Source organism: Carassius auratus, chromosome 25, assembly GCF_003368295.1.
Source record: "Carassius auratus strain Wakin chromosome 25, ASM336829v1, whole genome shotgun sequence".
In the NCBI taxonomy this organism is placed as follows: domain Eukaryota; kingdom Metazoa; phylum Chordata; class Actinopteri; order Cypriniformes; family Cyprinidae; genus Carassius; species Carassius auratus.
Genome location: NC_039267.1, coordinates 22,120,209 through 22,192,297, shown reverse-complemented (window position 1 = coordinate 22,192,297; position 72,089 = coordinate 22,120,209). Strand labels below are relative to the sequence as shown.

Genomic DNA, 72,089 nt, shown 5'->3' with positions numbered 1-72,089 from the left:
ACTTCATTTGAACAGAAGCAGTATTTCAACATTACTGCTCTCAGAAACCTGTTTTTGTGCATATAACTTCTAACACATTAAAAACAGTCTTACAGCATTGCAAAAACATTGTATTTCATAAGGCATAAGCATCCTTCAGTTTGGCAAGATTTGCTCTGAATATTGAATGAAACAGCTTTCTCTAATAGAGAGAAAAGCTTTTGAGCAGATTTGGGCTAGATTTCACTTCATTTGAACGGAAGCAGTATTTCAACATTACTGCTCTCAGAAACCTGTTTTTGTGCATATAACTTCTAACACATTAAAAACAGTCTTACAGCATTGCAAAAACATTGTATTTCATAAGGCATAAGCATCCTTCAGTTTGGCAAGATTTGCACTGAATATTGAATGAAACAGCTTTCTCTAATAGAGAGAAAAGCTTTTGAGCAGATTTGGGCTAGATTTCACTTCATTTGAACAGAAGCAGTATTTCAATATTACTGCTCTCAGAAACCTGTTTTTGTGCATATAACTTCTAACACATTAAAAACAGTCTTACAGCATTGCAAAAACATTGTATTTCATAAGGCATAAGCATCCTTTAGTTTGGCAAGATTTGCACTGAATATTGAATGAAACAGCTTTCTCTCATAGAGAGACAAGCTTTTGAGCAGATTTGGGCTAGATTTCACTTCATTTGAACAGAAGCAGTATTTCAACATTACTGCTCTCAGAAACCTGTTTTTGTGCATATATATTCTAACACATTAAAAACAGTCTTACAGCATTGCAAAAATATGGTTCCTTTTCGGGAACTCGAGCTGCGTCGATATCGCTTTGGGGAACGTCCCTGATGAGACCGGCTCTGAACATCGTGTGCAATCTGTCCAATGGACGGGCGTGACGTCACGGAGCGGGGTGACGTAGCGACCAGGAAGCTATATAAGCACGTGCCGTGCAGCTGGCTTCAGCTTCGCTCTGTCAGCAAGCGCTCTGTGTGTGCATGTTAAAAAGTCTGTCCCGTTGGTCCTATTTATTGTTGTCTGTCTCTTAGCCATTAACTGATCGCTAACACAGCTCAATAATGCCAAAAGCTAAGCAAAAGACCAAGTATTTAAAGGGCGATTCCAAGCCGCGTTATAGATTGTGTGTTCCTCCCTGCCCTCGCTACATCACGAGCGGGGATACACACAATCTGTGCGTGGCTTGCCTGGGATCGAAGCACTCTGAGTCGGCTCTCGAGGGGGCCGACTGTCCGCATTGCGAGCGATTGCCAATGCGGGCGCTTCGATCCCGGAGGGCTCTCTTCGAGGAGGGAGCCTTCACCAGCGTTCCTCGCGGTGCTGGCCCCGCTTCTGCCGAGGCAGAGCGGCTGCTGCACTCGTGGGGTTCGCAGGTGGATCTGTCAGAGGGAATGGAGACGGGCCAGTCCTTATCTCCTTCCTCATCTGCCAGATCAGGCGCCCAAACCCTGGGTTCGGAAGCACGCTCGTCGGTTTCTTCCCCCCAGGGTGAGGGATCAGCTCTTCGCCTCTCTTCCTCCGAGGAGGTTGACGTGGAGACTGTTGCTGGGGATTCGCCACCCCTGTCGCCCCAGTATGAGGAGCTTTTGGAGGTGGTTACACGCGCAGTTGATAGATTAAAAATCGAATGGCCTGCAGAAAAACACACTGAGCCGCAGAAAAGCAAGCTAGATGAACGCTTTCTGCGGCCGAGGCAACCACCTCCACGCCGGAGTCTACCATTTTTTCCCGATCTCCATGATGAGTTATCGAGATCGTGGAAACACCCGTATTCGACCCGCCTCTTTGGCCCCGATTCACTATATTATGGCAACGTGATGGGGCTGGGAGAGCGGGGTTATAGGACGTTGCCACGGGTTGAACAGACGCTCGCGGGCTATCTGTCACCCGGCTCGGCATCGTCCCTAAAGGCTCCGGCATTGCCCACTTAGCCGCTGCGAGTTACATCATCGCTTGTGGGCAAAGGTTATGTGGCAGCAAGTCAGGCTGGGGCTTGCCTTCACACCATGAGCTCTTCGTCGCCATGTAACGCTAGCGACAAACGCGTCCCTCACCGGTTGGGTGAGTGGCCACCCTGCCCGCGGTCTGTGGAGTGGTCGCCACCTGACGTGGCACATCAATTGCCTAAAGATGTTAGCAGTCTATCGAGCATTAAAATATTTCCTCCCAGACCTGAGAGGTCACCATCTGTTGGTGCGCACCGACAACACATCAGTGGTCTCTTATATCAATCACCAGGGGGGTCTGCGCTCACGCCCCTTGTACAAGCTGGCATACCAGATCCTTCTCTGGTCCCAGGGCAAACTCCTCTCGATCAGAGCAGTGTATATTCCTGGGAGATTGAATGTGGGAGCAGACATACTGTCGAGGCAGGGGCCGAGGCCCGGGGAATGGATGCTTCACCCCGAGGTGGTGAAGCAGATATGGAGAGTGTTTGGCAAAGCTCAGGTGGACCTCTTTGCGACTCAAGAGACATCGCAATGTCCCCTCTGGTTCTCTCTAGTTCATTCAGCTCCTCTGGGACTGGACGCTATGGTACAGACCTGGCAGAGGCTTCGTCTGTACGCTTTTCCCCCTATCGCTCTGCTCCCGGGAGTTCTGGCGAGAGTACGCCAGGACGGGGTCTGTCTGTTGTTAGTAGCCCCGTTCTGGCCGGGCCGAATATGGTTCTCAGATCTAGTCTCGCTCCTCGACGGCTCTCCGTGGGAGATACCGATCAGGACAGACCTACTCTCACAAGCGCAGGGCACGATAATCCACCCTAGCCCGGGGGTGTTAAAGCTGTGGGTGTGGCCCCTGAGGGGGCACAACTGTTAGCAGCTGGTCTCTCAACCGAGGTTGTTGAGACCCTCCTCCAGTCCAGAGCTCCCTCTACGAGGAAACTGTACGCCCTGAAGTGGTCATTCTTTACTTCATGGTGCAGAGATCGCCACCTTGACCCTGTTAACTGCCCAGTTGGTACAGTTCTGGAGTTTTTACAAGCTAGGCTCTCTGCGGGGTTATCCCACTCCACCTTAAAGGTGTACGTGGCGGCCATAGCTGCTTTCCATGTCCCTTTCAATGATCAGTCAGTGGGTAGACACCCCCTAGTTACACGTTTCCACCGAGGTGCATTGAGGCTGAGACCTCCAGTACGGCCCGTATTCCCCCATGGGATTTGGTTGTGGTTCTAGAGGCTCTTTGTAAAGCTCCATTCGAGCCAATACAAGATATCTCAGATAGACATCTGACACTGAAAACTGCCCTGCTACTGGCAATCACCTCGCTAAAACGAGTTGGAGATCTCCAGGCCCTTTCGGTGGCCCCTACTTATTTAGACTTTGCCCCTGGTATGGCCAAAGCATTCTTATACCCTCGAGCGGGTTACGTTCCAAAGGTTCCCTCTGTTACACCACAGCCTATCGTACTGCAGGCCTTCTGTCCTCCTCCCTTTCGGGAGCCAGACCAAGAGAAGCTAAACTGTATGTGTCCAGTGCGAGCACTCGACGCATACGTCCACAGAGCTGCCCTGTGGAGAAAATCCGACCAATTGCTTGTTTTCTACGGTCCTACTAACAAGGGGTCTCCTGCCACCAAGCAGACCCTTAGTCGTTGGATAGTCGAGGCTATCAACGAGTCCTATGAGTCCTCTGGTCTTCCCCCTCCTTTGGGGGCCAAGGCTCACTCTACTCGGGGTATGGCGGCCTCCAAGGCCTTCTCAGCAGGTGTGTCCCTAGTGGACATCTGCAACGCTGCGGGGTGGTCCACGCCTTCTACATTTGTCAGATTCTACGATCTTGATATGCGAGCCGCTCCGGGCTCTTCTGTTCTCTCGTCCTAAGCTGTGCTCTCCGGATACACACTAGGCAGGGATTTGGTAGTCTGGCAGCGTGGGCACCTCGTTCCCCAAAGCGATATCGACGCAGCTCGAGTTCCCGAAAAGGAACGTCCCAAGGTTACGCATGTTACCCTAGTTCCTTGAGGGAACGAGACGCTGCGTCGCAGAGCCATACTCCCGGCACCCCTGCCGGCGCTTGCTTCCCTACTCAAAGCTGAAGCCAGCTGCACGGCACGTGCTTATATAGCTTCCTGGTCGCTACGTCACCCCGCTCCGTGACGTCACGCCCGTCCATTGGACAGATTGCACATGATGTTCAGAGCCGGTCTCGTCAGGGACGTTCCCCAAAGCGATATCGACGCAGCGTTTCGTTCCCTCAAGGAACTAGGGTTACATGCGTAACCTTGGGACGTTATTCATCAGGCATAAGCATCCTTCAGTTTGGCAAGATTTGCACTGAATATTGAATGAAACAGCTTTCTCTAATAGAGAGAAAAGCTTTTGAGCAGATTTGGGCTAGATTTCACTTCATTTGAACAGAAGCAGTATTTCAACATTACTGCTCTCAGAAACCTGTAAACTGATAATCTTGAGCATTGAAGCTCAAACATAAGATTTTGTGCATATAACTTCTAACACATTAAAAACAGTCTTACAGCATTGCAAAAACATTGTATTTCATAAGGCATAAGCATCCTTCAGTTTGGCAAGATTTGCACTGAATATTGAATGAAACAGCTTTCTCTAATAGAGAGAAAAGCTTTTGAGCAGATTTGGGCTAGATTTCACTTCATTTGAACAGAAGCAGTATTTCAACATTACTGCTCTCAGAAACCTGTTTTTGTGCATATAACTTCTAACACATTAAAAGCAGTCTTACAGCATTGCAAAAAACATTGTATTTCATAAAGCATAAGCATCCTTCAGTTTGGCAAGATTTGCACTGAATATTGAATGAAACAGCTTTCTCTGATAGAGAGACAAGCTTTTGAGCAGATTTGGGCTAGATTTCACTTCATTTGAACAGAAGCAGTATTTCAACATTACTGCTCTCAGAAACCTGTTTTTGTGCATTTAACTTCTAACACATTAAAAACAGTCTTACAGCATTGCAAAAACATTGTATTTCATAAGGCATAAGCATCCTTTAGTTTGGCAAGATTTGCACTGAATATTGAATGAAACAGCTTTCTCTAATAGAGAGACGAGCTTCTGAGCAGATTTGGGCTAGATTTCACTTCATTTGAACAGGAGCAGTATTTCAACATTACTGCTCTCAGAAACCTGTTTTTGTGCATATAACTTCTAACACATTAAAAACAGTCTTACAGCATTGCAAAAACATTGTATTTCATAAGGCATAAGCATCCTTCAGTTTGGCAAGATTTGCACTGAATATTGAATGAAACAGCTTTCTCTGATAGAGAGACAAGCTTTTGAGCAGGTTTGGGCTAGATTTCACTTCATTTGAACAGAAGCACTATTTCAACATTACTGGTCTCAGAAACCTTTAAACTGACAATCTTGAGCATTGACGCTCAAACATAAGTTTTTGTGCATATAACTTCTAACACATTAAAAACAGTCTTACAGCATTGCAAAAACATTGTATTTCATAAGGCATAAGCATCCTTCATTTTGGCAAGATTTGCACTGAATATTGAATGAAACAGCTTTCTCTAATAGAGAGAAAAGCTTTTGAGCAGATTTGGGCTAGATTTCACTTCATTTGAACAGAAGCAGTATTTCAACATTACTGCTCTCAGAAACCTGTTTTTGTGCATATAACTTCTAACACATTAAAAACAGTCTTACAGCATTGCAAAAAAACATTGTATTTCATAAGGCATAAGCATCCTTCAGTTTGGCAAGATTTGCACTGAATATTGAATGAAACAGCTTTCTCTGATAGAGAGACAAGCTTCTGAGCAGATTTGGGCTAGATTTCACTTCATTTGAACAGAAGCAGTATTTCAACATTACTGCTCTCAGAAACCTGTTTTTGTGCATATAACTTCTAACACATTAAAAACAGTCTTACAGCATTGCAAAAACATTGTATTTCATAAGGCATAAGCATCCTTCAGTTTGGCAAGATTTGCACTGAATATTGAATGAAACAGCTTTCTCTAATAGAGAGAAAAGCTTTTGAGCAGATTTGGGCTAGATTTCACTTTATTTGAACAGAAGCAGTATTTCAACATTACTGCTCTCAGAAACCTGTTTTTGTGCATATAACTTCTAACACAATAAAAACAGTCTTACAGCATTGCAAAAACATTGTATTTCATAAGGCATAAGCATCCTTCAGATTGGCAAGATTTGTACTGAATATTGAATGAAACAGCTTTCTCTAATAGAGAGAAAAGCTTTTGAGCAAATTTGGGCTAGATTTCACTTCATTTGAACAGAAGCAGTATTTCAACATTACTGCTCTCAGAAACCTGTTTTTGTGCATATAACTTCTAACACATTAAAAACAGTCTTACAGCATTGCAAAAACATTGTATTTCATAAGGCATAAGCATCCTTCAGTTTGGCAAGATTTGCACTGAATATTGAATGAAACAGCTTTCTCTAATAGAGAGAAAAGCTTTTGAGCAGATTTGGGCTAGATTTCACTTCATTTGAACAGAAGCAGTATTTCAACATTACTGCTCTCAGAAACCTGTTTTTGTGCATATAACTTCTAACACATTAAAAACAGTCTTACAGCATTGCAAAAAACATTGTATTTCATAAGGCATAAGCATCCTTCAGTTTGGCAAGATTTGCACTGAATATTGAATGAAACAGCTTTCTCTAATAGAGAGAAAAGCTTTTGAGCAGATTTGGGCTAGATTTCACTTCATTTGAACAGAAGCAGTATTTCAACATTACTGCTCTCAGAAACCTGTTTTTGTGCATATAACTTCTAACACATTAAAAACAGTCTTACAGCATTGCAAAAACATTGTATTTCATAAGGCATAAGCATCCTTCAGTTTGGCAAGATTTGCTCTGAATATTGAATGAAACAGCTTTCTCTAATAGAGAGAAAAGCTTTTGAGCAGATTTGGGCTAGATTTCACTTCATTTGAACGGAAGCAGTATTTCAACATTACTGCTCTCAGAAACCTGTTTTTGTGCATATAACTTCTAACACATTAAAAACAGTCTTACAGCATTGCAAAAACATTGTATTTCATAAGGCATAAGCATCCTTCAGTTTGGCAAGATTTGCACTGAAAATTGAATGAAACAGCTTTCTCTAATAGAGAGAAAAGCTTTTGAGCAGATTTGGGCTAGATTTCACTTCATTTGAACAGAAGCAGTATTTCAACATTACTGCTCTCAGAAACCTGTTTTTGTGCATATAACTTCTAACACATTAAAAACAGTCTTACAGCATTGCAAAAACATTGTATTTCATAAGGCATAAGCATCCTTTAGTTTGGCAAGATTTGCACTGAATATTGAATGAAACAGCTTTCTCTCATAGAGAGACAAGCTTTTGAGCAGATTTGGGCTAGATTTCACTTCATTTGAACAGAAGCAGTATTTCAACATTACTGCTCTCAGAAACCTGTTTTTGTGCATATATATTCTAACACATTAAAAACAGTCTTACAGCATTGCAAAAATATGGTTCCTTTTCGGGAACTCGAGCTGCGTCGATATCGCTTTGGGGAACGTCCCTGATGAGACCGGCTCTGAACATCGTGTGCAATCTGTCCAATGGACGGGCGTGACGTCACGGAGCGGGGTGACGTAGCGACCAGGAAGCTATATAAGCACGTGCCGTGCAGCTGGCTTCAGCTTCGCTCTGTCAGCAAGCGCTCTGTGTGTGCATGTTAAAAAGTCTGTCCCGTTGGTCCTATTTATTGTTGTCTGTCTCTTAGCCATTAACTGATCGCTAACACAGCTCAATAATGCCAAAAGCTAAGCAAAAGACCAAGTATTTAAAGGGCGATTCCAAGCCGCGTTATAGATTGTGTGTTCCTCCCTGCCCTCGCTACATCACGAGCGGGGATACACACAATCTGTGCGTGGCTTGCCTGGGATCGAAGCACTCTGAGTCGGCTCTCGAGGGGGCCGACTGTCCGCATTGCGAGCGATTGCCAATGCGGGCGCTTCGATCCCGGAGGGCTCTCTTCGAGGAGGGAGCCTTCACCAGCGTTCCTCGCGGTGCTGGCCCCGCTTCTGCCGAGGCAGAGCGGCTGCTGCACTCGTGGGGTTCGCAGGTGGATCTGTCAGAGGGAATGGAGACGGGCCAGTCCTTATCTCCTTCCTCATCTGCCAGATCAGGCGCCCAAACCCTGGGTTCGGAAGCACGCTCGTCGGTTTCTTCCCCCCAGGGTGAGGGATCAGCTCTTCGCCTCTCTTCCTCCGAGGAGGTTGACGTGGAGACTGTTGCTGGGGATTCGCCACCCCTGTCGCCCCAGTATGAGGAGCTTTTGGAGGTGGTTACACGCGCAGTTGATAGATTAAAAATCGAATGGCCTGCAGAAAAACACACTGAGCCGCAGAAAAGCAAGCTAGATGAACGCTTTCTGCGGCCGAGGCAACCACCTCCACGCCGGAGTCTACCATTTTTTCCCGATCTCCATGATGAGTTATCGAGATCGTGGAAACACCCGTATTCGACCCGCCTCTTTGGCCCCGATTCACTATATTATGGCAACGTGATGGGGCTGGGAGAGCGGGGTTATAGGACGTTGCCACGGGTTGAACAGACGCTCGCGGGCTATCTGTCACCCGGCTCGGCATCGTCCCTAAAGGCTCCGGCATTGCCCACTTAGCCGCTGCGAGTTACATCATCGCTTGTGGGCAAAGGTTATGTGGCAGCAAGTCAGGCTGGGGCTTGCCTTCACACCATGAGCTCTTCGTCGCCATGTAACGCTAGCGACAAACGCGTCCCTCACCGGTTGGGTGAGTGGCCACCCTGCCCGCGGTCTGTGGAGTGGTCGCCACCTGACGTGGCACATCAATTGCCTAAAGATGTTAGCAGTCTATCGAGCATTAAAATATTTCCTCCCAGACCTGAGAGGTCACCATCTGTTGGTGCGCACCGACAACACATCAGTGGTCTCTTATATCAATCACCAGGGGGGTCTGCGCTCACGCCCCTTGTACAAGCTGGCATACCAGATCCTTCTCTGGTCCCAGGGCAAACTCCTCTCGATCAGAGCAGTGTATATTCCTGGGAGATTGAATGTGGGAGCAGACATACTGTCGAGGCAGGGGCCGAGGCCCGGGGAATGGATGCTTCACCCCGAGGTGGTGAAGCAGATATGGAGAGTGTTTGGCAAAGCTCAGGTGGACCTCTTTGCGACTCAAGAGACATCGCAATGTCCCCTCTGGTTCTCTCTAGTTCATTCAGCTCCTCTGGGACTGGACGCTATGGTACAGACCTGGCAGAGGCTTCGTCTGTACGCTTTTCCCCCTATCGCTCTGCTCCCGGGAGTTCTGGCGAGAGTACGCCAGGACGGGGTCTGTCTGTTGTTAGTAGCCCCGTTCTGGCCGGGCCGAATATGGTTCTCAGATCTAGTCTCGCTCCTCGACGGCTCTCCGTGGGAGATACCGATCAGGACAGACCTACTCTCACAAGCGCAGGGCACGATAATCCACCCTAGCCCGGGGGTGTTCAAGCTGTGGGTGTGGCCCCTGAGGGGGCACAACTGTTAGCAGCTGGTCTCTCAACCGAGGTTGTTGAGACCCTCCTCCAGTCCAGAGCTCCCTCTACGAGGAAACTGTACGCCCTGAAGTGGTCATTCTTTACTTCATGGTGCAGAGATCGCCACCTTGACCCTGTTAACTGCCCAGTTGGTACAGTTCTGGAGTTTTTACAAGCTAGGCTCTCTGCGGGGTTATCCCACTCCACCTTAAAGGTGTACGTGGCGGCCATAGCTGCTTTCCATGTCCCTTTCAATGATCAGTCAGTGGGTAGACACCCCCTAGTTACACGTTTCCACCGAGGTGCATTGAGGCTGAGACCTCCAGTACGGCCCGTATTCCCCCATGGGATTTGGTTGTGGTTCTAGAGGCTCTTTGTAAAGCTCCATTCGAGCCAATACAAGATATCTCAGATAGACATCTGACACTGAAAACTGCCCTGCTACTGGCAATCACCTCGCTAAAACGAGTTGGAGATCTCCAGGCCCTTTCGGTGGCCCCTACTTATTTAGACTTTGCCCCTGGTATGGCCAAAGCATTCTTATACCCTCGAGCGGGTTACGTTCCAAAGGTTCCCTCTGTTACACCACAGCCTATCGTACTGCAGGCCTTCTGTCCTCCTCCCTTTCGGGAGCCAGACCAAGAGAAGCTAAACTGTATGTGTCCAGTGCGAGCACTCGACGCATACGTCCACAGAGCTGCCCTGTGGAGAAAATCCGACCAATTGCTTGTTTTCTACGGTCCTACTAACAAGGGGTCTCCTGCCACCAAGCAGACCCTTAGTCGTTGGATAGTCGAGGCTATCAACGAGTCCTATGAGTCCTCTGGTCTTCCCCCTCCTTTGGGGGCCAAGGCTCACTCTACTCGGGGTATGGCGGCCTCCAAGGCCTTCTCAGCAGGTGTGTCCCTAGTGGACATCTGCAACGCTGCGGGGTGGTCCACGCCTTCTACATTTGTCAGATTCTACGATCTTGATATGCGAGCCGCTCCGGGCTCTTCTGTTCTCTCGTCCTAAGCTGTGCTCTCCGGATACACACTAGGCAGGGATTTGGTAGTCTGGCAGCGTGGGCACCTCGTTCCCCAAAGCGATATCGACGCAGCTCGAGTTCCCGAAAAGGAACGTCCCAAGGTTACGCATGTTACCCTAGTTCCTTGAGGGAACGAGACGCTGCGTCGCAGAGCCATACTCCCGGCACCCCTGCCGGCGCTTGCTTCCCTACTCAAAGCTGAAGCCAGCTGCACGGCACGTGCTTATATAGCTTCCTGGTCGCTACGTCACCCCGCTCCGTGACGTCACGCCCGTCCATTGGACAGATTGCACATGATGTTCAGAGCCGGTCTCGTCAGGGACGTTCCCCAAAGCGATATCGACGCAGCGTTTCGTTCCCTCAAGGAACTAGGGTTACATGCGTAACCTTGGGACGTTATTCATCAGGCATAAGCATCCTTCAGTTTGGCAAGATTTGCACTGAATATTGAATGAAACAGCTTTCTCTAATAGAGAGAAAAGCTTTTGAGCAGATTTGGGCTAGATTTCACTTCATTTGAACAGAAGCAGTATTTCAACATTACTGCTCTCAGAAACCTGTAAACTGATAATCTTGAGCATTGAAGCTCAAACATAAGATTTTGTGCATATAACTTCTAACACATTAAAAACAGTCTTACAGCATTGCAAAAACATTGTATTTCATAAGGCATAAGCATCCTTCAGTTTGGCAAGATTTGCACTGAATATTGAATGAAACAGCTTTCTCTAATAGAGAGAAAAGCTTTTGAGCAGATTTGGGCTAGATTTCACTTCATTTGAACAGAAGCAGTATTTCAACATTACTGCTCTCAGAAACCTGTTTTTGTGCATATAACTTCTAACACATTAAAAGCAGTCTTACAGCATTGCAAAAAACATTGTATTTCATAAAGCATAAGCATCCTTCAGTTTGGCAAGATTTGCACTGAATATTGAATGAAACAGCTTTCTCTGATAGAGAGACAAGCTTTTGAGCAGATTTGGGCTAGATTTCACTTCATTTGAACAGAAGCAGTATTTCAACATTACTGCTCTCAGAAACCTGTTTTTGTGCATTTAACTTCTAACACATTAAAAACAGTCTTACAGCATTGCAAAAACATTGTATTTCATAAGGCATAAGCATCCTTTAGTTTGGCAAGATTTGCACTGAATATTGAATGAAACAGCTTTCTCTAATAGAGAGACGAGCTTCTGAGCAGATTTGGGCTAGATTTCACTTCATTTGAACAGGAGCAGTATTTCAACATTACTGCTCTCAGAAACCTGTTTTTGTGCATATAACTTCTAACACATTAAAAACAGTCTTACAGCATTGCAAAAACATTGTATTTCATAGTTTGGCAAGATTTGCACTGAATATTGAATGAAACAGCTTTCTCTGATAGAGAGACAAGCTTTTGAGCAGGTTTGGGCTAGATTTCACTTCATTTGAACAGAAGCACTATTTCAACATTACTGGTCTCAGAAACCTTTAAACTGACAATCTTGAGCATTGACGCTCAAACATAAGTTTTTGTGCATATAACTTCTAACACATTAAAACAGTCTTACAGCATTGCAAAAACATTGTATTTCATAAGGCATAAGCATCCTTCATTTTGGCAAGATTTGCACTGAATATTGAATGAAACAGCTTTCTCTAATAGAGAGAAAAGCTTTTGAGCAGATTTGGGCTAGATTTCACTTCATTTGAACAGAAGCAGTATTTCAACATTACTGCTCTCAGAAACCTGTTTTTGTGCATATAACTTCTAACACATTAAAAACAGTCTTACAGCATTGCAAAAAAACATTGTATTTCATAAGGCATAAGCATCCTTCAGTTTGGCAAGATTTGCACTGAATATTGAATGAAACAGCTTTCTCTGATAGAGAGACAAGCTTCTGAGCAGATTTGGGCTAGATTTCACTTCATTTGAACAGAAGCAGTATTTCAACATTACTGCTCTCAGAAACCTGTTTTTGTGCATATAACTTCTAACACATTAAAAACAGTCTTACAGCATTGCAAAAACATTGTATTTCATAAGGCATAAGCATCCTTCAGTTTGGCAAGATTTGCACTGAATATTGAATGAAACAGCTTTCTCTAATAGAGAAAAAAGCTTTTGAGCAGATTTCGGCTAGATTTCACTTCATTTGAACAGAAGCACTATTTCAACATTACTGGTCTCAGAAACCTGTAAACTGACAATCTTGAGCATTGACGCTCAAACATAAGTTTTTGTGCATATAACTTCTAACACATTAAAAACAGTCTTACAGCATTGCAAAAACATTGTATTTCATAAGGCATAAGCATCCTTCATTTTGGCAAGATTTGCACTGAATATTGAATGAAACAGCTTTCTCTAATAGAGAGAAAAGCTTTTGAGCAGATTTGGGCTAGATTTCACTTCATTTGAACAGAAGCAGTATTTCAACATTACTGCTCTCAGAAACCTGTTTTTGTGCATATAACTTCTAACACATTAAAAACAGTCTTACAGCATTGCAAAAAAACATTGTATTTCATAAGGCATAAGCATCCTTCAGTTTGGCAAGATTTGCACTGAATATTGAATGAAACAGCTTTCTCTGATAGAGAGACAAGCTTTTGAGCAGATTTGGGCTAGATTTCACTTCATTTGAACAGAAGCAGTATTTCAACATTACTGCTCTCAGAAACCTGTTTTTGTGCATATAACTTCTAACACATTAAAAACAGTCTTACAGCATTGCAAAAACATTGTATTTCATAAGGCATAAGCATCCTTCAGTTTGGCAAGATTTGCACTGAATATTGAATGAAACAGCTTTCTCTAATAGAGAAAAAAGCTTTTGAGCAGATTTCGGCTAGATTTCACTTCATTTGAACAGAAGCAGTATTTCAACATTACTGCTCTCTGAAACCTGTTTTTGTGCATATAACTTCTAACACATTAAAAACAGTCTTACAGCATTGCAAAAAACATTGTATTTCATAAGGCATAAGCATCCTTCAGTTTGGCAAGATTTGCACTGAATATTGAATGAAACAGCTTTCTCTAATAGAGAGAAAAGCTTTTGAGCAGATTTCGGCTAGATTTCACTTCATTTGAACAGAAGCAGTATTTCAACATTACTGCTCTCAGAAACCTGTTTTTGTGCATATAACTTCTAACACATTAAACACAGTCTTACAGCATTGCAAAAAACATTGTATTTCATAAGGCATAAGCATCCTTCAGTTTGGCAAGATTTGCACTGAATATTGAATGAAACAGCTTTCTCTGATAGAGAGACAAGCTTTTGAGCAGATTTCGGCTAGATTTCACTTCATTTGAACAGAAGCAGTATTTCAACTACTGCTCTCAGAAACCTGTTTTTGTGCATATAACTTCTAACACATTAAAAACAGTCTTACAGCATTGAAAAAACATTGTATTTCATAAGGCATAAGCATCCTTCAGTTTGGCAAGATTTGCACTGAATATTGAATGAAACATCTTTCTCTGATAGAGAGAAAAGCTTTTGAGCAGATTTGGGCTAGATTTCACTTCATTTGAACAGAAGCAGTATTTCAACATTACTGCTCTCACAAACCTGTTTTTGTGCATATAACTTCTAACACATTAAAAACAGTCTTACAGCATTGCAAAAAACATTGTATTTCATAAGGCATAAGCATCCTTCAGTTTGGCAAGATTTGCACTGAATATTGAATGAAACAGCTTTCTCTAATAGAGAGACGAGCTTTTGAGCAGATTTGGGCTAGATTTCACTTCATTTGAACAGAAGCACAATTTCAACATTACTGGTCTCAGAAACCTGTAAACTGACAGTCTTGAGCATTGAAGCTCAAACATAAGTTTTTGTGCATATAACTTCTAACACATTAAAAACATTCTTACAGCATTGCAAAAACATTGTATTTCATAAGGCATAAGCATCCTTCATTTTGGCAAGATTTGCACTGAATATTGAATGAAGCAGCCTTCTCTGATAGAGAGACAAGCTTTAGAGCAGATTTGGGCTAGATTTCCAACAAGTCCTCCAACTCATACGACCATATTGGTCGTTTGCACCTTTCCTCAAATACGACCCAATGGAGCGTTTCCTAAAATAGTGCCCCTACAGGCAGCAGGAGAAATGCTACATTCATTCGTCTTGATGCATTGTGGGATTTCTACGAAATAATCGAGGCTAATACAGGTATGTTATCAGCGAAACTGGATAATATAAACATTTGAAAACAATTATAGCCTTTGTAAGGCGCTTTGTGTTGTTTCATCTTCGTCTGTGGGTATTAGTTTTACAGGTAACGTTATTTAGGCTAATTTGGAATAACGTTATAAAGGACTTTATGGAATATTGAAAAGTTAGACCTGTGAACATCGTAAGTGACAATAAACTTTGCTTTTATTAAAATCCGTGGTTACAAAAATATTCGACGCGTTTAAAATCAACAAGGGACTCGATTTTTCATATTATTTTAACGTGTTTGATGGTCCGATCATTTGAACAAGTGACATCATCATGGTAAAGTTAGTATTTTCTTTTTTTTATTATTATAAATTGGAAAATGGAAACGTTGTGGTTATGGGACAATGTAAAAAGTCCGCTCATTTTCTTAAAACGAACAGGTATCCATATTTCATTCACCTGACTCGAATAGGCCTAACTTACTGTTAATTATATATTTCACATACAAATTGCATTCCAGTTCACTATTAAAACGATCAATATCATCCAGATATATGAAATTGTGGACATACATAAATAAATAAATAATGCTAATATAATAATAATTTATTATAATAATAACACACATTCAAATTTTAAATAAAATTGTTGTAATGGCTGTTATTTCAAATATCATTGTTTTTAATGAAATAATATATATATATATTTGTGAAATAGTTATAAAATATTGTTAAAAGAAAAAAAAAAACGTTTAGCAGCTCTTCAGAATTAGCAGGATAATAATAAACAGTGTACACAGATAACAGGGCCGACGTATTCAATGGTAAATGTACTGTACATTCTGTTTTTTTTTCTCCTCTGATTCCTACATACAGGTGCAAAGCCAAGAACAGAACAAAGATACACGGCTAGAGGACAGAAAACAAAGGTGATTAATCAAAGTAATCTGATGTTGATTTTTATCCACTTAAACATAATACAACATATCATATTTACCAAACATGCATCCATTATATATATATATATATATATATATATATATATATATATATATATATATATATATATATATATATATATATATAAAAAGATAGATAGATAGATATAATATATGCCTCTTTAGCAGCTGTTTCTGTGAGCCGCTATATGTAAACTGCCTTATTGGAACAGTCTAAACCAGTCTGTGAATCATAGGTCTCAGGTTATGTATTATACCATTGTTCCTGGGTGGGAACGAGACGAGACAAGCACTTACTGTGTTTCTGCAACTCTAGTTTTATGCATGTATGGATATCTATATCTGCAGTGGACCTCCGTAGAACATTAATCATCATTTATCAGCAAAAGGATAGTTCACTGTGGCGAGTGGGGCGGGGCCGAGAGGCGTGGGAACGAGGAGTGAGGCCAGGTGTAGTGATTGGAGATGAGCTACACCTGAGCCCCACCGCTAGTATCGAGTCCCACGTAGGAGATGGAAGGATATAAAACTGGAGTGACGACCGTGAAGGACGAGAGAGGACCAGTCCTGGGACGTTATTTTAATGTGTGTGCTTTTTATTTATGCGCACCAGTCGGCCGTGAGGGGCTGGTGCGCCGTTTTGTATTTATTTATTAATTATTAAAATGAGTTTTGATTGTGCGCCGGTTCCCGCCTCCTTCTTCCCGATGAGTATGGAGTGAATATCGTTACATTCACCAAAAAGGAAAATTCTGTCATTAATTACTCACCCTCATATCATTCCAAACCCATGAGACCTTCATTCATCTTCGGAACACAAATTGAGATATTTTGGATGAAATCCGAGGGAATCTGATCCACACATAGGCAGCAACATCATTGCACCTTTTGACATCAAATAAAAGGTAGTTTAAAACATGGTTAAAACAGTCAGTGACTACAGTTGTTCACATTTGTTTTTGCGTACAAAAAGTATTCTCACCACTTCAAAACATTAAGGTTGAATCATTGTTGTCCTTTTGACTGTTCTAACCATGTTTTAAACTACCTTTCTGGTTGTCAAAAAGTGCAATGACGTTGTTACCCTCAGATTTTATCAAAAATATCTCAATTTAAAATCTGAGTAGCATTATAGTATTGCAGTTTTCTTTAAAAGTATTGAAAAATAGATCAATATGGTGACAATATTTTCGAAGACATGTGGGGAATAAAACAAATTTCTTGTCCCCTCATAACATATTGTAGCATGCAGTGCAATGATTATCATATAAGTTTTTTTTTTTTTTTTTTTTTTTTTACAGATGCCTACTCTAAAGGATTGCTATGCATGCAGGGAAAAAATCGGAGTTGCCAGCAAAACATGTCAGCACTGTAGGGCCAAACACCCATATAAGGAATTGCTTGAAAAAAAAAGAAACAGCTTTCCCAGGAATGGAAAGCGAGACAAAAAAAAAACAGCAGTGTAAACAAAGTTTACGATGCAACAAATCTACTAGTAAGTTTATCTTTCAAATATTATATTATAATAATATAAATAATATTATAATTCTTTTTCAGTGTGCATACCGATTAAAGGGTAACACTGTGTCTGCACCAGATGTAACTTTTTTTTTGCGTTGCATTGCACCACGCTGCAACAGCTAAAAGGTCTCTAAACTGAATGCTACAATCTGACCCAAAGCATTTGGACTACTTCAGAAATAGAACAGGGAATTGTTTACTGCCATGCCGCATCCTTTATTGACAATATAACTGATTATAATGGGTGCTATTATATTTTGACGTGTTGCGTCGCACTGCTCACATCCGTTGTAGACACGGTGTAATATTTATGTGTTTTTTTCAATTATACTCAGGTCTGATAAATAAAGCTAAATTAAAAGTTTGTGGATAATATTAGAATATTGTAATAAAAATTGTATAGACCGGGGGTGTCTGAACTCAGTCCTGGAGGGCAACTGTCTTGCATAGTTTAGCTCAAATATACCTCAACAAACTTGACTGGAAGTTTCTAGTATGCCTAGTAAGGCCCTGATTAGCTGCTTTACAATAACTACTTATACATTTACAATAACTAAAAGCCCAGCTGAATGAAAATAAACATTGATGAGCTAAGGTACTGGACAGCAATTAATCCAAAGTTCTTGGACAAATAAGATGCTGGCTATAGAAAGTATGCAATAACTCAATCATTAATTCAAGCAACTTTAATTACATAGAAAAGAAGGCAAAACTTGAAAAGGAACATTTTTATTTTTTAATCAGACTTTTTATACACACACATACAAATATACATTATATATATATATGTGTGTGTGTTTGTGTGTGTGTGTGTGTGTGTGTGTGTGTGTGTGTGTGCAAACTTGTAGTTATTTAATCCAATTTTAGTCTTATGATTTTGTCTCAATTTCATTCCAGCTCCACAAGTGGGAACTTTTAGAGAGGTTCCCAGTGCTACTTCTTGCTAGGAGAACCTCAAATGGATTTTCAGCTGAATGCTTCTGTCCATGGAATTGGGGACAGAAGATAGTCAAGATGCTTTTCTGACAATAAAGCGACTGTATGAAAGTCTTCTCAATGGTAATAAACACAAATGTGCAATGCTTGCTAAATTTTCACATAATGCATTGCTTATTAGTGCATCCTCGACTGATTTGAGTTGATTTCTCTCTCTAGGTTTAAAAAAATGTTTAAACATGAACTAATGAAAGAATATTTGAAAATGTCTCTTTCAACAGGAATAACATCTTAAAACACATGTTGGTTTCATTTATCATAATCCCAACATTTTAAACCTTGAAGCTTCCTTTTTACATAGGTAAAAACAATGTAAGAACACTTTTGAGCGGGGCCTTGTATTTTTTGGATCATGTCAAATTGATAATACATTATTAAATACAACCCATAGGTGGACTTAAACATAAATCATAATAAAACGTTTTTTTTTATTAAATTGTACTTATTTTATTCAATTAATACAATTATATTTTTATATTATTGTTATTATGACCACATTTACAGTTTCTTTTTTCCAACAGTGGCTATTGCAGATAAAGAAGCAAGCAGCATGGGAGAGAGTTCTGCCACAAACAGCACAGAGACTCCACCAGCAGACTCCACACAACAGATCACCTGTAATGGAAAAATGTCTTATTCAATAGAACTGACATGTTCTTGCACAGCAAACATTTTATTTTTTTCACCTGTAAGAACTGTAACTGTACATCATCGGTTCTCAATTCCAGTCCTCGCATCCCCCTGTTCTGCACATTTTGTATGTCTCTCTTATTGCTTCATACATTTGTCCTATTCGAACATAAGTGCCCTGCGAAGTGGACATGACAGGATATTCAGCCATGATTCCAGTTCGGAATGAACGTATGTTCCATTCAGAGTGCACTGAAGTGTGCGAGACATGACTTTAAATGTAATTTATTTACAGAGGTATATTATATCACACTTGTCCTTGTGTGAAGACGTTGCGCAGTGCAAATCTGTGAATGAACGTTCCAATGTGAGAAACTTCAACAGATTTCCCCTGGTCAGGGGGTAGGGAGCAGTGAACACTGTGTAGGGACCATGTCAATGGGAACACAGTTCATGCACAGAGCTCACTTCTAATGAGCTGTTTATCTGAATTAGGTTTGTTAATAAAGAGAGACATGCAGAATATGCAGAGCTGGGGGACGCGAGGACTGGAATGAAAACTGCTGGTGTACATGATGGTGTATACTTGGTCACTCAATTTCACATCATGTATGTCTTTGTGCAGCTTAAGGCTGTAATACAGTACATGACTTTTGCCCGTATTTTTGCCCTGATTCAGAAATTGATGCTATTTGCCGAAAGTCAGAGCGAGCCTACTCAATCTGTGCAGTAAGATTTAAAAGAAAATCATATAGTGTGTGATGGGCACAGACTCAAAGCTTTAGGCTATGATTCCATCCAAATAGAGGAATGAAACATGCTTATTAGACATGTTTTCTAAAACAATTTTTTCAACACTTTACGCCTGGTTTCACGGATAAGACTTCTTGTTAGGATATCACAAACATTTAAAATTAAAACTCACCACTGACAGAAACAGTCGACTCTCGTGCCTTTTGCATTTAAATCTTTATTACACACAATCCAACGGGTCTTCAATAACTTTGTTTTTCTGCCTCTATAAAAGTGCATATATAATGTTGCCTTGTTTCTCTAAAGTTGCTCTTTTACTTGTTTTAAATCTAGCCAAAACCCATGTGTTGCGTGTGAAACACAGTAGGCTTTAATTAGTATACATTTATTGTGAAATGACTGCATTTTCATGTCAATCCGTGTTCATTTTTACCGCGAACAACGCGCTGTCACTTTCAGCGCATGCAGCACAGCAAAAATAGACTTGGTACGTAAACGATCGCCGCACTGCTGCAGACGCACCGGTCCTGGAATGCACTGACGGACCGCAACCGCATGCAGTGTGAACGCTGGAATCCGTTAACATGGGTGCGTAAAAAATTACACAACGCGTATGCACCGCAGACGGAGTATGTGTGAAACGGGCGTAAAGCTAGTCCCAAACTAAAATGCATGTTTGAGCTGTCTCAACTGAAATAAACTTGTACTGGCATAATTAAAATATGTCAGTGGTTTCTAAGACATGTATATAAACCCCCTAATTTTACTAAAGCCTAATCTTGTCTTAGTCTAAGCCTGGACCATATTGTTTTCATTGGTCGTGTTTCATAAGCAATAAGGCTCATACATTTTAGATAATTGTGCAAGGAAAAGAGGTTACAAGTTCTATAGTGCATTCCAGCCTTTGAATAGATAAAGGGTTGTTTTAAATGTTTTGATTACAGCAGCTTATGCAAAGGTTCATATCACAATTTTGTTTTTCCAACAGTGTCTAACAAAGATAAAGAAGCAAGCAGCATGGGAGAGAGTTCTGCCACAAACAGCACAGAGACAGAGACTTCACCAGAAGACTCCACAGCAGACCCAGCTTCAGAACTCACCCCTGAGTCTGACACTGTTTTACTTCCTCTTGCATCTTCCTCCTTGGCTTCTCTTGTTTCCTTTACCACCCCGTCTCTTATGTCTTTATCCATTGCTTCTCCAGTGTCCCCCCTGACTCATCCTGCTTTTGTGTCCTCTCAGTCTAGTCCTATATCTTCTTCCTCTGCTTCTCCTCTGCCACCAGCCTCTAACCTTTCTACCCTTTCTAAACTATCCACTGAGCAAGGCAGTTCAGGCCCAGTAGTTTCCTCACGGAAAAAAAAGACAAATAAAGAGGAAAGCAGACCCTAAAGGTATGTGTGGATTTATTGATTTTAGGATTTTGTGTTTGATTTTGCACTGTTATTCAGCTGAAAGATTAGTTTCTCATTGTTTTTTTTTTTTTTTTTTTTTAAGGACTGGGTTTGAATTATATAAAGTACAGGTTATTCTCAATAAATTTGAATGTTGTGGAAAAGTTCATTTATTTCAGTAATTCAACTCAAATTGTGAAACTTGTGTATTAAATTAATTCAATGCATTCAGACTGAAGTAGTGTAAGTCTTTGGTTATTTTAATTGTGATGATTTTGACTCACATTTAACAAAAACCCACCAATCTCAACAAATTTAAATTCTTCATAAGACCAATAATAAAAAAAAAAAACTAATAGTGAATTGTTGGCCTTCTGGAAAGTATGTTCATTTACTGTACACGTACTCAATACTTGATAGGGGCACCTTTTTTTTTCTTTAATTACTGTCTCAGTTCAGCGTGACATGGAGGTGATCAGTTTGTGGCACTGCTGAGGGGGTCTGAAGCACAGGTTTCTTTGACAGTGACCTTCAGTTCATCTGCTTTGTTTGGTCTTGTTTCTCATCTTCCTCTAGCCCATAGATTCTCCCTGGGGTTCAGGTCTGGTAACCAACACCATGGGCATTTAACCAACTTTTGGTATTTTTGGCAGTGTAGGCAGGTGACAAATTCTAATGGAAAATGAAATCAGTATCTTCAAAAAGCTGGTCAGCAGAAGGAAACATGAAGTTTTTGTTAAATGTGAGCCAAATCATTGCAACTAAAAGAACCAAAGACTTAAATTCAAAGCACACAGACTGAAGTAGTTTATTTAATATACAAGTTTCACAATTTGAGTTGAATTATTGAAATAAATTAACTTTTCCATGACATTCTAATTTATTGAGAAATACTTGTACATATTGTAATATTTTCTTTTGCACATATTGCAACATTTACTTATTTTAATTTTTTTGGAAAGCAAGGTGTTCCGTGTTATGCCTATAAAGTACCCAAGCATTGTCCATATTGTCGTCCTCTTGTCAATCTGTTTGCTTCTATTGTTCTCTTCATTTGTTAGTCATTTTGGATAAAAGTGTCTGCTTAATGAATAAATGTAAAAAAAATAAAAATAATTACATTATATATATATATATATATATATATATATATATATATATATATATATATATATATATATATATATATATATATATATATATATATATATATATATATATACAGTACAGACCAAAATTTTGGACACACTTTCTCATTCAAAGAGTTTTCTTTATTTTCATGACTATGAAAATTGTAGATTCACACTGAAGGCATCAAAAAATGAATTAACACATGTGGAATTATATATATGGAATTATATACATAACAAAAAAGTGTGAAACAACTGAAAATATGTCATATTCTAGGTTCCTCAAAGTAGCCACCTTTTGCTTTGATTACTGCTTTGCACACTCTTGGCATTCTCTTGATGAGCTTCAAGAGCTAGTCACCTGAAGTCTTGAAGGAGTTCCCCGAGAAATGCTTAGCACTTGTTGGCCCTTTTTCCTTCCGTCTGCGGTCCAGCTCACTCCTAAACCATCTTGATTGGGTTCAGGTCCGGTGACTGTGGAGGCCAGGTCATCATCACTCTCCTTCTTGGTCAAATAGCCCTCGATGCCTTCAGTGTGACTCTACAATTTCCATAGTCATGAAAATAAAGAAAACTCTTTGAATGAGAAGGTGTGTCCAAACTTTTGGTCTGTACTGTATATAACAAAAGTGTGCAAAGCAGTAATCAAAGCAAAAGGTGGCTACTTTGAGGAACCTAGAATATGACATATTTTCAGTTGTTTCACACTTTTTTGTTATGTATATAATTCCATATATAATTCCATATGTGTTATTACAGAAACTGTTTATCTTTCAGTGTTAAGGCATATCGGTTCTGATCTACAGTATGCTTGTGTTCTGATTTGTGCTTGCTTTGTAAAGCACACAGTCTTTCTGTTTTTCATGACTGGACTCATACATTTTTTTGAAATATGTAACTGGCTCTGTTCCTTAATATAATTTAAGATTGTTTATAATTTGTCATTTAAGAGCAAAAATATATGCACTGTAACTAAGTGCAATTACTGATGTTTACTGCTAAAAATTTCAGATAAATCCAGGTTGTTATTATTATTATTATTTATTTTCATTATTCATGACCAAAAAGCACCTATTAGCCCACAGTCTAGATGTGTTTTTAAATCTACGTGTGTATGGGAGGATAGACCAGTACATTTTTGGGGCCTTCCAAATGAGCAAACATCTGAAGCTGGTACTTCCTTTCCCTGCAGGTAAGAACACAAGGAAGACAGCGATGAAATATTATCAATACCAGAACAATACTTTTTGTAAATGATTGCACTTACCATGCCCATCTGCCACTGGACTTTGAGATTATCAGATAATGTAGTCAATAATTTCCATCAGTTATAAACACACCCATTGATGGCAAAACTTATGTTATTGCCCTGAGAGATCTAATCAGTGCTATGAAGAGCCCCTCTCTTTGCTACACATTAAAAAAAAAAAATGCAGCAGACAATAAACAAATGTCCTGGTAATGTCAGAATATGCCAGGATACTGCTTGGAAGTCTCTTTGACCCGATGGTTCAGATATCTCAGAAATTATTTGGCAGAGAGATGTTGAAAAATTCATTATAAATACAAAGGCAAGATTGAAATCAAACTATTTACTTTTTTTTCTGTACGCATTTCTGCCTTGTCCTCTGGCTCTCCCATCAACTCCCCTTACACTGTCTGCACTGCTTGCATCCATAGTTCATAACCTATAACCTATAACTTGACCTTTGGCATATTTATAGGCTAAAATAAAGTCACGATGGCTTGGAGTTAAGTAAAGCAATGAGTGTTTGTACATGTAAGGAGTAACTGAGATGGACTGATGAATTAGTGTGGCATTTTATTTGGTTGTCTTTGAAAGGAACTCCTGCGTGTTGTGTTTTGCAAGAGTGTTTTATCAAACATGGAAAGCTGAGAATTAGTGTATGGTTTAGCAGATTTCTTTTGTGGTTAAGTGTCAGGTTTCAGAAATTGTATGACAATTAAGTATTTTGTGTGTAAGCAGTTGAAGAAAAAAAGACAAACAAAAACGATATATCAAAGAAATAGCTTACATGGCTTCACTGATTGAGGAAATACAGTTTGGGCTAGCCTTTTATAAACATCTGGAAAACAATATATGAAAATAAGATACAAATGTACTAACATCTTATATATCCACATACGCCACTTATATGTAGTACTGCAACATGAGGATTCACAGGCATTATATTTGTATATGATTTTCTCTGTTTTGCAAATAAAATAAAGGAATATGACTGATATGCACATGAGCTTTTATGTATCATTATGGACTCTATTACCCTGCTTTGGCCACTTGTCAGCAAAATTCCATAGGCTATAAAATTAGAAACATCAGTATGTATTTACAATATATACAAACTATAAATAAACATTATTCTACAAGTTCTGTATAAGTACATGCTGTTGTTCATTATGACTAATGTAGTTAATGTTGACATTTGAAACATTGTTAGTGGTACCCATAGAAGAAAAAATAAATAGTATTTGTAATTAGATTAATTACTTTAAATGTTTTAAAAATTGATATAAAACTTGAGATTAAATATTAAGTCTCTGCATACAAATTAAATATATATACATATATATAGATATGTGTGTGTGTGTGTGAATGTACATTTTATTAAATGTGCAATAACATAGCAGTTGATGTGTTCTGTAATGCCCAATGTAAAATCAGAAATATAAAAGTAACAAGAAGTATAAGCAAGCTGTGCTAGCTGTGTCTCTGTAACAGTGGTGACAGAGGATCATGGGTAATGTAAAGGCTTCTGTTATCCAAATCTGAGAAAAATAAGAACATGTTGGTGTACGAAAAAAACAACAGACACAGTAGCTTAGGTTTAGAAAGACTTTTACTTATTTTGTTTTATAATATGAAATATATTTAATTCCAGAGTCAAATCAGAAAGAGTCCTTTTGAAGACGGTGAATCCAATGCTTCCAATGTTTGTGCTAAAACTTTAAAACTCTTCTTCAGAAAGCTGTGGGCTGCTGTTGTCCTCACTCTCCTCTTCATCATCTTCTTCTAGCATGAAGGAATGGTCTGTGTTGACACTACCATAGGTGCTGGTGACTGCTGCTAGTTTTTGCTGCAGAATGTGCTGCTTGTGTAAGATACAGCAATGTAGCCCCCTTTGCCCCTCTTCGGTCAGCTCTCGATGTGGATCTTAAGTAAAGGGTTAAGAAAATTGACATTGATAATTAGGCAGCATTTCATGAACTATATAGTGGGAAATACGCACTGCAGTTTGAATGCCAAGGACTAAGAAATAGCTGACAACACAAGGTGATTTAAAATTACTTTTAGATTTGAAGCAATATGTACAAGAAACCATAACATTAGCTTACTGGCATCAACATATTTTGGCATGATTTAAATAAAAAACATTCACTGTACATACTGTGGATCTTGATGTCCTCTTTAGTTTGTCCAATGTTTTTTTTAGATGTTGATAATGCTGAGTCATCTCCTTTACAATTATTATCTTCTCCTCCTCCATGCGCAGTACCAGCATGACTTGGTCAAACAGTTGCCTCTTTAAGCGGAGACTCACCACTTTTTTTTTTTTATAAAAGAGGAGGGGAAAAAAATTAAAACACTTGAACATATTCAGCTTTATGCCTAGCACAGTGTTCTTCATTAGGCATTTTGTGTGCCTGTAGAATAACATTGATAAAGAACTTGTCCAACAAAGACAATTTATAAGGCTGATCATTTATATAATATCCTAATTATATCATCCCTATTTCTGCATTTAATAATGCAGCCAATACACCTATTTGGTAATATCTGAAACATCACTCTACAAAATAAACAAAATAAGTTATGCTCAGTAATGTTTTTAAATCAAAACATACTGTATTGGCTGGGTTACATATTGCATGACGTAGGATACCAAATCGGTAGGCTGATTTATTTCATGTGACCTGACCTGCACCAGTCACTTTGTGTAGCACTGGTCTGCTAACCACTTCATTCAACTACCTTTTCTGTCAGTAAATAAAGAACTGCTCTTTGAGATTTTTGTCACTTTACCCTGACTGAAAAAGCCCTTTTGCAATACAATCATTATATCTGCACATATTTGTTAAATTAAGTCATTTGCACTCTATCTGCCAGGTTACCTGTGCTGCTTGATTTAACTTTTTATTTTTATTTTATGCTTTATTTCTATTACATGTCCTTACTTGTATATTAGTATGGTTATATGTAATATTTAATCTATATTTATCTGTATATTTATGCTCTACTGTAGTGTTATCTGTAAGCACCAAGGGTCTGAGAGTAACAAAATTTCAATTCTCTGTATGTATGTACTGTGTACGTGGAAGAATTGACAGACTTTGAATTCATGCTTAGAATGGATTTTTCAGATTCAGGATAAATAAGGAAAACATCTATTAAATGTGTGATTTTTAGCTAGTTATGGTGTTATTGACATGCATAACATAGATTAATAATCCTTAGAAAGCCACGTTTCTAGCATTTGTAAAACTGCATTTTTCCATCTCAAAAATATATCTAAATTACGGCCTATGCTCTCAATGTCAAATGCAGAAATGTTAATCCATGCATTTATGACTTCAAGGTTAGACTATTGTAATGCTTTATTGGGTGGTTGTTCTGCACGCTTGGTAAACAAACTACAGCTAGTCCAAAATGCAGCAGCAAGAGTTCTTACTAGAACCAGGAAGTATGACCATATTAGCCCGGTCCTGTCCACACTGCACTGGCTCCCTATCAAACATCGTATAGATTTTAAAATATTGCTTATTACTTATAAAGCCCTGAATGGTTTAGCACCTCAGTATTTGAATGAGCTCCTTTTACATTATACTCCTCTACGTCCGCTACGTTCTCAAAACTCAGGCAATTTGATAATACCTAGAATATCAAAATCAACTGCAGGTGGCAGATCCTTTTCCTATTTGGCGCCTAAACTCTGGAATAACCTACCTAACATTGTTCGGGAGGCAGACACACTCTTGCAGTTTAAATCTAGATTAAAGACCCATCTCTTTAAGCATACATATAACATACTAATATGCTTTTAATATCCAAATCCGGATTTTTAGGCTGCATTAATTAGGTAAACTGGAACCGGAACACTTCACATAACACCGTACTTTCTACATCATTAGAAGAATGGCATCTACGCTAATATTTGTCTGTTTCTCTCTTGTTCCGAGGTCACCGTGGCCACCAGATCCAGTCTGTGTCCAGATCAGAGGGTCACTGCAGTCACCAGGATCCAGTACGTATCCAGACCAGATGGTGGATCAGCACCTAGAAAGGACCTCTACTGCCCTGAAAGACAGCGGAGACCAGGACAACTAGAGCCCCAGATACAGATCCCCTGTAAAGACCTTGTCTCAGAGGAGCACCAGGACAAGACCACAGGAAACAGATGATTCTTCTGCACAATCTGACTTTGCTGCAGCCTGGAATTGAACTACTGGTTTCGTCTGGTCAGAGGAGAACTGGCCCCCCAACTGAGCCTGGTTTCTCCCAAGGTTTTTTTCTCCATTCTGTCACCGATGGAGTTTCGGTTCCTTGCCGCTGTTGCCTCTGGCTTGCTTAGTTGGGGTCACTTCATCTACAGCGATATCGTTGACTTGATTGCAAATAAAAACAGACACTATTTCAACTGAACAGAGATTACATAACTGAATTCAATGATGAACTGCCTTTAACTATCATTTTGCATTATTGAGACACTGTTTTCCAAATGAATGTTGTTCAGTGCTTTGGCGCAATGTATTTTGTTTAAAGCACTATATAAATAAAGGTGATTGACTGATTCATTGATTGATTGAATAATCGTAAAATATCAGTAAAAACTTCAGTTGTCAATTGGCAATGGTAAGCTTGCAAGCCTACCTGCAGGTAATGTCCATACAAAAGAATGTTGCATTTGCAACTTGTGCCAGCTCCTTCTGCAGGAACATTGGGTAGGCATATATTTCACCACGATAGTGATTTAAGCCTTGCAGCAAGATTCCATGTCTGCACACAGCTATTTCAAGGCCCTCTTCATCCACCTTGGCCCTGGACTTCTGAGATGTTTCTCTGCCTGCTGTAAATGTTGCCGGACCACAGACATCATGACCTGTCCTCTGAAAGTAGAAACAATATGGTAAATGTAATACCAGGAAAACAAAAAAAATAAAAATAATTAAGGGTTATAGTTTAATAAATCCTTACACTGCACATCTGGCTTCTTATTTGGTCAACAAAGGCAGACACTTTGGCATCTTGTGCGATGAACAGCCCATCAAAAAGAGATGGTTCGTCTGTCCTGTTAAATAAGAATTAATTGACAACACAATTAAATGATCATAAACATTGCATTTACCTCAATTAATATGCAATTTAATTATAAGGTGCCACATATTTTAGTCTGTATGATTTTGATATGTAGAAATGCTGTAATCTGGCATTCATTTGTATGAAAAGTTAAAAACGTACTGTTTAAAGTACAAAAATAAATAACATCTTTAAAGTTGTAGTTCATGTCTTCAGGTTACAGAAGGGAGACAAAAAGTACCTGAACAATTTACCACATAATTGTCGCAGAACTCTAATGTCACAAGCTGGTTTAAACAGTGCTATATCTTTCAAACAGTTTTTAAAATGTTGTTTAAATATGTATGTTTAAATTTTAAGCAATCATGCACTTTACACATTTTGCTACTTTTCATGGATGAATTAAATTATTTATTAACCAGTAAACTGTACTGCAGGGCTACACAAAAAGACCACTGCACCACTGTGTCACCCTATATTTTAATTGTAAAAAAAAAATATAATAATAACAATAATTCCACTGACCCTTTGGACTTTTTGAACCGGTAATGTTTTCTATTACCATCTGCAGATATAGCCAGCATGTCTGGTGTGCATGCTGGGCATTTAAAGGGCTCCATCAAGCACAGATCTTCTTTCTTATAATTGCAGAAGGCAAACTCCCGAAAGACTCAAGGTATGACCACAAATACCACCCCTCTGGAAAGAAGGATGGTATCATTTTGGTTAATGAAAGATCTGAAAGTCAAAAACTATAGAAATAAAAATAAGCCCTTACCCGACCAGTGCAAAGAGATCGATGTTCAAGCATTTTGAGAAATGCTTGTTGGGATAATGCTGGGCTAGCTAACTTCACTAGGCAGGCACAGATTGTATGGACCTTAAAACAAACATGTGTTTACAATTTGACCAGTATTTGTACAGCACAGGACAAAATAATAATGGTAAGAAATTATTATGCTTGACTTCATCTGGTGGGATATAAAAAAAGGAGGAGGAAGTGACAAGACATACCGTTGATAGTCACCAAGACAGTCTTCTTTCCTGGGATAACAGTGAAGTCTTGGTTTGGACCGCAGGGGCAGATATGCATTGGTGGAGAAATCGGGAGGATACACACTGCAGTAAATCAAATTAATAGAGAGTAAACCAAGTAGTGTCTACACATTTACTCAACAAAATAAAAAATAAAAAAAATCAGTTGAAGGAAAATTCAGACAGCTTATATTGCACCACTGTAAATGTAGTGGACATTATGAAAACATGTTGAGAGTAAACCTACGAAATGATCTCAACATACCTTGTTCACCGAGTTGATATTGGCCACTTTCATCAACCACCACTAAACATGTTGGTGGAATAGGTTTAAAAAAAACCATCAAACATAGCTTCTCTATTATGGAAAACATTTTTTCTGTGGATCTCTGAGTCACATGTGGAACAGAAAAACTGACTTCCTGAGGGAACACAGTCTAGGCACCGGACAACAGCATCAGCAGTCTTGCATTGTTGACAGCAATGCTGGGTTACTGTCTCTGCAGCCAACATGCAATTTAAGATTTCTGGCATTGCAGTCTTAAATTTTTTTTCAGAGATGGCCTGTCTGTTGGTCCATGCAGACATGGTGGGTGTCTCTTCTGCTTCCATTGGTGCAGAGACAGTGACAGAATTTAGCAGGTTTTTTATTCTCTGAAGATGTTGATCTAAATTAATAAAAATAAAAAAAGATACTAATAATAATGATAATAATAATAATAATATTTAGGAAAAAGTATGTTACAATGATGCATTTTAATAAAGCAAATTAGCAATTTGTTATATGGCTTTGTCACTTCACATGCATCATGGAAATGGTCATTATATCCTTTTAACATTGCCTATATACTGTATGTGACATTTGAATTTAAATACAAATGCTGAAATTATTTAGGCTTTCAATTCAATATGCCTACCAAGACTTGGGACCTCTTGTGGAATTTCATCCATTTCCACCTCCTCAACTTCTGAAAGCTCTCTAGTGCCAGCAGGTTTCTCTGCAAAAACAAAATGTAATGATATAAAAAACATTAGTTCTGACCAGAAGCATAAACACTTGTGAACAACAGAATGACTGTATATTTTACTGACTAGATCGAGTCTTCCTAACACGCTGTGGTAGGATGTTCCCATGCTGGTCTCTCTTCCTCCAGGAAACATTGGAGACTTCTGTTCCCTTTTGTTTTCTTTTCTTTTTAGTCTAAAAGTAAAAACTAAATTATATATTTGGGGGAGACATGTGCGGAGCCATTTTCTTTTAAATTTGGGTAAATGCCATGATAGAGAAATAATGCATGAAAAACATTACTTTTTGGGTTTCCAACTCATCTGCCATGGTTTTTGCTGCTTCCAGCCATTCCTTAAACTGACTGAATGACTCAGATGCCATTTGTACGTGTTTTTTTTTAAGAGAAACAATGTAAAGTTAAGTACAAAGAAATAAAAAAGGGAGTGAGATAAATACAAGAAAAAAGAAAGTTAGAGAGAGAAAGAAAAATATTGTAAAATATTTCAGTGATAAAGGATGGGTACAACAACCTGCAAAACAACCAGATGAGATGATTAGTTGTACCAACACTGTATTTAACTGGTTTCTGAAATAAACATTTAGCTAAATGCAGAATAAATGACCACAAAGGTCAAAAGGGAATAAGTTGTGTGTCTACACAAGCTCTGAGAGTGCACCAGCCAAAACAAGCAGGCCTCTGTAAGAGTGGGCACAATCCTTGTCCTTGTCAACCTGTGCCTAGAAATCTGAATTTACTAATGGGTATTATTTTATATGGCAAGAGTCTAAAATAGGCAATAACAATGAACCTGAACCTGATTCTGTTAACAGATGTTGCCAAATACTGCATTTGTGACGTTATTATTATTTTTTTAATATTATATACAACGTTAAAATTATACCTTGTAGTTAAATATTTTAGATAGCTGTAAAACTGTTGTGCCCTGACAATATTATTTTGATGTTTAAAGTAGCTTTTACTCTAAAGAGTAAACATTTACAGTTTGGGATACAGTATGCTGAAATTAATAAATGGCAATACGACTGAAATTGCGATTCATGAAATATAATCTGATTAGTCAGATAATTTACAGGTCATATCAAGTCTTAGACTTTAAAATAATTTAATTACTATTTTTCCATCCCTTTTGTTTTAATTATGTTCCTCTACAAACGGACACAATTAACTTTATATTAATTTATACTATTCATAAATTAACCAGATTATTAAGATTAGGCACCAAAATTAACACTATTTTGATAGTTAATTGATGAGCAGGATTTTGCATGTGAGCTACTAGCACATGTTGCTAGCGATCGAGCTAGACACTAAGTTGGGTAGCAAGGTACTGTACGTAACGTTACATTCTTAATGGGTAAAATGCTATTCTCAACAGATTTTTTAACTAAAACGTAAAGCTGTACTTACTTAGTTCCACGTGAATTGCAAACTATCAACACGACTACTAAATATATATATATAATATATAAAAAACTACAATACTTAAATACTTGAATACACACTTACGACTATCAGGGAAACTCCTGGCCACGCCTTCTTCGTAAACATAATTCATACATATCATCTGCAGTGCTTTTAACAATTTTCTTTTTTATTTTATTTTATTTTATTTTTTACCTTTTTTTCTGTGTTAAAAAGGGTTTATTTAATTTAATTGACTATTTGTTTTGATAAGAGTTTCGTTGTTTTTATGTTTCCAATATGTTTTTTAAAGCACAAATACATTAAAAAACATATAAGTAAATTTTAATAAAACAACTTTTATGTATTAAGTAATCCCGAGTAAATACAATAATAATACAAAAATTATTTTAATTGGTAACGACAGTCAAACGTCATTTAATGACCGCCGATACTGTCGTTATTTAAAAGAGCGCTAGAGGGCGCTTAACTTTGAAACGTAACGGTAGGTCGTAATAAGCTGCTTGCACAAACGACCTACAGGGTCGTTTTTTGGAGGAGGACAGTCTCTAGATTTCACTTCATTTGAACAGAAGTAGTATTTCAACATTCCTGCTCTCAGAAACCTGTTTTTGTGCATATAACTTCTAACACATTAAAAACAGTCTTACAGCATTGCAAAAACATTGTATTTCATAAGGCATAAGCATCCTTCAGTTTGGCAAGATTTGCACTGAATATTGAATGAAACAGCTTTCTCTGATAGAGAGAAAAGCTTTTGAGCAGATTTCGGCTAGATTTCACTTCATTTGAACAGAAGCAGTATTTCAACATTACTTCTCTCAGAAACCTGTTTTTGTGCATATAACATCTAACACATTAAAAAAAGTCTTAAAGCATTGCAAAAACATTGTATTTCATAAGGCATAAGCATCCTTCAGTTTGGCAAAATTTGCACTGAATATTGAATGAAACAGCTTTCTCTGATAGAGAGACAAGCTTTTGAGCAGATTTGGGCTAGATTTCACTTCATTTGAACAGAAGCAGTATTTCAACATTACTGCTCTTAGAAATCTGTTTTTGTGCATATAACTTCTAACACATTAAAAACAGTCTTACAGCATTGCAAAAACATTGTATTTCATAAGGCATAAGCATCCTTCAGTTTGGCAAGATTTGCACTGAATATTGAATGAAACAGCTTTCTCTGATAGAGAGAAAAGCTTTTGAGCAGATTTCGGCTAGATTTGACTTCATTTGAACAGAAGCAGTATTTCAACATTACTGCTCTCAGAAACTTGTAAACTGAAAATCTTGAGCATTGAAGCTCAAACATAAGTTTTTGTGCATATAACTTCTAACACATTAAAAACAGTCTTACAGCATTGCAAAAACATTGTATTTCATAAGGCATAAGCATCCTTCAGTTTGGCAAGATTTGCACTGAATATTGAATGAAACAGCTTTCTCTGATAGAGAGACAAGCTTTTGAGCAGATTTGGGCTAGATTTCACTTCATTTGAACAGAAGCAGTATTTCAACATTACTGCTCTCAGAAACCTGTTTTTGTGCATATAACTTCTAACACATTAAAAACAGTCTTACAGCATTGCAAAAACATTGTATTTCATAAGGCATAAGCATCCTTCAGTTTGACAAGATTTGCACTGAATACTGAATGAAACAGCTTTCTCTAATAGAGAGACGAGCTTTTGAGCAGATTTGGGCTAGATTTCACTTCATTTGAACAGAAGCAGTATTTCAAAATTACTGCTCTCAGAAACCTGTTTTTGTGCATATAACTTCTAACACATTAAAAACAGTCTTACAGCATTGCAAAAACATTGTATTTCATAAGGCATAAGCATCCTTCAGTTTGGCAAGATTTGCACTGAATATTGAATGAAGCAGCCTTCTCTGATAGAGAGACAAGCTTTTGAGCAGATTTGGGCTAGATTTTACTTCATTTGAACAGAAGCAGTATTTCAACATTACTGCTCTCAGAAACCTGTTTTTGTGCATATAACTTCTAACACATTAAAAACAATCTTACAGCATTGCAAAAACATTGTATTTCATAAGGCATAAGCATCCTTCAGTTTGGCAAGATTTGCACTGAATATTGAATGAAACAGCTTTCTCTAATAGAGAGACGAGCTTTTGAGCAGATTTGGGCTAGATTTCACTTCATTTGAACAGAAGCACTATTTCAACATTACTGGTCTCAGAAACCTGTAAACTGACAATCCTGAGCATTGAAGCTCAAACATAAGTTTTTGTGCATATAACTTCTAACACATTAAAAACAGTCTTACAGCATTGCAAAAACATTGTATTTCATAAGGCATGAGAATCCTTCAGTTTGGCAAGATTTGCACTGAATATTGAATGAAACAGCTTTCTCTGATAGAGAGAAAAGCTTTTGAGCAGATTTGGGCTAGATTTCACTTCATTTGAACAGAAGCAGTATTTCAACATTACTGCTCTCAGAAACCTGTTTTTGTGCATATAACTTCTAACATAAGTTTATGTGCATAGGAATTCTAACACATTAAAAACTGTCTTCCGGTCTTGCAAAAAGCATTTCTAATCACAAGACAGAGGCATCTTTCATTTTGGCAAGATTTGTATTTAACATTGAATGAAGCAACATCCTCTAACTGAGAAAGATGCTTTTTAGCATATTTGGGCTTGTTTCAACTTCATTTCAACAGAAACAATATTTCAGCATTAGTGATCTCAGAATGCTGTGAACTGACAAACCTGAGCATTGAGGCTCTAACATAAGTTTATGTGCATAGGAATTCTAACACATTGTTGAAAACTGTCTTTCTGTCTTGCAAAAAGCATTTCTATTCACAAGACAGAGGCATCTTTCATTTTGGCAAGATTTGTATTTAACATTGAATGAAGCAACATTCTCTAACTGAGAAAGATGGTTTTTAGCATATTCGAGCTTGTTTCAACTTCATTTCAACAGAAACACTATTTCAGCATTAGTGATCTCAGAATGCTGTGAACTGACAAACCTGAGCATTGAGGCTCTAACATAAGTTTATGTGCATAGGAATTCTAACACATTAAAAACTGTCTTTCTGTCTTGCAAAAAGCCAGTAGAACAAAAATGGCGGAGAGATTAGAACGATTGATATTGTCTGTGTCATGTTTTCGGTTTTCCTTCTCTCCTCCCCCCTCCCCTTTGCTGTTTTTTCTTCGCTACACTCACACTCTTCCTCAGCTGTTCCTCATTATTGCTCCTCAGTCTCGCTAATAGATTCACACCTGTTCTCGCTTCTCCCCAATCACCCTGGCTATTTCTAAGTCCCCATTTTTTGTGTTCTCGGCTTGATTATTTCGTTTGCTGTAGATGCTGATGCTTCGCAATCATCTTGTGCCAGTCCTGTCTTGTCGGACCCTATCCTGCCTTTCGTGCTCCAGTCACAGGTCAGATCTAACGGTGCTCTGGGTTAACCTATTGCTCTGCTCTCTGTCCAGTCCTGCTGGTGCTGACGAGTACTCTGGACAGTTTCCGTGCCAGCCGCCTGTGTTTATCCAGCTAACGCTTATCTCTACACGCTGCCCGAGCGCCGGCCTGTGTATCTTCAAGAATTCTGTTTGCCCATTCCATATAGAAGACTGTGTTTACCATTTTTGGGTACCGGCTCATCGGCCGCCTTTTGTTGTAATTTCGAAGACCCATTTCTGTTTCAACGTTACTCTATTAAAGACGCTTCTTTTGCATAATCGCTCTTGGGTCCTCATCTGTCCATACCACAGAATAATCAAGCCAATAATGGACCCAGCGAGTGCAAGCCCGATTCAGACTGCCGTTGAGCTGCAAGGAGCCATACTCGGAAGACATGACACGGAGCTAGCCACTGCTCGGCACGCGGTCGACTCCCTGGCCGCCCAGCTCACGGATTTGTCTACACAGGTTCACCAACTCAAAGCAGGAGCTCCTGTTTCCAGGGGGTTGGAATCCCCAGAGCCCAGAGTCAATAACCCCCCTTGTTATGCCGGTGAGCCCTCACAGTGTCGGTCATTTCTCACCCAGTGTGAACTTGTCTTCTCTCTCCAACCAGTGACCTACGCTAGAGAGCGAGCACGGGTCGCTTACGTCATCTCGCTCCTGACTGGACGTGCCCGCGAGTGGGGAACTGCTGCTTGGGAGGCTGAGGTCGAGTACGTCGCTAGCTTTGACTACTTCAAGGAGGAGATGATTCGGGTATTTGACCGTTCGGCCCGCGGAGAAGAGGCGTCCCGCATCTTGTCCACTCTCCATCAGGGCAGACGCTCAGTCGTGGATTATTCCATTGAGTTTCGCACCCTCTCGACCACTTGTGGGTGGAATGAGCCGGCGCTCGTGGCACGTTTCCTTGAGGGACTCAGTTCCAGCATCAAGGACGAGGTCTTCGCCCATGATCTCCCGACTCGTCTTGACCTCCTCATTGATTTGGCCATATGGACAGAGAAGAGGTTTGATCTCCGCCGCCACTCTAGGATCATGGATCCCCCCACTCGTTCTGCCGCTGCACCCGTCTCTTCCCCCCAACCTACTCCGCCTGAACCAGAGCCCATGCAGTTAGGTGGGCTGCGCATTTCCGCCAAGGAGAGGGAACGTCGCATCATTCACCGCCTCTGCATGTATTGTGGCGCAGCCAACCATTTCGTGGCTACATGTCCAGTAAAAGCCAGCGCTCGTCAGTAGGTGAGGGATTACTGGCAAGCGCTACTTCTATCTCTCCTTCAAAGTCATGCACTGTCATTCCTGTCATCCTGCAGTGGTCTGGTTTATCAGTTTCCTGTAATGCCTTAATAGACTCTGGGGCTGAGGGGAATTTCCTAGATGAGTCCTGGGCCCACAAGCAAGATGTCCCATTGAGGGAGCGTGAGGAGGCCACTCCCCTTCTTGCCCTAGATGGTAGTTCCCTACCCAGGGTTCATTTTCAGTCCGCTCCTTTATCTCTCACTGTCTCTGGTAATCACCACGAAACCCTTTCCTTTTTGATTTTCCGCTCCCCCTTTGCTCCTTTAGTTTTAGGACATCCCTGGTTAGTTAAACACAATCCCCACATTAACTGGTCTAATAATAACATCCTCTCTTGGAACCTGTCTTGTCATGTCGAGTGTTTATTGTCTGCTAACCCCCCTGTTTCCTCTGTTTCTGTGTTTCAGGAGGAGCCGGGTGATTTGACCGGGGTGCCGGAGGAGTATCATGACTTGAGGGCGGTTTTCAGTCGTTCAAGGGCAACTTCTCTCCCTCCTCACCGACCGTACGATTGTAGTATAGAACTTTTACCCGGGACCACCCCCCCTCGCGGTAGATTGTTCTCCCTGTCTTCTTTCTTTGTCAAAAAGAAGGACGGGTCGTTACGTCCCTGTATCGATTATCGTGGGCTTAATGACATGACCGTCAAGAATCGCTACCCCTTACCGCTCATGTCATCAGCTTTTGATTTGCTTCAGGGGGCTAGAGTTTTCACCAAATTGGATCTTCGTAATGCGTACCATCTCATTCGTATAAGGGAGGGGGATGAATGGAAGACTGCGTTTAATACGCCGCTAGGGCACTTCGAGTATCGGGTGCTTCCGTTCAGGCTCGTGAACGCCCCAGCTGTTTTCCAGGCGTTAATCAATGACGTTCTTAGAGATATGCTTAATATCTTCGTCTTTGTGTATCTTGACGATATATTGATTTTCTCCCCATCTCTCGAGGTACACGTACAGCAGGTCCGCCGAGTCCTTCAGCGTCTACTGGAGAATCGCCTGTTTGTAAAGGCTGAGAAATGCACTTTTCACGCGCCCAGCGTCACCTTCCTTGGTTCCGTGATCTCCGTAGATGGCGTTAGTATGGACCCTGCTAAGGTTCGGGCGGTTTCCGATTGGCCAATCCCTGACTCTCGTGTCGCGCTCCAACGGTTTTTGGGCTTTTCTAATTTTTATCTACGTTTTATACGTAACTTGAGTCAAGTAGCAGCTCCCCTTACAGCTTTAACGTCAGTCAAGTCTTGTTTTAGGTGGTCCGAGTCCGCTCAGGAGGCATTTGATCACTTAAAGTCTTTTTTTGTCTCGGCTCCTATTCTCGTGACCCCTGATAGCTCTAAACAATTCACGGTTGAGGTCGACGCGTCAGAGGTGGGGGTGGGAGCCATCCTCTCCCAATGCTCATCCGACAATAAGATGCACCCCTGTGCCTTTTTTTCCCACCGTCTCTCGCCTGCGGAGCGCAACTATGACGTAGGCAATCGTGAGCTGCTGGCAATACGTTTGGCCTTGGGAGAGTGGCGTCATTGGTAAGAGGGTGCTTCCTAACCGTTTATCGTGTGGACAGATCACCGTAACCTAGAGTACATTCGCTCCGCTAAGCGGCTTAACGCACGTCAGGCTCGCTGGGCTCTATTTTTCGCCCGTTTCGATTTCTCGATCTCATACCGCCCTGGGTCTAAGAATGTGAAGGCCGATGCTCTCTCTCGCCTCTTTGATTCCTCAGACTCACCCTCCACCTCCGAGGGAATAATCTCCCCCTCTCGTGTTGTTGGTGCGGTGGTCTGGGGAATAGAGAGGGTAGTTAAAAGCACCCTGTTTCACTCCGTCGCTCCGCGTAATGTCCCTAAGAACCTCCTTTTTGTTCCCGTTTCGGCACGCTTAGCAGTTCTTCAGTGGGCTCATTCCTCCAAATTAACCGCCCATCCCGGTGTTCGGGGCACACTCTCCACTATTCGCCAGCGCTTCTGGTGGCCTACTCTTGACCGTGACTCGCGACGTTTCATTGCATCATGTACGGTCTGCGCACAGACCAAATCTAGCAGTTCTCCGCCGGCGGGTCTCTTAAGACCACTACCCACTCCGTCCCGGCCCTGGTCTCACATAGCCCTTGATTTTATTACTGGCTTACCCCCGTCAGCAGGTAATACTGTCATTCTGACTATAGTGGATCGATTTTCTAAAGCCGCGCACTTTATCCCCCTTCCTAAACTTCCTTCGGCCAAGGAGATGGCTCAGGTTTTGGTCAATCACGTCTTTAGGATACACGGTCTCCCCTCTGACGTCGTTTCGGACAGGGGCCCTCAGTTCACGTCCCAGTTCTGGAAAGAATTCTGTCGCCTCATCGGTGCGTCTGTCAGCCTCTCCTCTGGGTTTCATCCCCAGACTAATGGCCAGGCTGAACGCACCAATCAGATCGTTGGCCACCTTTTACGCAGCTCAGCCTTTCGTAGCCCATCATCTTGGTCAGAGCAATTGCCCTGGGCAGAATATGCCCATAATTCTTTACCTACGTCCGCTACCGGTTTATCCCCGTTTAATTCTTGCCTTGGCTATCAGCCTCCTTTATTCTCCTCACAGAATGCGGACTTCAATGTCCCTTCAGTGACGGCATTCATCAATCACTGTAAGCGCACCTGGAGAATAGTTAGATCCGCGCTCTGTCGCACCAAGTCCCGTACTCGAAAGTACGCCAATAAGCATCGTATCAGAGGGCCTAAGTATCGTTGTGGTCAGAGAGTGTGGCTATCCACCCAAAATTTACCTCTCCTGACTCCCTCCCGCAAGCTGGCCCTCCGCTTTATCGGACCTTATCAGGTTTCTAAGATCGTTAGTCCTGTCGCGGTCAAACTAAAACTCCCTCCCAATCTGCGTCGCGTCCATCCCGTTTTTCATATTTCATGCATTAAACCGTTCGTACGCGCGCCTGCTCCCACCCCCCCGTCTGTCCCCATTCGTGTCGAGGATGCTCCTGTTTACACTGTGCGTAAACTCCTAGATATGTGTCGTCGTGGTCGGGGTCTCCAGTTTCTCGTTGACTGGGAGGGTTACGGTCCTGAGGAGAGAAGTTGGATCCCCTCCCGGGACGTGCTGGACCGCTCTCTCATCGATGATTTCCTCCGTACTCGCCAGGTTCCTCCCTTGGGAGCGCCAGGGGGCGCTCCTTAGGGGAGGGGCACTGTCATGTTTTCGGTTTTCCTTCTCTCCTCCCCCCTCCCCTTTGCTGTTTTTTCTTCGCTACACTCACACTCTTCCTCAGCTGTTCCTCATTATCGCTCCTCAGTCTCGCTAATAGATTCACACCTGTTCTCGCTTCTCCCCAATCACCCTGGCTATTTCTAAGTCCCCATTTTTTGTGTTCTCGGCTTGATTATTTTGTTTGCTGTAGATGCTGATGCTTCGCAATCATCTTGTGCCAGTCCTGTCTTGTCGGACCCTATCCTGCCTTTCGTGCTCCAGTCACAGGTCAGATCTAACGGTGCTCTGGGTTAACCTATTGCTCTGCTCTCTGTCCAGTCCTGCTGGTGCTAACGAGTACTCTGGACAGTTTCTGTGCCAGCCGCCTGTGTTTATCCAGCTAACGCTTATCTCTACACGCTGCCCGAGCGCCGGCCTGTGTATCTTCAAGAATTCTGTTTGCCCATTCCATATAGAAGACTGTGTTTACCATTTTTGGGTACCGGCTCATCGGCCGCCTTTTGTTGTAATTTCGAAGACCCATTTCTGTTTCAACGTTACTCTATTAAAGACGCTTCTTTTGCATAATCGCTCTTGGGTCCTCATCTGTCCATACCACAGTCTGTGTCTGAATATGCATTTCAGGTCAGCTAAATGTGATATAGTGGTATATAGGGCTGCAACAACCCTGCACTCGAGCGAGAGAGACCAAGTGTGTCCGAGAGCGGGGGCCACAATATTGAATTATTCATTTGTATTGTATTAACTGCCCTTATAATGTTAGAAAATCATGAAAATAAAAAAATAACATGACAACTTATCGTTATAAAATCATTATTTATTTTATTAAAAGTTAAGAATTCAGGTTTGTTTATCAGTACCATAGCAACGGCAACTTCCGCTAGAATTGTCGGACAGAAACCGTCCGTAGCCTTTCGCAAGAGTTCAATTTTTTAACGCATCCGGATGACCTACTGACACTATTTTTTCCGCACCGCACTCGTACGGTTCCGGTTCGTAGCCATTCGCATGCGGTCTGTGAATCTCCATAGGAAATGAATGACTTCCTGTCGTTTCGTAGCCGTATCGGAGCTGATTTCAACTGCCAGTGTGAAGGCAGCGTTAGCATATTTGGGCTTGTTTCCACTTCATTTAAAAAGAAACACTATTTCAGCATTAGTGATCTCAGAATGCTGTGAACTGACAGACCTGAGCATTGAGGCTCTAACATAAGTTTATGTGCATATGAATTCTAACACATTAAAAACTGTGTTTCTGTCTTGCAAAAAGCATTTCTATTCACAAGACAGAGGCATCATTCATTTTGGCAAGATTTGTATTTAACATTGAATGAAGCAACATTCTCTAACTGAGAAAGATGGTTTTTAGCATATTCGGGCTTGTTTCCACTTCATTTCAACAGAAACACTATTTCAGCATTAGTGATCTCAGAATGCTGTGAATTGACAAAAAAATTTCCTTATATGGGTCCTGAGGGCACTTCTGCCGGAAGAGCGCGCGCTCCCGTATAGCAGAGCAGAGAGAGGCTGTGCACAGACAATCACTGATCAGAGCGAGAGCGTCGCGAAATGTCACAAAACGAGTGTGTTTTTTGGTTGCCAGGGCAAGACAACCCTGCACAGATTACCAAAGAAAAAACAGCATTAAGGGACCAGTGATGGAGTTTATTTTTACAGAGCATCAACGGAGTTGTGCAAGTGTTTGTGTTTGTTCCCTGCATTTCTAAAATGCTTGTTTTACAAACAAAGCCCAGTTTGACGACGGATTTGCGTATCGTTTATTTCTTAAGGATGATGCAATCCCAACGAAAAAGGCTCACGATTGTGTGTTGGAACCACAGGCGGTGAGTAAAACTGCTTCAAATATCTCTGCCTCCTTGTTAGTGCGTCCGCCTCCCATCGGAGACCCGGGTTCAAGCCCCGCTCGGAGCGAGTCTTTGCTGCTGCTGCTATCGTTCAGTTTCAGCCTTCACAGCTGTCACAGCTTACAAACGCTGTCAACGCAACTGGTGCTCGTGATTCTTTAGCTCCGCCCACACGTCACGCCTCCAGGCGCTCGTGTTTTTCCGGGAAAAAATCGGTACAGACTATCTTTCTCTTATGAATATAATAAAACTAAATACTTTTTGGAGTTATGAAGGATGCAGTACTACTCTATAGGTACTCAAGATTAACAGGATATTGAGTGAAAACGAGCATTTCACCCCCCCTTTAAAAACTGTCTCTCTGCATTGCAAAAAGCATTTCTATTCATAAGACAGAGGCATCTTTCATTTTGGCAAGATTTGTATTTAACATTGAATGAAGCAACATTCTCTAACTGAGAGAGATGGTTTTTAGCATATTTGGGCTTGTTTCCACTTCATTTAAACAGAAACACTATTTCAGCATTACTGTTCTCAGAATGCTGTGAACTGACAAACCTGAGGATTGAGGCTCTATCATAAGTTTATGTGCATAGGAATTCTAACACATTTAAAATTGTCTTTCTGTCTTGCAAAAAGCATATATATTTATAAGACAGAGGCATCTTTCATTTTGGCAAGATTTGTATTTAACATTGAATGAAGCAACATTCTCTAACTGAGAGAGATGGTTTTTAGCATATTTGGGCTTGTTTCCACTTCATTTAAACAGAAACACTATTTCAGCATTACTGTTCTCAGAATGCTGTGAACTGACAAACCTGAGCATTGAGGCTCTAACATGTTTTAGTATGTTTCTAGAATGTTGCCAGTCTACTTAACACTTGTTGATGCTTTTTTTTATTTTGCATGGAGTCCATAACCATCTTAAACATGCCACTTCCTGTTGCCATTAGGTGGCGCTATAACTATAATCAAATACGGGCATGTTGATGTGTTCAGGAAAGGACTCTCATCAAACTTGTAACTCTTATCAAACACTGTATGCCTGAATTACAGTAACTTCCTGTTTCTCTTTATTAATAGGATGCTTAAGCATTTAGTTAAGTGCTGTTATCATGTTTTAGTATGTTTTTAGCATGCTGCCAGTGTATTTATCACTTGCTGGCACTTTTTATTATGTTGCCAGTAGTCCATAACAGTGTTACACATGACACTTCCTGTTACTGTAATACTCCTGTAAAGGATGATATTAAATGAATGAGCGTTCAAGCGATTTCTTCACCGATGCTTTATCATGAATCAATACAAATGATGTGAATTGCACATGTGCATAGTCTCACACTTTTCAACAGTATATTCACAAATGCATAGTATCAACACAGTATTGACTTAGATGCTGTTACTGTAACCACAAATCACAATTTATGACACAAGGCCAGGTATGTAAATAGATCCACTCGACTACATAATCTTCTCTGGGCGTCATACATACACTATCAGTGAAAAAGCATGAAATAAACTCATAACAGAAGGAATAAGGAATAACAACATATATAATGAATAAAGTGTTACATGAAATGCATATAACAGTACATGTATTTTACATCCGTGTCCTAATAACCAGCGTGCGATCTAATCACGGCACATTTATGCTAACCATGTGCTCGGACTTGATGGTTAACATTAAACCGAGTTTATGAACATATCAATCATATGTATCTCGAAAAACACTCAGTATAGAGAACAGCCTTTCTTACAAAACGATTACAGCAGTGATGGTGTGTCTTGTGTACATTTTATACCTGTAAAGGATGATATTAAAAGAATGAGCGTTCAAGCGATGTTTCTTCACCGATGCTTTATCATGAATGAGGCATATCGCGCACCCAGTGGCGCGCACCTTTTCATTCAACCAATCACACACATCCATCTCCTGCTGATAATATGCATATTAAATTGGAACGATAACTCTTATGAAAAATGCCGAAATAGTTGTAACATGTATTTTGATTAACACAGCATTTATAATATGATAGAAATTATAGAAATCAAATATAAATCAAATCAAGGAAAATGGATATTGCTAATTTTGCATCATGCCACATGAAATATACACAAGAATAAACTGATAATAATTATAATTATGACCATTATTCAGGATACCACATTACCAACAGGTGGATTTATGACTATAACCAAATACAGGCATGTTGATGTGTTCAGTACAGGACTCTTGTCAAACGTGTGAAGTTTGGGGTAGATCGGACATTGCTAGCCTGAGTTACAGCAACTTCCTTATGCAGTGCCATAGTTGCATGCTTTAACACTAAGCTAAGTGTTGCTAGCATGTTTTATTATGTTTCTAGCATGTTTGCCAGCCTATTTAACTCTTTTTGACACTTTTTAATTTGTTCCTAGGAGTCCATAACAGTGTTAATCTTGTCACTTCCGGTTACCAGCAGGTGGCATTATCAACGAATATGTGCATGTTGATGTGTTCAGGAGAAGACTCTTATTATTTTTTTAAAATTTGGGGCAGATTGGACACTATATGCCTGAATTACAGTAACTTCCTGATTCACTGCAGTAATATAATGCTTTACCATTTAGCTAAGTGTTGCTAACATGTTTTAGTATGTTTCTAGCATGATGCCAGTGTATTTATCACTTGCTGGCCCTTTTTAATATGTTGCTTGGAGTCCATAACAGTGTTACACATGAAACTTCCTGTTACCAACAGGTGGCGCTATGACTATAACCGAATAAGGGCATGTTGATGTGTTCAGCACAGGACTTTTGTCAAACGTGTGAAGTTTGGGGCAGATCAGCCATTGCTAATTGTTGCTAGCATGTTTTATTATGCTTCTAGAATTTTGCCAGCCTATTTAACACATGTTGATGCTTTTTATTGTTTTGTAAGGAGTCCATAACAGTCTTAAACATGCCACTTCCTGTTGCCAGCAGGCGACACTATCATCAAATACGAGCATATTGATGTGTTCAGGAGAGGACTCTTATTAAATTTGTTCAATTTGGGGCAGATTGGACACTATATGGCTGAATTGCAGTAACTTCCTGTTTCACTGCATTACTAGCATGCTTTAACACTTAGCTAAGTGTTGCTAGCATGTATTATTTTTTCTCATTTTCTGAGTCTATTTAACACTTGTTGATGCCTTTAATTATTTTGCAAGGAGTCCACAAAAGGGTTAAATATGCCACTTCCTGTAAATGTAAAAAAATACGGGCATGTTGATGTCCTAGAACTAGACTCTTGTCAAACATTTGAAGTTTGGGACAGATTAGACATTGCTTGACTTAGTTACAGCAACTTCCTTTTTCACTGCATCAGTAGCATGCTTTAGCACTGGTTGTTTCTAGCATGTTGCCAGCCTATTTAACACTTTTTGACACTTTTTAATTTGTTCCTAGGAGTCCATAACAGTGTTAACCTTGTCACTTCCTGTTACCAGCAGGTGGCGGTATGACTATAACTGAATTTGGTCATGAGTGTTTGTTCAGACCAGAACACCTATCAGATGTGTGAAGTTTGGGGAAGATCGGACATTGCTTGCCTGAGTTACAGCAACTTCTTGTTTTATGGCGAAACATCAAATTTTGTCAGGCCGCCAGGGACACACCCCTTGACGAAAACTCAAAACCTTCGCAATTTAACATCATGATGACCCTTACTAAATTTGAAGACAATCCGATTAAAAATATAGGAGGAGTTCGTCAAAATACGAGGCATGGAAATGGCAAAATCTGCACAAAAATTGTACAGGAAATTCAAAATAACTAACTTCCTGTTGGGTTTTGGATTTTGTACCAAGATACTTTTTTTGTAGATAATAGTGTGCTACATGCGTGTACCAATTATAATGCATGTACGTGAAACGTAGCTCGAGGCGCAATCCGTGTAAATATAACAGGTAGCGCTATCGAGCCATTTTGTCACACCCACTTCAGAAACCTATATCAGATGTAAATGTTCACCAGTCCTGATGCATGTGCAAAGTTTTGTGAGTTTTGAGGCATGTTTAGGCCCTCAAAAATGTGATTCATTTCGGAGAAGAAGAAGAAGAAACGAAGCAATTCCAATAGGGTCCTCACACTGCAGTGCTCGGGCCCTAATTAAAGCTGCAAACAGCCATGCAAGGGCCCTATGATTATAACTGAATATCGACATGTAATTGTTTTCAGGCCAGGACTCTTACTAAACATGCAAAGTTCCGGGCAGATCAGACAAGTCATGTTTAGTATAAAATAAGTCATTTCCTGTTGCCAGCAGATGGCGCTATACTTATAATTTAATATTGGCCTTTAGTTGTGTTCAGGCCAGTACTCTTATAAAACATGTGATGTTTGGGTCAGATTAGGAATTGTATGCATGAGTTACAACAACTTCCTATTTTATAGTACTAATAGCATAATTTTGCACATACTAAGTGTTGCTAGAATATTTTAAAATATTTCTAGCATGATTAGCACACAATAGCATATTTTACTGTGTTGCAAATAGTGCATAAAAGTGTTAAAAATGACACTCCCTGTTGCCAGCAGGTGGCGCAATGACCATAAACGAATATGGGCATGTTGATTTATTTAGGACAGGACCCTGTCCTAAAAGTGCATTTGGAGTGTATTTATCACTTGCTGGCACTTTTTAATATGCTGTTAGCACTCCATAACATAACATGTTACACATGCTAGGAGTCCATAACAGTATCACACATGACACTTCCTGTTGCCAGTGGATGGCGCTATGACTATAAGGGAGTACGGGCATTTTGATGTGTTCAGTACAGGACTTTTGTCAAATGTCTGAAGTTTGGGGCAGACTGATGTTGCTAGCCTGAGTGACAGCAGCTTCCCTTTTCACTACATTATTAGCATGCTTTAGCACTTAGCTAAGTGTTGCTAGCATGTTTTAGCAAGTATCTAGTATGTTGCGAGCCTATTTAACACTTGTTGATGCTTTTTATTATTTCGCAAGGAGTCCATAACAGTTTTAAAAATGCCAGTTCATGTTGCCAGCAGCTAGCTCTATCATTGAATATGGGCATGTTGATATGTACATACTTCCTGATTTATCCAAATTCCTTAGCATATCCAAAACCTCAGAACAACTTGATGATGTAACAGAAACTATGGACTCTCTCTTTTCTAGCACTTTAAATACAGTTGCTCCTTTATGCCTAAGGAAGGTTAAGGAAAACAGTTTGACACCATGGTATAATGAGCATACTCGCACCCTAAAGAGAGCAGCCGAAAAATGGAGCGCAGCAGGAGGAAAACAAAACTAGAGGTATTTCGTATTGCTTGGCGGGAAATTACTCCGTTTCCCTGATCTGGACTGTTGTCACTGCACTCACCACCTCTGCTGTCTGCAAGACGTTGCGAATACTGTGCGTGTCTGTGCAGCTGTTTCACGCCTGGTTGGATTAATCCTTTTTCCACTGTTTAAACTCTGTACTGAACTGTTGATAAGTCTGCCATCGGCTGCTGCGAGCTTTCTTCCCTGTTACATCTCTACCACACTCGGCTCCTCAGATGGGTGAGTTACCGCTCTCTCTATCGGTTGCGCTGTTTGTTTACTGCTTACTATCTGGGTGCGTTGCCTCCTATTTAGTCAGCTGTTTTGGTGAAGTGACATTTAGGTTTGGCTAAAGTGGTTTTGCTTGTTACATTTAATAAATCAAGTAACAGACCAAAAGCATTATTCAACACAATAAATAAACTTACCAAACCTCCATCTCATGTTGCTCTAGTTTCTGATGATCTTTGCATTTCATTCTTGGCTCACATGCTAGAAAAGACAGATGCCGTAAACCAGTGCCTCTTTAATTATGCCACTATCATTAGTTATCTGCCGAATCAACCTGGTCAATCCCTGCCTTTTTTTTTCTCTGTCTACTCCTTCTGTCTCTGAGTTAATCCTGAAATCCAACCCTTCATCTTGTCATCTTGACCCTGCTCCTACTCCTCTACTGAAACTTTGCCATTCAGTTATTTCTGCACCTATCTCTCACTTCATCAACGCATCTCTTACCTCTGCTTCATTTCCTCTGTCACTCAAAACTGCAGCTGTTGCCCCTGTTCTCAAGAAACCCAACCTTGATCCCTCAGTTTTATATAATTATCGTCCCATTTCAAATCTCCCCTTCATAGCTAAATTACTGGAAAGTACTGTTGCCTCCCAGCTTCAGTCTTTTCTAGTTGAAAATAATCTTTTTGATCCTTTTCAATCTGGTTTTCGCCCCTTGCATAGTACTGAAATTGCACTAGTTAATGTACTGAATGATCTGCTTCTCTCTGGTGATTCTGGTTCTCTGTCTATGCTTTTGCTGCTCGACCTCAGCTCTGCTTTCGATACCGTCTCCCATCAACTACTCATTTTGCGCCTTTCGGATGTGGGTTTTTCTGGTGCTGCTCTTTCCTGGTTCTCCTCCTATCTCTCTGACAGACTGTTCTACATTTCACTTCAGAATTTTCGCTCACCCACTGTCCCCCTGAAGCAAGGTGTCCCTCAGGGATCCGTTCTTGGGCCATTATTATTTATATATAATCTATATAATTCCTCTTGGTCAGATCCTCAGCCATCATGGTTTTAATTATCATTTTTATGCTGAAAACATTCAGAATCAGAATCAAAATCAGAAAGAGATTTATTGCCAAGTATGCTTACGCATACAATGAATTTGTTTTAGTGACATAAGCTTCCAGTACACAGAGACAACAAGCACCAATAATCCTTTCAGCAGTCCGAACAGTTCCCTGATGTCTTCTGATGTCTGATTTTGTTGCTGAACCAAACCAGACAGTTATTGAAGTACAGAGGACAGACTCAATGACGGCTGAGTAGAACTGTTTCAGCAGCTCCTGTGGCAAGTTAATCTTCCTCAGCTGGCGAAGGAAATACAACCTTTGTTGGGCCTTTTTAACAATGGAGTCAATGTGATTGTCCCACTTCAGGTCCTGAGAGATGGTGGTTCCCAGGAATCTGAATGACTCCACTGCAGTCACAGTGCTGTTCATGATGGTGAGTGGGGAAAGTGCAGGGGGGTTTCTCCTAAAGTTGCCAATCTGTCAGAAAGCTGGTGATCCACTGACAGATAGAGCTAGGAACAGAGAGCTGGGTCAGTTTGGTCTGAAGGGCTGTTGGGATGATGGTGTTGAAAGCCGAACTAAAGTCCACAAATAGGATCCTCACATAAGTCCCTGTTTTGTCCAGATGTTGCAGGATGAAGTGCAATCCAATTATATACTACCTGTACATCAACTTTATCTTTCACAACTGACAAAATCTCTGCTTGTGTACATGAAATAAAAGATTGGCTTCATTCAAATTTTCTAAAACTTAACATGGACAAAACTGAGATTATTTTCACTGGACCTTCATCACTCACTAATAAAATTCCTACCAACTTCACCTGTGAGATCTCTGGCTCTCTTATCAAACCATCTAGTACTTTTAAAAATCTTGGTGTAATTTTTGATTCCTCTCTATCTTTCCACTCTCACATTAATTCCATCACTAAATTGGCATTCTTTCATCTACGTCGTATCGCTCAGCTCTGTCCCTTTATCAGTAACTCAGATGCTGAAACTGTCATCCATGCATTTGTCACCTCATGTCTTGATTACTGCAATGCACTTTTCATTGGCCTACCAGCTAGCTCCATTTCCAAATTAAAATATATTAAAATCTCTGCTGCTAGACTACTCACCCACACCAAGCGTTCTGCACATATTTCCCCAATTCTGCATGATCTTCACTGGCTTCCTGTGGCTTACCGTATTAAATTCAAAATTTTTCTACTCACTTTTAAGTCTCTGCACGGCCTTGCTCCCCCCTACCTCTGTAACCTGCTTCTCCCCTTCACCCCTACTCGCTCTTTACGTTCCACTGATTCAAGCCTTCTCGTTGTCCTGCGGCATCGCCTTGCTTCAATGGGGGGGGCAGATCATTCAGGCGGATTCCTGTACATTGTTCGGTTCCGGCAACAGAGCCCCTGCAGCAGGGCAACTGGGCGACAGTGAGGCAGCGTAGTCGTGGGTCAAAACACCGCTCTTCTGTTCCGATCAAAACATTAAACAGGTTCTCCCCTCTCAGTGATGCACCCACTGAGAAACCTGATGAAAGTGCTCTAGTTATGGGTGATTCTATTGTACAGAACGTGAATATAGAGACACCAGGCACCATAGGCAAATGTTTACCGGGAGCCAGAGTGCCTGACATCTTGGCAAATTTAAAAGTGCTGGCTAATGCTAAACGTAAATACAGTAAGATTGTTATTCATGGCGGCGCTAATGATGTTCGACTTCGCAAGTCGGAGATCAATAAAAATAACATTAAAGAGGTGTGTGAACTTGCAAGTATGATGTCAGACACTGTAATATGCTCTGGTCCCCTCCCTGCTTACCATGGTGACGAGATGCATAGCAGATTGTCATCACTCAATGGCTGGATGTCTAAGTGGTGCCCACAGAATAAGGTTTCATTGGCAATTGAACAAGCTTTTGGGGCAGACCTGACCTGTTGAAAAGAGAAGGTCTTCATCCCTCTGAGGGAGTGGGGTGGTGCCACTCTTCTCTCTAGAAATATGGCAAATAGTCTTAGTGTTTATACTTGACTAACTGGGGCCCAGGTCAGGAAGCAGACAGACTGGCTAAACCAACCGTCTGCTAGCTGCCTCACGTCACAGAGGTCAGCTAATTCTTAGCACACAGAGACTCTTTCACCTAGATATCACACTATAGAGACTGTGTCTGTTCCCCGAACTAGAAAACACAAAAAAACGTCCAAACCAAGTTAAGATTAACAATTTAATTGAGGCTCAACAAATAAAAAAACAGATGCAATACGGATAAACAAATGATAAAGCTTGGCTTATTGAATATCAGATCCCTTTCTACGAAAACCCTTTTTGTAAAAAATACGATCACTGATCATGATCTAGATGTGCTCTGTTTGACAGAAACCTGGCTAAAACCTGATTATTACATTATTTTAAATGAGTCCATCCCCCAAGATTACTGTTATAAACATGAAGCATGTCTAAAAGGCAAAGGGGGAGGTGTTGCTTCAATTTATAACAATGTTTTCAGGATTTCTCAGAGGGCAGGCTTCAAACTTGATAAATAACTCATTTGAAGTAATGGTGGTTCATATAACATTATCCAGAGAAGCAAATGTTAATGATAAATCCTCTCTGATGTTTGTACTGGCTACTGTATACAGGCCACCAGGGTACCATAAAGAATTTATTAAAGAGTTTGGTGCTTTTACATCTGAGTTAGTTCTGGCTGCAGATAAAGTTGTAATAGTTGGTGATTTTAATATCTATGTTGATAATGCAAAAGATGCATTGGGATCAGGATTTAAAGACATTCTGAACTCTATTGGGGCTAGACAACACATTCCAGTATGGAGCCAAAAGAGTCTCAATAAAGATAAATGCACACACTACATTCACATATGCACACACAGGATTCATACATGCACACACATGATTCATAAATACACACACAGGATACACAAATGAGGAGTAACCCCAGAATGCAGTCTGGATGATGGGGCGGGGCGACACTTCAAGGCGGAGCGACACGTGTTGCCCTTCCCATATTTGTTTTCCCCGCCTTTGACATTTTGCTCCGAGCCAGCAGGGGGCAGTTTGCGTTGAAACAAACAGAACGGTGGCAACTGCAGCCGCAAAGTAATAAAGCTATTCCACGTTGATTGCATGAGGTGAGTAAAAGTGGTTGTGTAAATATCTTATAATATTAAATGCGATGTTCGATCATTTATTTATCCATGGTACGGTCAATTTGAATAATTATTGTTAATAATTGTTATAAATTGCTCATTTTATTGTTCTTTGTGGATTGTAACCATACACTCTGTACATGGCTTTAGTTCTTAGCTTTGATTTTACAGAGGTATGCCATTACATTTGTCAAGTTATTTGAACAGACATGCATGATTATTGTGTGTATATTATTATTATTATTTTTCAGGATGACATGATCAGGAGGTGGTGGTGTTCTGTTCTCCTGGACAGCTTCACTCCGCAAATGTATGTAGCTGTTTGAATGTTGCTACATGAAACATTACTCTGTACTATATCTAGCAATATACCTACCTCTTGACATTTGTTCTTTTAGAGCTCAACCACTGAGGGAAGGAACTTCACCATACAAAAGACAATGTCTTCAGGCAGAGTCCAGCAAAGCAGGTTATTTGTGCACATACATTCATTAAGAACTAATAATTACATGTGTGTACATGCAGAGGTATTTGTTATATATACAGCTACATAGTTGTTCAGATATGTAATTGGGATTATGTACAAGTACTATATTGGTCAGCACTGTGGATTATTTCATATATAGCTATCAGTTAACATTAGCATCAAAGACATTGAAAAACATTTCAGCTTAATTCATTTTCAGACAGCAGCGAGTTTTTTAAATAACTTCTGTTTGCAATCTAATGTGGATTTTGTTCACCATATAAGACAGAAATATTTATATTCAATGTAAAAGATCTTCATGTGGATCATGAAGGAAATGTAAACTAATATATCCTACTGACACACTACAGCAAAAGATATAAATAATTGGCTTAAAACTATTTTTTTCAATGTGAAGATACTAACATGCCTAATACTTCTGCACAGTACTGTATATATTAACATTTTATTAGTGGTATTATAAAAGATTGAGTATGCAGTTGTGACAACAATCTATAGAGTTTGTTTAAAGCAAGGTTGTGTGTAGTCAGTGTTTATATAATGTTTAATAACTTTTATATACATGTATAAATAAACCTATGTATGTTTTTGATTCAACAGCTTCCCCTGGAAATCCTCAGTGAAGTTATTTTGTCAGCGGGTGACTGCATATTTGACACTTTCTCTGGTTTGCAGATGGTTCAGGGATGTGCTCACTCAAGTTTTTCGGAAAGCGGCACACTTTGCCTGGCTAAACAGTAAGATTTCCCCCTGTTTAATGCTCATTCACCAATTACATTTTGTAGTACGAGGCTGTTAAACCTTTTTTTATTATTATTATTATCTTTCCTGTATTTTGTCTTTACACTATAAGTTGTGGCCAACTGGAAGAATTGTCCTCCTGTCTCCCGGAAAGAGTTCAGATGGATGTACAGCATCAGGGAATGCTTGCAGTGCAGAGCCCTTTTCAAGTTTAACCCATCAGGGTACAGGGAAAAGGCCGGCGTGGTGATCTTCTGGGCTTTTGTTTACACAGGATTTTGTTCCAAGGACTGTTTTTTTTTTTTTTTTTTTTGCGGCACGAAACACATTTGTGTTAAGTTCATTGAAGGGAAATAGAGAATGAACTGAGATCAACTGGTTTTGATGTATTGATGTAATTTAAAGTTAAACTTTGCAGTGTATGATGTTTTAATAAAAAAGCAATGGCAAACACGTGCATGACAACAGGTTTCAGTCATTTACATCAGTCTATCATTCTTTAAGGTTTCTCATATTTGATGGTAACATCATTTGCTATGCATTGCTCATAACGAATTCTTAATTTAGTTGTGGCAATTTGGTGTAATGTTTCAAAATTCACACACAAATGCAGTGAAGTTCACAGACCGCAAGCAGTTTGTAAATCAAGATATATGTGTGTGTGCATTAGAAATACATTTGTGAATCTTGTCCTGTGCATTTGTGAATCTTGAGTGCATTTGTAAATGTTGTTTGCATTTCTGAATTGTGCGTGTATTTCTGAATATTGTGTGCATTTCTGAATTTTGTATGCATTTGTGAATCTTCTTTGCTTTTTAAATTTTGTGTTTGCATTTGTGAATTTTGTGCGCATTTGTGTATCCTGTGTGTGTATTTATGGATTATGTGTGTGCATGTATGAATCCTATGTGTGCGTATGTGAATGTAGTGTGTGCATATATCTTTATTGAGACTCTTTTTGTATTCCAGGACCTACTCATTGTTGAAATCATACTCTAGATTTAATACTGTCACATGGAATTGATGTTGATAGTGTTGATATTATGCAGCCAAATGATGATATCTCAGATCATTATTAATTAGTTTTGTGCAAAACTTCATGTAGCCAAAATTTTAAATTCTACTTCTTGTTAGAAGTATGTTAGAACCATCAGATCCGATAACTTTTCTTCTCTTTTACTGGCCCCCCAACTAAGCCTGGTTTCTCACAAGGTTTTTTTCTCCATTCTGTCACCGATGGAGTTTCGGTTCGGCTACAGCGATATTCTTGACTTGATTGCACTATTTAAACTGAACAGAGATGACTTCACTGAATTCAATGATGAACTGCCTTGAACTGTCATTTTGCATTATTGACACACTGTTTTCCTAATGAATGTTGTTTAGTTGCTTTGACACAATGTATTTTGTTTAAAACGCTATATAAATAAAGGTGACGACTTGACTTGTGGGGACCCCAATGCAAAAATCCTCAGCCTTATCAGGAGGCATTCCTATGGCCCAGGATCACCAAAAACCTTAAACCAGGGAACACCTCCTTTCTGCAGCTGTAAATTCCAGAGACTTTGTCTCCAAAACCAATAGACTGAAATTAACCCTCTTGTGGTTTAATGCAAACAACGGTCTCAAAATTGCTTCCAATAAGCTGATTTGATTACCAGTATTTACCTCACATATATCTTAAGTATCATGTATGTTTTATATAACCTGTGGAATTCTTTCTGTGTGTTTAACTTTCATTACAGCCTATTCGTAGGGCTTTCTACCTCAGTTATGGGAACTAATCACCAGAAGTTGCCCCATACATGTGTATTCTCTGTATTATGCATGCTTTACATTACTCAAGTTAATTTTGTGTGTTAAAAACTTCTTATCAGTTGATAAAGCTTTAATCATGTGAGATTTTAATATTCACATTGATAATACAAATGATGCATTAGGACTTGCGTTTACTGACCTAATAAACTCTTTTAGAGTCAAGCAAAATATCATCGGGCCTACTCATCATTTTAATCATACACTAGAATTATATCGCATGGAATCGATCTTACTGATATAGATATCGTACCTCAAAGTGATGATGTTACAGACCATTTCCTTGTATCGTGCATGCTGCGTATCACTGATATTAACTATATCAATCAATCAATCACCTTTATTTATATAGCGCTTTAAACAAAATACATTTCTTCAAAGCAACTGAACAAGATTAATTAGGAAAACAGTGTCAATAATGCAAAATGATAGTTAAAGGCAGTTCATCATTGAATTCAGTTATGTCATCTCTGTTCAGTTTAAAGAGTGTCTGTGCATTTATTTGCAATCAAGTCAATGATATCACTGTAGATGAAGTGACCCCAACTAAGCAAGCCAGAGGCAACAGCGGCAAGGAACCAAAACTCCATTGGTGACAGAATGGAGAAAAAAACCTTGGGAGAAACCAGGCTCAGTTGGGGGGCCAGTTCTCCTCTGACCAGACGAAACCAGTAGTTCAATTCCAGGCTGCAGCAAAGTCAGATTGTGCAGAAGAATCATCTGTTTTCTGTGGTCTTGTCCTGGTGGTCCTCTGAGACAAGGTCTTTACAGCGGATCTGTATCTGGGGCTCTAGTTGTCCTGGTCTCCGCTGTCTTTCAGGGCAGTAGAGGTCCTTTCTAGATGCTGATCCACCATCTGGTCTGGATACGTACTGGATCCGGGTGACTGCAGTGACCCTCTGATCTGAATACAGACTGGATCTGGTGGCCACGGTGACCTCGGAACAAGAGAGAAACAGACAAATATTAGCGTAGATGCCATTCTTCTAATGTTGTAGCAAGTACATAGGGTGTTATGTGAAGTATTTCCGGTTCCGGTTTACCTAATTAATGCAGCCTAAAAATCCTTTAATGGATTTGGATATTAAAAGCATATTAGTATGTTATGTGTAAGCCAGGTTAAAGAGATGGGTCTTTAATCTAGATTTAAACTGCAAGAGTGTGTCTGCCTCCCGAACAATGTTAGGTAGGTTATTCCAGAGTTTAGGCGCCAAATAGGAAAAGGATCAGCCGCCCTCAGTTGATTTTGATATTCTAGGTATTCTAGGTTTTGAGAACGTAGCGGACGTAGAGGAGTATAATGTAAAAGGAGCTCATTCAAATACTGAGGTGCAAAACCATTCAAGGCTTTATAAGTAATAAGCAATATTTTAAAATCTATACGATGTTTGATAGGGAGCCAGTGCAGTGATGACAGGACCGGGCTAATATGGTCATACTTCCTGGTTCTAGTAAGAACTCTTGCTGCTGCATTTTGGACTAGCTGTAGTTTGTTTACTAAGCATCCAGAACAACCACACAATAAAGCATTACAATAATCTAACCTTGAGGTCATAAATGCATGGATTAACATTTCTGCATTTGACATTGAGAGCATAGGCCGTAATTTAGATATATTTTTGAGATGGAAGAATGCAGTTTTACAAATGCTATAAAGGTGGCTTTCTAAGCAAAGATTGTGATCAAATAGCACACCTAGGTTCCTAACTGATGACGAAGAATTGTGTAACAGAAATGAGTCGAACCAGACAAATTAAAGAGTCTATCAAAGCTGTTTGAAACACGAGCCAAATTCCTCAGGAAGTCATAAATCAGTTCTAGTGCCACAAGAACCAAGCAAGATGACCAACCAACTTGTGCACACAACAGCTTCCAACATTAACACCACTAGAACAATTATTGACAGTTTTAATTTGCAGAAGAGATTGTCAAATTTGTTGTTCATAATTGAAATGCAACGCTGGACATCACATTGAAACCCATGAGTTAAACACTTCCATTGACTTCCCCCCACCTAGCAGAACCAGACTGAAATTCCTAAGGGGGGGGAGGGCTTTAAACCTCTGTTTTCACAGAAAAGTCTTTGTCATGAGAATGGCAAAGAAACTGCTTTTGTACATATATATGGACCAGAATGAACTGAAAAAGACTTATAAATTAATCAGTCCATCGCTTCATTCCATATTCATTTATGTGTAACCCACACATTTGACTATCATGTTATAATTACTTATTGTGTATGTTCTTTTTTAATAACTATGGGATAGCTGAAGGATACATAGTCATGCTGGTATGTGTGTGATTGAATTTTCTTGCTTGATATTGTCCTGACAATCATTTATAATCATTCAGACCACATGCTTGGTAAGATAAACAAATGATTTATGATACCCCCGAGCCAAGACAAAATCTGACTGGTCAAGACAACATTTGAGGTGTGGCCAACAGGCCACTTTAAATACTTTGGACACCATGAAATCTTGCTTTTAGTCTCTGGCTTTTTAGTCTCTGCTATTAGTCATGCCTGCTCTTAGCTTTTAGCTTGTAGCTTTGCAACCTAGCTTTAGCTTTTAGCTTCTAGCCATGCTGTTTAGTCATCATTGTTCTTTGAGCGCGGTTCTGCGTGCTTCAGCCTGCACGCCTGCTGCTACTTAGCCACGATGAGAAGGAACACAACCTAGTCTCGTCAAACTTTATTTCTTTTCTTTTCCGTTTGAGAGTTTCGTGTTCTGAGTTAAGTTTTGTAACGTCGAGTCTCCGACGCCTGACCTCAGGTGCCCGTTCAACTTCAACCAGCGCACACGACTCTGCACTTTCAGCCAACGCCCAACAACCACGGGCTTCCCAAGACGTCACTTCAGCCACTAATGAACTTCCAGCCAATCAGCGACACCGGGAAACCCCTTTCAACGGGAGTCCCTTTCACAGGAAACGAAGGCAATGTATCCCCAGATATTTGTTGTGCTGGTGTATCTAATATAATTTTAGTCACATTGAGGAACTCAATGCGAGGGCTAATTACGTGATTGATGGTTGTTCATGTCTATGCAATTTAACGTATTGTTGTAAACTTGGGATTCCATATTTCCATTCTCTTAAACTCATCTTTCCCTAACTTTCGATCTTCCTGCAACTTGTGTGAATGTGTCAGTGTGTGTGTTTGTGTTAGATTAGTTTATATCTCTTAGATTTATCTAATAAAGCCTTATTCATATTGAAAAGAGAAGTATCTTGTGTTTTGTGCTTACAAGTTAATGTCTTAAACTGCCGATCTTGTTACTGTGCTAATTGATAGTGTTTCACTATAGTTTGGATATTAGTATCCAGCGCAGATTTTATGTTAAACGGCTCGTTCACTGAATTGCAGGGCGTCTCCGTGACCAGCCATGAAACAGTGATCTGTTCAAATTCCCTTTAAAATCTTAAATTATTCCCTTTGAGCTAAATTGACCTGTTTCCGTTACAATTGACAGAGCAACCATCAAGTCTTAGACAGTGTTCTAGGTTATTACAAGCAGAGATTTTAGGTCCTATAATTAACACCTCTGTTTTTTCTGAATTTAGCAGTAAGAAATTACTCGTCATCCAGTTTTTTTATATTGACTATGCATTCCATTAGTTTTTAAAATTGGTGTGTTTCACCGGGCCGCGAAGAAATACAGAGCTGAGTATCATCTGCATAACAGTGAAAGCTAACACCATGTTTCCTGATGATATCTCCCAAGGGTAACATATAAAGCGTGAAGAGTAGCGGCCCTAGTACTGAGCCTTGAGGTACTCCATACTGCACTTGTGATCGATATGATACATCTTCATTCACTGCTACGAACTGATGGCGGTCATATAAGTACAATTTAAACCATGCTAATGCACTTCCACTGATGCCAAAAAAGTGTTCAAGTCTATGCAAAAGAATGCTGTGGTCAATTGTGTCAAACGCAGCACTAAGATCCAATAGAACTAATAGAGAGATACACCCACAATCAGATGATAAGAGCAGATCATTTGTAACTCTAAGGAAAGCAGTCTCAGTACTATGATACGGTCTAAATCCTGACTGGAAATCCTCACATATACCATTTTTCTCTAAGAAGGAATACAATTGTGAGGATACCACCTTTTCTAGTATCTTGGACAGAAAAGGGAGATTCGAGATTGGTCTATCATTAACTAGTTCTTTGGGGTCAAGTTGTGTTTTTTTATGAGAGGCTTAATAACAGCCAGTTTGAAGTTTTGGGGACATATCCTAATGACAATGAGGAATTAATAATAGTCAGAAGAGGATCTATGACTTCTGGAAGCACCTCTTTTAGGAGCTTAGATGGTATAGGGTCTAATATACATGTTGTTGGTTTAGATGATTTAACAAGTTTATACAATTCTTCCTCTCCTATAGTAGAGAATGAGTGGAACTGTTCCTCAGGGGGTCTATAGTGCACTGTCTGATGTAATACTGTAGCTGACAGCTGAATGGTTGCAATTTTATCTCTAATAGTATCGATTTTAGAAGTAAAGTAGTTCCTAAAGTCATTACTGCTGTGGTGTTGGGAAATGTCAAGACTTGTTGAGGCTTTATTTTTCGTTAATTTAGCCACTGTATTGAATAAATACCTGGGGTTATGTTTGTTTTCTACTAAAAGAGAAGAAAAGTAATCAGATCTAGCAGCTTTTAATGCTTTTCTGTAGGCTATATTACTTTCCCACCAAGCAATACGAAATACCTCTAGTTTTGTTTTCCTCCAGCTGCGCTCCATTTTTCAGGCTGCTCTCTTTAGGGTGCGAGTATGCTCATTATACCATGGTGTCAAACTGTTTTCCTTAACCTTCCTTAAGCGTAAAGGAGCAACTGTATTTAAAGTGCTAGAAAAGAGAGAATCCATAGTTTCTGTTACATCATCAAATTGTTCTGAGGTTTTGGATATGCTAAGGAATTTGGATACATCAGGAAGATAACTTCTAAAAGCATTCTTTTGTGGTAGAAGTGATGGTTCTTCGATACTTGTAACAAGAAGTAGAATTTACAATTTTGGCTATATGAAGTTTGCACAGAACTAAATAATGATCTGAGATATCATCACTTGGCTGAATAATTTCAACACTATCAACATCAATTCCATGTGACAGTATTAAATCTAGAGTATGATTTCGACAATGAGTAGTTTGTTGCCTAACTCCAATAGAGTTCAGAATGTCTATAAATGCTGATCCCAATGCATCTTTTTCATTATCGATATGGATATTAAAATCACCAACTATTAAAACTTTATCTGCAGCCAGAACTAACACGGATGTAAAATCACCAAACTCTTTAATAAAGTCTGTATGGTGGCCTAGTGGCCTGTATACAGTAGCCAGTACAAACATAACAGGGGATTTATCATTAAAATTTGTTTCTCTGGATAATGTTATATGAAGCACCATTACTTCAAACGAGTTATACTTGAAGCCTGGCCTCTGAGAAATCCTGAAAACGTTGTTATAAATTGAAGCAACTCCTCCCCCTTTGCCTTTTAGACGCGGCTCATGTTTATAACAGTGTAAGGTCCAGGCACCCGGCCCAAGGAAGGTATCCGGTGCTGGATGAAGGTTTCCTGCGTGTTCTGTCTTTCAGCGCGTAGAGTTATTCATTTTAGATTAAACTCAAATATGACTCCATTTTATTATTTAATCTGACTCCATTTTAGTATGACCTCGAATTTAGGTTGAAATGCAAATTGGTTGTATGCCTTTTTAATTAATATTCTTCTGACATTTGATTATTCTAGTTAACTCTATTTTTATATTAACTCATTCATTCGGGTGCTCATGTTGCTAACAAGGATACAACGTAATCTACTAGTCAATAATTACAGAGTAAGACAGAATAGAATCAAAATGTAACAATTTATTTACAGTCAGTTAGATATGTATTTTGCCAATTACATATCCAATTGAAACACATCAAATCATATCAATACAAAACATCAAATTCTCAAAGATGAATCTAAGAGTAAAATATGCATACCTGACCTTAGAAAATACATAGTATGAAGTGAAGAGACACACAACACACTACGGGCTTTCTGGCTACAGAAATCGCCCTGATCCTTTTGCTGCAATCGTTTAAATACCTCAGACCAAGACAAACATCCCCCGAGATGAAGACAGAAACTAACAATTGGAATTTGCATTAACTCAGGTCCCAAGGAAAGGACACTCCCAGCACAGTAATCAAGATCTCTCTTGACTCTTCAGATCTGTATTATCTTCTAATCTACTTTTGTAAGATTGAGACCATTGTACCAGTTGTACCAGACATTTCCAATGATACTAGACATGAGTGTTAGTTCACTTGCATTGATATTTTCATGTAATCATTTTGAGCAGACTGAGTAGAAGGAAGAATGGGTGAAGGGATTTAAAATGAAACAAATGACCAGAAGGGGAGGAGGTCTCCTGCTCCTCCACTCTGTGGGGTGTCTCGAAGATGCCTGTGTATGTTTGTATTGTCTGTTTCTCAGGAGATCAAAGTATCTCAGGTTCTTTCGTCCTTACAGTTCCTCCGTTTGACCCCCAATGGGTCACATTCAGATGAATCAAATGGGGTCACCGTTAGATGATTGTTTATCTTTGAGATGTTATCTCAAAATTGTCTTTGTGATGTAAGCAGCTTTAGAAACCTTCTGAGGGCTGTAAACATCTGCAGAACACTCAGTCTCAGCATGTGTGTGTCGCTTGAGTTTGGCAGGTGGATGAATATCTCCAGGGTTTCTACCTGTGGTTGAGCTCAGCATGTGAGCACAGTTCAGTGGGTCAATCTGAGCCTTTACGACTTATTCAATTTACGTGTCATTCCTTTGTGGAGAAACCTCTGCTCCTTTATGGCACCTTCTCTAGGACGATAGTCTGACCCATCTTCGTGAATCCCCTCACCTCCAGCGGTGCAGTTTTTTAAGCAGACTTCAGTAGGTGAAGGTGTTTTTCTTGCTCCTTGATTTGTGTGGGACACATGAAAAGCATCTTAGTGGCCATTCAATGACTGAATTCTGATCAGCTTAATTTCATCACCCATGGAAATAGAAATGTCATAAGTTAACATAAGAACAATAAAACAAAACAAAAAAATACCCTGATGAATTCAAGTCAGCCAGTGCAAGTGGTACATCTGATGTTAAAAGTGGTCCCATGTAAACATAAAATTTGGTATGAATGAATCAAAGGAAATGCAGCAAGAGGTCAGTATAACTTAGTATATACAATAATCACACTGTTAATTCAGGAATTTTCTATTTCAAGTCACTTTAGAAGATGTAAGGTTTTTAAGAAGTGACTTAGAACACAATTAAAACATTTTTCTACAATGTAAATCCTAAATTCCTTGTAACAGGTGTGTGCGTGTGTGTGTGTGTGTGTGTGTGTGTGTGTGTGTGTGTGTGAGAGAGAGAGAATGGGTATCTGATATAAAGGTTAAGTCACAGTTGATGGTTTGGTAAAGTTTAAAATGTTATAATTGACTGATACAGATGAAGTGCAGGCACTTCATATTTTATAATTTTAATAATGTTTATTGTCATTAGTGATGTGTTGGGAAACCAGGGGCCCTCTGGCTTGTCAACCACCCTAATAACAATCAGAAAGAGTCAATATTTTAAATTGTAAAGGCTTGTCTGCCTCTGTGTTAAAAAAAAAATTGCACCATCGATCTGTGACTTGTCGTACAAATGTGTTACAGTGTTGTTCCATTCGTTTTTTAGACAGTTGCAGATATTTTATATCTTTTGGGAATGTAATTAATTCTATTGTCCTGTGTGTGTGTGAGGCTATGTGGTTCTGTCAGTGTGATGATGGACAATAGATCTTTAGTGGAGTACCACGTTTGTGATCTAAGCCATCATTGTCTTCTGATTGTAGTGTACAGACTGGATAGTCTAGATGAGATGATGATGCAATGGGTGAGATGTGTGTTCTATGGTCATGTCTGGGAGATGAATGGAGTCTGATCTATAGCAATCTGTGTTGCAAAAATTTAATTCCGGTTCTAATCCGGGAGGCCATGTAGATATTTGTGTGGTGATGTTCTCCTGTGAGGTGTGAATGGCCCCTTCAAGTGTCTTCACATTCATCTCCCGCATTTCAGGTTATGTAACAATTCTGTTGTCCTGGCTTGGTGCAGAGGGGACAAAACACCCTCCTGGTATCTGTCCTCCAAAGAATTGCAGTGGTCAACCTGAGACAGAAACAGATACAAAGATAACCACAGTTAATTTTGAACTTTTCATCAGTTTCATGTTCAGGCACATGGAATTATTTTAACTACATTCATCCTCATGTACTGCAGTTTTAATCCAGATGTCACATGAAACTGAGTTCGGTTGGTCAGATCTGAATTACTGCTCCTGTTTCAGTGCAGTCTGAGTGTGTAACACCTGATGCTGCTCTTGCAGTCGAGCCCTCACAGTCTGCTGTGTCATGAGCATTAGAGACCCCAGTTCTACTGGGGACATTTTCTAGATTAATTGGTGTTTTTATCACCCATGTCATCATGCATTCCAATGGACCAATGTCCATGGCTTTAGTTGCTGTTGCTCTCATTACAGTCAGATCTGTGGGCAGAAATGTTTTCACCTGTTTTGGTGTTGTCTGTTTGACAATTGTTGTTTTATGGTGTTGTTCACACATGCAGATCTCTGTGGCACATAAAAACTTCTTGTATTTTACACCCCCCTCTCATTATTTTTCAAGTCAATTTAAAAGATTAAAAGATCAAATGGTGTTTTGTGGCTGTATACGACTGTGGCTTTGTGTAAATGCTGTCATGCTCCAAACAAAGGAAAGGAAGTTTTACAATTGTTATGTAGATTTGGTCCTGTTGCTGTAACAGGTAATAGCCTCTAAGAGCGAGTGTGAGGTGAGATCTGGCTCAAAATACTTCCATAAAATGTTTTTATTATTGCAAGATTAGTTGCAAATTCAGAGTTTCCATTTCCAAATAATGTTAGCCATTCTCTCTGATCAGATCAAATTTTTAGTTGGTGCTCCTCAGTGAAGGATGAATTGGTTTGCTATCGCTTGTGCCACACTATTGAAATGAAATCACACTTCCTCCCTTTTGGCACTGTGAAGCAAATCAATCTGCCACAAGGTTTAAGTTCTCACATGTGAGGAGAGCATTTTCATTAAGACATTTATGAAATCACACTGTGGCCACATGGCTATTCTATGCTCCTCTACATGGTTTAACTGCAGCTATACAGAAAATAGCAGAGTGTACCACTCAGGAGACAAACAAATTCAACACAGACACACATGCAACTTGAAATTGCGATGCAATTCCAGTATTAAAGTTATTCCAATTTTACACAAGACACATGGTCTAGAATGCATGTAGCATCTACAACCTTAAACCTAAGTGTTTACACACTTACAGTAAAGCAGTCATGTGTTTTTTAAAGAATAAACTAAACTAAGCTATGTGTACATTTAGTAGTACAAACAACTATAATGTGTTTTCTATGCTCACAATGTTCAGCGCAATTATAAATTTGAAAATGAAAGCAGGATTATTGAAATTTGGATGTTTCCATATTAAACTCATTGCTATTAAACTGCTAACCCACTAGTAAGTGAAGTCAGTAGCTGAAGGCCTTGCATTAACAATGCAGTCAACTCACTAAGAGTGTTACCTGAGGTAGACTTGTTACATGTCAAACCCTGATCTTTTCCTTTAGAAAATGATATCCTACGTTTCTGAAAATAAGGTGGAGGTCTACCCCTTCCCAGTGACCAGCATTTTTCCTCTGTATGGCCTATTTTCTGACAGGAAGAACAAAACCTGCTATCTTTGCCACAGGTTTGTTTGCTGTGTTCTCCTGAAGTTTGAGGATTTTCATGAATCTCTAATGCTTTTTTTACACCTTGCGCACTGGTCCACGACTCTGCGCTATTATGGTGCTGCATCTCCTTAAGAACTGAAATCGGCACACTATCTTGAGCAGTGGCACAGGCTTCCTCTGAACTAAAAGTTCTAGATTCTTCACAGCAAGTCACCTCCTCCAAGAAGTGGACATGCTTTTCAGCCCCATTGCTTTTAGAATAATTCCCTTCTGTCATCCACTGTGCAGATGCAATGGTTTGGGGCTTTGATTTCCATCTGTTTTCTATCCTTGAACCCCAATCTACAATCGCTCTGAATGTGTTTTCGGCTGAATCTGCTCCGTTTAACAAAGCATTTTGGACTGGAGTGCCAGCATTGTTCTTTATGAGTTGTAACAATGGTTTGTGATCACGGATTGCATTTTCTAGACCGGAATATTCTTTGTATGTCGTCCACAGACGTTCGGCGAATGTTTCAAATGGTTCATTGCTTTCCCGCTTAATTTGTAGTATCCTGCTCCAATCTGCGCTTGTTGGACCCCTTATATCTAGCAATGCCTGTTTTAATCGTTCAAAGATACTTTCGTCAGTTTCGTTATTGTTTCTTCAGTTCTTCAGGAATGGTTAAGAGTGCGATTTGCCATACATCCCTAGTTTCCAATTTATACACTGTGGCTTGTAGCATCAGTGTTTCCCAATAGGGTTGGAATGGCCCTCTTCTGGGCATCATTCCCACGATCTGTTTGTGTGTTGTACACTCTTCGCATGTTAATGGGCGGCTAATCGTGGTTATTTCATCGTTTGTATTTGTTATGGTTTTGAGTACAGCAATTTTAACTGATTTGGAGGGTTTTTCGCTGGATTTTGCTCTGGTTTTAATTGGACTTCGCTGATTTTGTTCTCTGTGTCTCTGAACGGGATCTCTGTTTCTCTGAGAATCTAATGCGGCAACATCATCATCGTCACTATCGCTGTTTCTATCATAATCAAAGGTTTCATGCAGTGCCGCTTGCTTAACTGCAGCCACTGGGAAGCCTGCATTATTACAGCAGTCTTCAAGAGCTGATATATAATTATTGACGGTTTGGAGTTTCTTTTGAAGCTCTTCGAGTTTTCTTGACATCATCTCACTCTTTCTTGCCCAACCTTGTCTTTCGAATGTAAATGCCTCGACCTGTGCTCTTAGTTTTTGCAATTCTTCAGAGCGCCCTTTTTCAATTTCTTTGATGCTTGTTATTGTTCGTTTGTTTTCAGCTATTGTCTCGAGGTCATTTTTACGAAGCAGGTAGACGATAGCAGTTGGGATATTCTTATATTTTGATTTAGATGCCAATTTTTTGCCCTTGGCCAAAAACCAAGCTACAATTTCGTTGTTTTTCCATTTAAGATTGAATCCTTTATCGTTTAAACTAAGAAGTGTGTCTTTTATTTGTAATGCTTGAATTTCCATGATCTCCTGATCTACACTGTCACTGTATTGTCCCTGAAAAGCCATGTTTCCCGGTTAATTCTCCCCCCACCGGATTTCTACGGTCTCCGGTCTAACAATGGGTATGTCGACCCGTTCTAAAAATGTGTCTGTATGTGAAATGCAAAAAGCTTTCCCTCAACACTTCTAATAAGAAAAAAGAATGAACTTACCACAGCAGTTGTAGACAGGGAAGAAGCTCAAACCTTATATCTTCAGAGAGAATCAATTTTAAATTAGCGCTGGAAAGACGTCACTCGCATAATTAGGGAGATCACGTCGGGGTCAACACTTTGTAAGGTCCAGGCACCCGGCCCAAGGAAGGTATCCGGTGCTGGATGAAGGTTTCCTGCGTGTTCTGTCTTTCAGCGCGTAGAGTTATTCATTTTAGATTAAACTCAAATCTGACTCCATTTTATTATTTAATCTGACTACATTTTAGTATGACCTCGAATTTAGGTTGAAATGCAAATTGGTTGTATGCCTTTTTAATTAATATTCTTCTGACATTTGATTATTCTAGTTAACTCTATTTTTATATTAACTCATTCATTCGGGTGCTCATGTTGCTAACAAGGATACAACGTAATCTACTAGTCAATAATTACAGAGTAAGACAGAATAAAATCAAAATGTAACAATTTATTTACAGTCAGGTAGATATGTATTTTGCCAATTACATATCCAATTGAAACACATCAAATCATATCAATACAAAACATCAAATTCTCAAAGATGAATCTAAAAGTAAAATATGCATACCTGACCTTAGAAAATACATAGTATGAAGTGAAGAGACACACAACACACTACGGGCTTTCTGGCTACAGAAATCGCCCTGATCCTTTTGCTGCAATCGTTTAAATACCTCAGACCAAGACAAACATCCCCCGAGATGAAGACAGAAACTAATAATTGGAATTTGCATTAACTCAGGTCCCAAGGAAAGGACACTCCCATCACAGTAATCAAGATCTCTCTTGACTCTTCAGATCTGTATTATCTTCTAATCTACTTTTGTAAGATTGAGACCATTGTACCAGTTGCACTGAGACATTTCCAATGATACTAGACATGAGTGTTAGTTCACTTGCATTGATATTTTCTTGTAATCATTTTGAGCAGACTGAGTAGAAGGAAGAATGGGTGAAGGGATTTAAAATGAAACAACTGGCCAGAAGGGGAGGAGGTCTCCTGCTCCTCCACTCTGTGGGGTGTCTCGAAGATGCCTGTGTATGTTTGTATTGTCTGTTTCTCAGGAGATCAAAGTATCTCAAGTTCTTTCGTCCTTACAACAGTAATCTTGGGGGGTGGACTCATTTAAAATAATGTAATCATCAGGTTTTAGCCAGGTTTCTGTCAAACAGAGCACATCTATATTATGCTCAGTGATCATATTATTTACAAAAAGTGTTTTCATGGAAATGGATCTGATATTCAATAAGCCAAGCTTTTTCATTTGTTTATCCATATTGCATTTATTTATTTGTTGAACCTTATTTGTTAATCTTAACTTGGTTTGAACGTTTTTTTGTATTTTCTAGTTCGGGCAACAGACACAGTGTCTATAGTGTGATATCTAGTTGAAAGAGTCTCTATGTGCTGAGAATTAACGGTATCTATTTCATCTATATGTCTCAGCGTTACCGTCTGGGCAGAACTATTGTGCCAGCCACCCAAGACAGATTAGCAAATAACTTGCCTGATCTATCTCAACTGCTATTTGTACCCCAAAATACACATGAATAAGATGAAATGACTGACAACATGGGCACTATTTTCTCTAATACATTAGAAGCTGTTGCCCCCATCAAATTGAAAAAGGTTAGAGAAAAACGTACTGTGCCCTGGTATAACAGTAGTGATCGACCGATGTATCTGTTTACCGATATTTTTCCCGATATTTAAGCATTTTTCCATAATCGGGTATCGGTTTTGTAATATCGGATTCGCCGATTTATGGCGCCATCTTGTGGCCGTTTTGAGATTTCCGCCATTGCAGCCCGGGTGTCTGAGGAGATCAGTCAACAACAACTCAGTGCACAGGTAAATATATGTTCTACTTGGTTTGCTTTAATTAATCAACTTTATTTAACATAACAGACATGCACAAATGAGATCTGAGACATTAATTCCTGATATAGTTAATTTATGCAGCTTGTTTCTAAACAATTGAGACGAACTCATTGAGTCACGTAGTGTAATTCATCATGTCCTGCCCCAATAAAGACGTATCTTTACATGAATTAAATAAAACAGACATGAATGAGTGCATGTTGAAAATAAAAGCGTTGAATTTAATTCTCTATCTGTTGTATTTGCTCACCATTAGTCTAGAAGAGAAAGTTCGTTTCATATTGCTTAGCAACTGGCGGATGATCTGGAGGCTTAAGCACGGCGACTGAATGAAACTTTTGACAAGATTATCTTGTTTAAACACCCTAGATTATATTATCATTTACTACATAACAATTATTTCGCTAATACACATATAAATATAGCCTACCGCTTTGTGGAAATTAATTATTATCTCCATGCGCGATCGCGGTTGATTAAGTTATAGTCAAACAGCACTTTGTCAGTTGGCATTTCATGATTTAACGTTAGATTAAATTTAGATCATAAAATGCCAACTGACAAGTGCTGTTTAACTTTATATAGTCTCGGGAAAAAAAGTTCGTTTATATTGCTCAGCACCTGACTGGGTTGATGATCAGGAAGCCTCAAGCAATGCCACTGAATGAAACTTTTGACAAGATTATCTTGTTTAAACACACTAGATTATATTATCATTTACTACATAACAATTATTTCGCTAATACACATATAGGCTACATGTACCGCTTTGTGGAAATTAATTATTTATTATCTCCATGTGCGATCGCGGTTGATTAAATTATAGTCAAACAGCACTTTGTCAGTTGGCATTTCATGATCTAACGTTAGATTGAATCTAGATCATAAAATGCCAACTGACAAGTGCTGTTTAACTTTATATAGTCTCGGGAAAAAAAGTTCGTTCATATTGCTCAGCACCTGACTGGGTTGATGATCAGGAAGCCTCAAGCACGGCCACTGCATGAAATTTTTGAAGGAAGCAGGCTTACAGGGCAGAATGCTGAAAGACTCTACACTAAAACCTAGTTCTGCTTAGCTGGGAGTAAATGGCTATGCACTCCTAAATAGCCCTCCCGCCCCCACCAATATGTTAGAATCATTTTTGTGCTTTATTTTTTTACCTGTTTTTATTTTTTTACCTCATCAAAGCTTTTATTTTAAAACAAAGACACTTAGTAACAGTGCGCTTAAATTTTTTGGACTCAGACCCCTCTATTTATTTGTGTATAAATACAATGTTTTTTTTTTTTGTATGCAAGGGGGGAGTGATTGTTATAAATAAAATGTTTTTTTTTCAGCTCATTTGTGTTGTAATAATTGTCAGAAACAGAAGTATAACAGTAAATAAATATCGGTTCTGCATATCGGTTATCGGGTACATAAACATACAAATAATCGGTATCGGTATCGGTTATAAAAAAACAATATCGGTCGATCACTATATAACAGTAATACTCACTCTCTCAAGAAAGAAACTCATAATCTTGAATGCAAATGGAGAAAAACTAGCTTGGAAGTTTTTGGAATTGCATGGAAAAACAATTAGTCCAGCTATAGACAGGTTCTAAAAACTGCTAGGGCAGAGCATATACACAAACTCATAGAAAATAACCAAAATAATCCAAGGTTTTATTTAGCACAGTGGCTAAATTAGCAAATTACCAGGCGCCAACTGATTCTAATATTCCACCAACGTTTAATAGTAATGACTTTTAGAATTTCTTCACTGATAAAATACATAACATTAGAAATAAAATATTGAATGTATATTCTACAGCGTCTAACACTTCAGTTTCATCCATCGCACCCAAAGATAAACTGCAGTGCTTTACAAATATAAGACAGGAAGAGCTAAATAAACTTATCACTGTTTCTAAACCAACAACATGTTTAGTAGATCCTGTACCCACTAAATTACTGAAAGTGTTGTTACCTGTAATAGAAGAACAGCTTCTCAATATCATTAACTCATCATTATCTTTAGGTCCCGTCCCAAAACCATTCAAGCTGGCGGTTATTAAGCCTCTTATTAAGAAACCAAAACTACATCCTAGTGAACTGGCAAATTATAGGCCTATTTCAAATCTTCCATTTATGTCTAAAATTTTAGAAAAAGTTGTGTCTGCTCAATTGAGCAGAAACAACTTGATCTGTATGAACAAAAATGATTTGTATGAAGAATTTTAGTCAGGTTTCAGGCCCCACCGTAGCACAGAAACTGCACTTTTGTTACAATTACAAATGACCTGCTTCTTGCGTCAGATCAAGGCTGCATCTAATTTCTAGTTTTACTCGATCTTAGTGCTGCGTTTCGATACCATAGATCATGACATACACATAGATTGATTACAAAACTGTACAGGTATTCAAGGGCAGGCTCTAAGATGGTTTATATCCTACTTGTCCAATCCCTACCATTTTGTTTATTTAAATGGGGAGTCATGTCGTTTATCACCAGTAAAATATGGAGTGCCACAAGGATCCGTCCTAGGTTCCCTTCTATTTTCAATATACATGTTGCCCCTTGGTAATATTATTAAAAAATACGGAATTAGCTTCCACTGTTATGCTGATAATACTCAGCTATATATCTCAACGAGACCAGAAGAAACTTCTAAATTATCTAAGCTAACAAAGTGTGTTAAAAATGTAAAAGATCGGATGACCAATCATTTTCTCCAATTAAATTCGGATAAGACAGAGATATTAATTATTGAACCAAAAAACACTATACAGAATCTTGTAGATTACAATCTGCAACTAGACGGATGAACTGTTACTTCCTCTACAGTCAAAAATCTGTGTGTTATATTAGACAGCAACTTGTCTTTTGAAAATCATATTTCCCATGTTACAAAAACTGCATTCTTCCATCTTAGAAATATTGCCAAGCTATGAAACATGTTATCTGTTTCTGATGCAGAAGAGCTAGTTCATGCATTTATGACCTCTAGACTGGACTATTGTAATCCACTTCTAGGTGGTTGTCCTGCTTCTTCAATAAACAAGCTACAGGGAGTACAAAATGCAGCAGCTAGAGTCCTTACCAGGTCAAGAAAATATGATCATATTACCCCAATTTTACGGTCTCTGCACTGGCTACCTATTAAGTTCCGTATCAGTTAGAAATTATCATTACTTACCTATAAGGCCCTAAATCGTTTAGCTCCTGTGTACCTTACTAGCCTTCTACCACGTTACAATCCATCACGCTCCCTAAGGTCACAAAACGCTGGACTTTTGGTAGTTCCTAGGATAGCAAAGTCCACTAAAGGAGGTAGAGCTTTTTCACATTTGGCTCCCAAACTCTGGAATAGCCTTCTTGATAATGTTCGGGGTTCAGACATCTGTAAATAGGATGCAAATAGGATTTACACAAGCTCCAGTCTGGATCCAGAACACCTGAGAAGAGATGATGCTGACCCCTCAGACGACCTCAGATGATGCTTACCCAGAAACAACAAACAGAACTAACAAATATTGCTACAAGCATGACTGCATCATATAATAATTATTAATAATATTAATAATATTCATTGTCTGGCTGACTACGTCTTGTATTAATTTTTCAAAAAATCCTGTCATACGTGCACAAACTGACAGTCACCACTTATAAGCTATTACCAAATATTGTAAAAACATAATTTTCTGTAAAGTGGCTTTGTAAAGATTTGTATTGTAAAAAGCGCTATACAAAATACATCGACTCTACCGTGCGACTCCACCGGGCAGGGACAACGGCAGGGAATATAAGTATTGTTTTGATTAATCTTTTTTTCTTTCTCCTTTTTTCATTTCTGTTTCAGTCGTTTTTTGTTTATAACCAAAGCTTACTGTGTTTCCAGATCCCTACTATCACTACCACTTGCAAACCACACATCACACAATGTAGACAGCGCAATCTTAACAACCTGCACACTTTGCCTATATCTGCTAATACACTACTTTCTTTTTCTATTGGTCTCTGGAATTGCCAGTCTGCTGTAAACAAAGCCAACTTCATTACTTCTATTATTAGTCATTCAAAGCTTCATCTCATGGCCCTAACAGAGACCTGGATCAAACCAGAGGACACTGCTACACCTGCAGCACTCTCCAATAATTTCTCATTTTCCCACTCCCCCCGTTTGACTGGAATAGGTGGAGGTACTGGTCTGCTCATCTCTAATGATTG

General features: G+C 39.6%; 1 protein-coding gene and 1 long non-coding RNA gene across 2 annotated transcripts; both read left to right on the top strand.

Moving 5' to 3' along the window:
- Window positions 1-15,480: 15,480 nt before the first annotated feature.
- LOC113043909 (uncharacterized) lies at window positions 15,481-18,144 on the top strand. Its single transcript, XR_003275818.1, has 3 exons — window positions 15,481-15,602; window positions 16,934-17,127; window positions 18,051-18,144. It is a non-coding gene; the product is annotated as an uncharacterized LOC113043909 (long non-coding RNA).
- Window positions 18,144-20,966, top strand: LOC113043908 (early nodulin-like protein 2). Its single transcript, XM_026203486.1, has 3 exons — window positions 18,144-18,212; window positions 18,671-18,772; window positions 20,521-20,966. The coding sequence occupies exons 2-3, from the start codon at window positions 18,700-18,702 to the stop codon at window positions 20,922-20,924; spliced, it is 477 nt and encodes a 158-aa protein (XP_026059271.1). The 5' UTR covers window positions 18,144-18,212; window positions 18,671-18,699; the 3' UTR covers window positions 20,925-20,966.
- The last annotated feature ends 51,123 nt before the right edge of the window (window positions 20,967-72,089 follow it).

Bases quoted from the DNA above. Each gene is read 5' to 3' on its own strand.
- LOC113043908 (XM_026203486.1), top strand. From the start codon at position 18,700: ATGGGAGAGAGTTCTGCCACAAACAGCACAGAGACTCCACCAGCAGAC. The intron at 18,773-20,520 runs GAAAAATGTCTT...TTTTTCCAACAG, and splicing joins ACAACAGATCACCTGTAATG to TGTCTAACAAAGATAAAGAA.